The sequence below is a fragment of the Leuciscus leuciscus genome (assembly GCF_965113295.1).
Source record: "Leuciscus leuciscus genome assembly, chromosome: 24".
Taxonomy (NCBI): domain Eukaryota; kingdom Metazoa; phylum Chordata; class Actinopteri; order Cypriniformes; family Leuciscidae; genus Leuciscus; species Leuciscus leuciscus.
Window position 1 is genome coordinate 22,853,393 of NC_138723.1, and position 72,089 is coordinate 22,925,481.

The window sequence follows — 72,089 nt, forward strand, 5'->3', positions numbered from 1 at the left end:
TATTAACATTACCTCTCTGTGGCAGCAGAAACTCTTTATCCTCATTGTCATGTGAAGATGAGCATTTGGTTGATTACACTTTATAACACTATTTATCATAATTTCTGGTGTATTGAGTAGGCTACTTACAACTGCCTGGGGTTCTGTTGGGACAGGAGGCTTCAAAAGACAGATACCATCAGAATCTGTTGGGACCAACAAAAAAACGAACCCAAAATAAAATAAATGGAAATATCAAAAATAGCCTATATAAAAAATGACACATGTAAACCTCTTACATTTTATTAAGGCCCTTGGATCTTCGGGAGTGACTGGCTCTGAAGTCCCTCCAGGAATTCCCTCAGCCAAAAATGCTGCTGCACACTGGATGCTATTTAGTTATTTATGTCAAATGTAACGTCAGCCTACACCCATGATATGCTCAAGCCTTACCTGATTGAATTATGTTTTTATATTTCATTTTCAGCTGCTGCCATGTTCTTTTAATGCCTGCAGGATTGTACCTACATGAAAATTAAAATTAGGTTGAATAACATACTGTTCTTTCACCTCTGATATTATAACAGTTGGGTAAGTTACTTGTATGACTTACTACAAATGACATCTTCAACAGTGTAATTAGATTAATGTCAACTTATTACTAATTACTAAATCCCATATCAACCTCAACCACTTGAACAATACAAGGAGAGACAAGAAACTGCACTTTTAATGCTTTCAAATAAACAATATACAATTGCATGAATTATTCTTGAATTGACCAAAGTGTGTAGAGGGAGAAGGTTACATAAAAAATATACCTTTTAAAAATGTATGTTAAATATACAGAATTGTTCTATTGTCTAATGCAATTACATCAGATTTTACTTTAAATTACAGTTATTATCTTAAATTACGAGTAATCCCTTTAATTAAATTGCAGTATTTAGATTACTTGGTAATTAATTACACCCAACACTGTATAACTAATTAAAATGTAAAGGTGAGAAACGTGCAGACCTCTTTTTGTCTGGCGCTGTTGCCATGGTGACTCATAATATCTGTGCTCCATTGATAATGGCTTTTTATAGTTGTGGTGCACGCGCTTAACTCAGAGTCAGTCAACTCAGAGTTGATTGAACTAACTAATTTCAGCTGTTCTGTAACCGAAAACTCAGAGTTTCCCATCTCAGGGTAAGTCAACTCAGAGTTCAAGTTTTAACTCAGAGTTGGTTGAACCTCCTTTCTGAAACAGGCCCCAGGTGCAAACTCATTTCTAACACATACGTTTTCTTTTCAATAAGGCAGCAATATTGTTGCCCAGTTCAGCCCAAGAACCATGTTACAAACTGGTGTGACCACAAGCTGGCAAATCACTACAACATAAGCTAATGTATTTGAGTTTCTAAATGCCTGATTAGGTTTATGAAATCTGCAGCCTATAGCTTTATATAAATTACACAGAAATACCATTTTCTTATTAAACAGACACTGATGTTTTGAGGGGAGGGATGCTCATCGATGAACACATTAGAGGTTTGATGTCATGAGTTTTCATGTAACCAAGTGCAATAAACCCTGTCACTGTTGTTTGTCTGAAGACTGTCAACATATTTGCTACATGTCCCTAATTTGTTCTCTGGAGACACTAGACAGACCCTGAAGATTGCACTGATGCGAAACCAGACCTGAGAGAATTATCACTCAGTGATGAAGTAAATAAGTGACAACACCCAATTATGTAGACAATGACATTCAAAACAAGTTGTCTTTAAATGTCTTTGACTTTAACCTACATCATGAATTATAAAGACCAATAAAGGTCAAAATATAATTATGAATTAATTTTGGATTTAAAATGTAATTTAACATTAAAGTAGAGTTCAGGGTAGGTTTATGGTTCATTTAAGTTTAATTTAAAAAAAATTGTCAATACCAATGTGTCCATGGTGATTGACGTGCAGTTGATCAGGTGATGGCTGATAGTGTGCAGTTGGGAAACATGAGAGATGTTGGGAAGAGTAGTGCCGTTGAACAGCATTATGGTACATTTTTAAGTTTTGCATAAAAATTTGTGCAGTCACGTTTTTCTCATGCAATTAGTCTCATGTTTCATACAAAAAAAGTATTATCACACACCCCCCAAAAATAGTACCTTTAAAAGCAGATTTTTTTGACATAAACATATGATTTCAAATCCTCTAAAGCTAAACAATAGCTTTGTGAGAAACACATTAAATTGAAAGTGTTTAAAGTAACAAAAAAAAATAACTATAATTTATAATTAATAAAGATATATCTTAAATATATGTATGTACGTGTATAACGATTTAATTACTTTGCATTTTACGTAAATTATGGGCCTCAGGAATCTGAATCATAATAACGTCTTGCTACACTCTCAAGCAGGGTAGCTCAGCAGACCAAAACAATAAGGATAGCTGCTGTAGAAAATACTCATTTGTACATATTAATACATCTTTTGTTGTGTTATCCCATGTGAATTAAGGGATGGTAATCAACAGTACATTAACTTTTTTTTTGTTTTCCCAGCTGAGCAATTAATAATATATTATACAATTATATCATCAGTGTATTAGAAGCTTGGCACCACTGAGCCCTTGAGGCTGAAGGGAGATTGTGATTAAATAAATATACAGTACTATGGTCTGGTTTCACAGACAGGGCATAAATTAAGCCAAAATTAGGCCTAAGACATTTAAGTAGTTTTTATAAATGTTCCTAAGAAAAAAACATTACTGATGTGCATTTTGAGACCAAAAAAAAAGGCACTGACATATTTTAAGATACCTCAGTGCAAGTTGCTATCAGTCAAAACAGCTCAAACATGCATTTTAGTCTGAGACTAGGCTTAAGCCTTCTGTGTGAAACCGGAGGTATTAAGATGCTTTGGACTATATGAGACACCACAGGTGAATAATGTAAACATTTTATATACATTTAAACTTATATATCACTATACTTTATTTCAGTTTATTACAGTAAATTAAGACAGTTGTTTTGTATTGTTTTTATTTGATTTGTTATGGTTGTTTTAAATATGCTAATTAGGCATTATCTAATTAAATATACACTAATTTGCAGATATTTGCAGAAAAGAAATCTGAACAATGGATAAAGCCAGTGTAATGATTTGGTTGTGGTGGTGAGACAGCATTCAGCAGACAGAGTGAAAATCCAAACGCAGTTTATTAACAAATGTAATCCAAGATCATAGTCCATACCAGGCAGAGGGTCAAGCACATGTAAACAGTCCAAAATACAAATCCAATCCACAGAGGAAGACAGGAACAAGAAATCCAAAACACAGGAAAAGATAAATATAAAGAAACCAGGAACTGTTTAAAATACTGAAACAAGACACAGCTGAAACAGATAAACTAATAATGAGCAAAGGATTCTGGGAAATGAAGTCCAGGAATAACAGAGTCTATGGAAATGGGGATGGACTAGGCTGCGATCAGTTGAAACATGATGGCACCTGCAGCTGACAGATGTAACAGCCAGGTTGAAAATTCTTTCATTACTAGAGTTAAAGGTTTTTGCGGAGGGGATATCTCTTGTTAATCACTCCATAAATTGTTGTAAAGAGTTATTTTCATAATAAAATGCTATATCTAAATGTTACATGAACAAACCCCACTATAAAAACCTTCAGAATATAGATAGGAATAAGTCTGATGCATATTAGTGCTGCTTAAGTAGAGATTTCTGGCTTAGTGCGTGAGAAAAACGGCCTATAATGATAGTATGTGTAATTGACCGTTCGCAGAGACCCGCCCCCTTTAGTTACTGTTGCTATGTCCGACAAGCCACGCCACTCTCACGCCCCACCATGTTCTCACGCAGTGAAAAAATACATTGCAGAGCAAAGAGGACACTGACAACGCGCTGACAGACAGGACAGAGCAGGTTACTTTTGATATGAAACAGTCTCAACATTCAAATTTGGTAATTTTTTAAAGAAATTTAAACAATAAATACCATTTTGTGGCTCTTTAATGTGTCTGACATATCGCTGTTGTAGAGCCTCAGTTAAAGCTGCTCGTGAACCGATCATCTCTCCCTTCTAGTTAATTTATAGCATCAAATAAACATGAATGAACATAAGAAGGAATTCGTTAAGTTATTTTAACCGTGGAAAGACGTTAGTACACCTCATTTTTCAAGTTCAAATCCTCCAAAGTTAATCTGCTAACTCTCCTAACTGCCTAACTAACAAAAATGGCGGATGGCGGATTATGATTGGTCAGGTCGCCTATCAATCAAACTCCAATTGAAAATTCAATTGAAATCTACAGACGCAAACAGATAGAGATAGGGTAATAAAGAAAAATTCCACTAGTCTAAAAAGGACCTTTTTGGTCCTTTTTTATTTATTTATTTTTTGCAAAATCTAGATATACTAGATTATGAGAGTTATAGTTAGAGGAGACAGCAGGTAGTAGTGTGACAATTTCCATGTATCTAGCTATTATTTATTTTAATATTTAATAGTTAGGCGTTTATGTGTTTTGAGAGGAGGGATACTCACTGAGGAAGACAGTAGAGGTCTGATGCCAAGGGTTTCTATGTAACATAGAGCAGTAAACACTGTCACCTTTGTTTGTCTGAAAAGTGTCAACATTCAGGCTACATGCCCTTAATTTGTTCTCTGGAGTAACCAGACAGACCCTAAAGATTGCACTGATGGGAAACCAAACCTGAGAGAATCATCACTTAGGAATCCAATAGATAAGTGACAACACCAATTAATGTAGGTACTGACACGCACACTGGAAAGCCCATGAGATATGATGAAAGTTCTGTATCACTCTTAAAGATGACGCCAACTTTAAGATATTTTGATATTTTAATTATCACATATATAATTGTACAAAATAAGAAACTTTTTGGTTCAACAATTGGTTCAGTGTCCATTGATAAAACAATAACCTCAGGGATGGTTAACCGAACGACTATCATTTGATTAAAATAATGAAACAAAATAAAATAAATGATGACCATTCTATATACAGTCCAAATATCTGAGACCACAAGTGAAAATATTTCTCCTTTTATGTCTGTAATTTCTAGCATTCCAATTTGAGTAAAAAGTTGAATTGAAAAAAAACAACAACACAAATTTCACAATTCTTAGTATTTGGCATTTGGCTTTAAAGGCAGCAGAACTTGAGCTGACACGAGGCCTGTAGAAGACTTAATGAGCTATGAGTGACATCCAGTCCCTAAAGCCACCCTGACCCTGTCATCATCTAAAAAAAAAAAAAAAGTGCATGACTGTACGACACTGTACATAACAGTGAACACTACAGTATATAAGTGATACACAATAATGTTTTTGTCATCATTTAGGGCAAAGAGTCAATATACCAGGTGCAAATTCACTTAATGTCTGATGCTGTTTACTAATAATGAATTTATTACCATAATCATGCCATAAACATTCAACCTTAATACTTTTTTTTTGTATCATTTATTTATTTTCGATTTGTCTTTTTTAAAGGTCTCCCTGTTTTTAGAAAATATTGTAAATATATATATAGCCTATATTTTTTAAATCAGAAATAAACATTTCATAAGCATAAGCATTTTAACAATTCAAAAATTATATATATATATTTCATTCAGCTTATATTATAAATATTACTATTATGCAATATTAATCACTTTTGTCCTACAATCTCTGCAGATTTTGCAAAATGCTACAGAACAACTGGACGACAATCACTGAATTTATCATCGTGGGCTTCCCTGGACTCCATCCAGACTACTATGGCCTGGTCGCTGCTATTTTCTTCATCGTCTACACGACCACAGTGGCCGGGAACACTGTTTTCCTGGTGCTGTTTTTCACTTCGCAGAGCCTCAGGAAGCCTATGTACATTATCCTTGCAAGCCTGGCAATATCTGATACGTGTTTCTCCACTGTTGCCTTACCTAAGATCATATCCAGGTACTTGTTTGATGCGGGAGCATCCCCTTTCCATGCTTGCTTCTTCCAAATGGAACTAATCCACTATTTTGGAACATTAAACTCACTGATAATGATGATCATGGCCCTTGATCGCTATGTGGCTATCTGTTATTCTCTGAGATACCAGGTTATTATGACTAATCGCATCACGTACATCATAAACGTAACGGCTTGGGTAACTGCTTTGATCGCTCCCACAATAGCCACCCTTCACACTCAACAGCTTCCTTACTGCACTGTAAAAAAAAATTTGTTCACTCAACTTACATTTTTTAGTTATTTTTTTGCTTTGACTCAGTTAAGTTTTATTGACTTAATCTACTAAGTATGTTCAACTTAAAAAGTTTAGTTGACATAGTTAAAATAGTTGAGCCAACCAATTATTTCAAGTTACCTGGACTTGTAAAGATTAGTTGAAATACAATAACTTACATTTTCAAGTTACCTGGATTTGTAAAGATTAGTTGAAATACGATAACTTACATTTTCAAGTTACCTGGACTTGTAAAGATTAGTTGAAATACGATAACTTACATTTTCAAGTTACCTGGACTTGTAAAGATTAGTTGAAATACAATAACTTACATGTTCAAGTTACCTGGACTTGTAAAGATTAGTTGAAATACAATAACTTACATGTTCAAGTTACCTGGACTTCTAAATATTAGTTGAAATACGATAACTTACATTTTCAAGTTATCTGTACTAAAGTGTATGTTCATTGAACTTAATTTAGCATATTTTCTCAACTTGCAATATAGCACACTCAACCAAATAAATAACAGATTTTTCCATACAAATGGTTTTATTGTTCCTTACAAATCAATAAATGTTAAGAATAAACAACATATTCAAAGGAATACAATTATATCACAATTGCATGAAGTTTAAAGATAAAAATGTATTTGAAAAATGCATAGAAAGTGTATTCATGTGGGATTTTTTTCATGTTTGTACAAGTTTTCAGCATTGATGACCTGACATGCATTCTCATTGCTTAATTTTTTTAAATTTTACTTGGCTAAAACATATATTAAGATTTCATGTGTTTTAAAGTTATTTCACAAGGGGGTATATTTATGTGAAAAATCTTAGTCTCAGTTCACACAAAAAAAGTTGCTCACCTGTTAATACCTGTTAATACTTTCCATTGTTGGTAGACAAATGAAGATCTTTTTAATAAAATCGGTGAGCTTTCTGTCCCTCCTTTGACAGCCTAAGCAACTAGCACTTTCAAGGTCCAGAAAAGACATCCTTAAAGTAATCCAAGTGACTCCAGTGGTTTAACCTAGGTTTTATGAAGCATTGTCAGTGTTTCATTCCATTTTATTTATTAAATAGTTTTCTCCATCAAATGTTTACAAGAACATAGCAGCACATGATTCTTGTGTCGACGCGAAAGCTGACACTGCTGCATGTAAACAAATATATAAACCACTGACGTCACTTGGATTACTTTAAGGATGTCTTTTCTGGAACTTGAAAGTATTAGTTGAATAGGATGTCAAAGGAGGGACAGAAAGATCAAAGATTTCATTTAAAAAAATATCTTAATTTATGTTTCAAAGATAAACAAAGGTCTTTTAGGTTTGGAGCAACATGAGATCTAACATTTAACAAAATAATTTTAATTTAGGTTAAACTAACACTTTAAGATTTTTCACATTAATAATACCTCTTTAACTGTGAAATAACTTTAAACCACATGAAATCTTAATATATGTTTTAGCCAAGTAAAATAAAACAAAGTTAAACAATGAAAATGATGTCAGGCCCTTGATGCAGAGAACTTGTAAAAACATGGGTAAACAAAAAAATACAGATGAAAACACAGGCTCTTTGTAGAAATACATACCTTACCTCAACAACATCTTTAATTCAACAATGTATTTTTAAGAGAGTGCACTCTTGCACTGCAGGTATCAGCTCCAATGTTCATGAATCACCTCGAAAGTGTATCTGAGGTGTTTTCTGGGGTAGTTTATGTTGAGAGCATAAAGCAATGTCATTTGTATGTCACCAAATCCTCGCAGAACAACTGCTTCCTCGATTACAAGGGCCACATCACTAGAGTTGCATGGAATTGGGTCTATCACATCTTCCACCACTGCGATGATTCCTAGAGTCATGCCCCGATCATATCTTCTTCGGAATCTGTGTGCTGTATTAAAAAATGACAAACTTCAAAATGTGCTTTCACACATACAACACTGAAGCTCAACCACTTAAACACAACATGAGTACACCAAGTCTTATTTAGTGTTCCGAAGAAGATTAAAGGTCTTACAGGCTTGGAACAATATGAGGGCGAGTAATTGATGAGAGAACTTTAATTTTTGAATGAACTATCCTGTAAAAAACCTTTAAACTGAGAGACTTAGGTCAAATACTATACACTGTGAATAAACGGAGGCATTTTGCATCTGTACACTAAATGAAGCATTATAAAATGTTACAATCAAGCTACAATATTTTAAGGCCTAAAGAAATTGATTTCACAGGGGACTTTTTTCTTCCAAAATGTAATTTTGATTATCAAAGATAAAACTTAAAGGTGGTATCAGCGATTTCAGGCCCAAACATAAATGATCACATTCATCTAATATTTCCTAACGATCCGCTAGCTGCCCGCCCCATAAGCATGCTGTCAAAAAAACGCATCTCTCTAGGTAGCCTAGGCTCTGAGATCTGCACACAAAAACAGTTGGTATCAACATCACTCAAAACCAAAATAAATAGTGTTCCAACCAATCATCGACAGGGGCGGGTGTTGTGAGGTTTTCGCGTGCAGCCGTCATAGGCAGCCGTGCACGAGCGCAAAACCTCACAACACCCACCCCTGTCGATGATTGGTTGGAACACTATTTATTTTGGTTTTGAGTGATGTTGATACCAACTGTTTTTGTGTGCAGATCTCAGAGCCTAGCTACCTAGAGAGACGCGGTTTTTTGACAGCATGCTTATGGGGCGGGCAGCTAGCGGATCGTTAGGAAATATTAGATGAATGTGATCATTTATGTTTGGGCCTGAAATCGCTGATACCACCTTTAATATGTCATTATAAAATGATTGACTAGAAGGTGACTAATTTTAATTTATTTTAAATACGCATTAACAAATGACATATTACTTTTTTCTTCAATATTTTGCAGCACTAATAAAAAATATGCACGACAACAGAAATGGCAAGAAAGGAAGTGCCCATAATGTTTATGAAAAAAGTACAGTAGAAATATATGTACTTACATTTTTATCTAGGCTGTCCATTATGGTCCTCATTTCAGCAATGTCAGCAAAGTGCTTGAACGGTAGACACAACAGTTTTGGTAGATGCCAGTCAAGACCCTCATAAAAGGACTTGCTCAGGTCCAGTGAAATTAGCATGTTGAATTCTGCACTGATCTAAACTAATATTAAATGACACAAACATAACAGCAGCATGTTAAACAACACTGCAAAATAATATATCTACATATTCATCTAAACACCATTTTCAGCAGTGTAGGACTTTACCTGTCTCTCACAAAAAAAGAACCGGCCACCTCTTTTTCCATAGCAGATACTGGAGGATCCTTTTTTAACTCTCCTGTCTGCCTGTAATGCCACAGGTCTCTGAGAAAGCATAAAGATCACAGTTCAACGTAAAAGCTGCAGCACAGAGCCGGACAGATTGTGTGTGGTCCCTGGACAAATGTATTTTTTAGAGCAAACTCAGTTCTAAATGAACACACACAGTCTTTATAGATGCAGGGAAGCAGACAGTTACTTACATGATGGCAGTGCTTCAGCTTGTAGTGCCTTCTGACAATGCGTTCATTGGTTGTCTTGAATAAACAGAACTTGCTGCTCCACTTTATTGGTCAAGGGCAAAAGAAAAGAACAATTAAGTCAACTAACATTTAATAAACCGAGTACACATACACAATCAAGATCAAGACTAGATCAATAATAGTTTATCACCAAATTTGTGGATATATATTTATTGACATTACTATTAAGACCTTATTAGGACAGTATTAGCTGCTAAGCATTTCACTAGTTCTGGGGAAAACACTGCGATGGTTAAGCGGTTGCTATAGTTACATAATCTCCCACAATAAACTAAACATAACTGACCACAGTCTTTTAAGTTCGACATTTAATAAGTAAAACTAGACAGTTGTACAACAACTTTTCAGTTATGGAGCGTCCATCTCGAACACCGGAGGATTCTGATAATCCTGCCGCACCACTCACACAGTTTTACATTAAATTAACGTTACATTATTTGTCAGCTCGTTGTTGTCGTACTCACGCGTCGACGCTGCTTTGCCTGAATGGTGATTAGACTTGCTGATTTTGGCGCAAATAACTTGAACATGAGAGTGAACAAACATGGTAGAAATGCGTTATTTTTCACGACATGCTTTTCCCGCTCTCTAGGCTATTTTATCATTCATCCATATATCAGTCTCTCTCACATAATTAATATATATATATATATATATATATATATATATATATATATATATATATATATATATATATATATATTAGCCTATGTAACGTTAAACTGGTAAAACTGGTAAAACTGGATTAGCAACAGTCCAATGTGATCTAGAAACGTTGATATTGAACAATACATGGATGATTACTTCATATGTCATTTTACAAGTTATTACATCATATTAACGAATATTTACTTACCATATTTGATGATAGTGGAAGAATTAAATCATCTGCCGATAAACTCTCCAGCAATGGCCGATGAAGGAGTCAAGGCGAGAGACCTGTTTGTTTCGCGCTTCACGTGATCTCATCTCGCGATAAAAAATGAGAACTAACCTTACTGGTTCAGCATATGTTTTTAAGTTGAGGCGGCAAATACTCTAGTTATGTCAACTTGCAGACTAGTTGAGACAGTGAAAACTTAACATGTTAAGTTGAATTAACAAATTCAGAAACCACAAGTTGTATAAACTTACAAAATTACATTGAAACAACTAAAATGCGGAATCATTTTTTACAGTGTGTGGGCCTAAACTGATCATTCAATGCTACTGTGACCACATCTCTATTACCAACCTGGCCTGTGCTGAAAACAGCAAGCAGATTTTGGTGGCCCTGTGTGTGGCCCTACTCGTGCTTCTCCTTCCTCTAGCCTTCATCATTTACTCTTACTGTCATATCATAACATCTGTCATGAGGCTGTCGAGCTCTCAGAGTCGCTGGAAAAGTTTTGCCACCTGCAGCACGCAGCTGTGCATCACCGCCCTGTTTTACTTGCCTCGCTGCGCTGTGTATATAGCCAGTTTCCTGCAAATCCAAATCAGCAAAGATTTCAGGATAGTTCTCATACTGCTCTACAGCCTCATTCCACCACTGATAAACCCCTTCATTTACTGTTTACGTACGCAGGAGATCAGAACCATAGTGAGCAGGTGGTTGAGCAGGCAAAGGGCCATGAGAGAAACGTCCATAATTAATGTGATCACGCTGTAAAATATTGTTACGTTCTGTGGAGTTTTAATGGAAAAAACATACAATGATTTATCAGAAGCAACGGAATAAATTCTTGTGATTTGTAATTGTTTTTTATGTTCATCTTAATTGTGTATTGTGATGTATTCCAGTGAAATCTGGTGGTGACGATGCAAGAAAAAACAACTCAAAATATATGCTCTGTTATGAATGGAAGCATTAATAAAACTAGCTCCCTTTGGATGTATAACAGACCTGTTAACAGAAAGATATCTGATAAAACTATCCGTTTGTTTTTACACAAAATATTTGGGCCTAAATTTTAGGTTTATGCATTTGAATTGCATTTAAAATTTTCATCCATTTGGACTACACCGTTTTAACAAAGCAAATAATAAACTTAATGTGTCATGCATAAAAGAAACAGGTAAGATTTCTATACTTAAAAAAATTAACTATTTGCATCTATTTGATTTAAACAATTGTATTTTCAAAAGCAATTTTCAATTAGTTAAAATGTTTGAGATTTAAACAAATTGGATTTATTGATGATAAATATCTGTTTAAAAACCTGGTTAAAACTTATATTAGAATTCATGTATGACAAATATGCATTTCATTAAGTTTATTAGTTTATGTTAAATCTGTGTAATCCAAATTAATTGATATGTAATATGCAATTCAAATCCATAAATCTTAAATTTAGGCTTAAATTATTTTTTGAGTGCAGAAGTGCCATAATATGTTGTACCCATGCAGCTAAGCATTTAGTATGGAAACGTGTGTCACAATGAAAAGAGCTGTTAAAAAGCCTAACTTGTCTGTGCATTAAATGAATGACAGTTAAACGGATTAACTAATAAACTTTGTGTTCTTGTTGTCATGATTGTCCTGTAACTTTTTAAGGGGATGGCCAGATGGGGACAGTGAAAATCTTTTTCCTGAGGTCAATGAATCACTGCCAAGGATTAGCTGGGAATCGTTTGGGAAACCCTGGCCTTTGTAATGTACAATTAAATGTAAAATGATTAGTCTAAAAAATTATGAAGCTTGTGAAGCTTATTTACTATTCCATCATAATCAGAACATAATCAAACTGCAGTAATTGTATAAAGAAAGAAAAAACATTTGTAAAAAAGTATAAAAGTTAAACTACTATTTAATTTAATGTGTGTGTGTGTGTGTGTGTGTGTGTGTGTGTGTGTGTGTGTGTGTGTGTGTGTGTGTGTGTGTGTGTGTGTGTGTGTGTGTGTGTGTGTGTGTGTGTGTGTGTGTGTGTGTGTGTGTGTGTCTGTGTGTGTGTGTGTGTGTGTGTGTGTGTGTGTGTGTGTGTGTGTGTGCTACCTTGGATGGGTTAAATGTGTGTGTACTACCTTGGATGGGTTAAATGAAGGGGATTCAGGAAACAAAAACAGATTGATCTGCATTAATTTACTTTCCCCTTGTTTTTTTCACCACCTGCTGGTGACCTTTGAAGGTGTAGATGAAAAGAGTAAATAAAAAGATATATTAGGGGATATTTTTAAATGATTAATTTATGTTTGATTCCCACTTTTTCCCCATCTATGTTAATGTGTGTGATGCAAACACAAGCACTCAGGCAATGAGCACCAAAGGTCAGCCCAGTTTCACAACACCAAATAATTCAAAACATGATCCTTCATGACGTGTTGGACCCTACAGGCTTTAATGCTGATTCTACGCCTATAAAACAATGAAACCACACGCATCTGCACTGATCACTGAGAAACGTGACACACTGACCCAGGAATATTCTAAGCAGATGTCACATAACTAAACAGAGGAATAATCAAGGTAATCATGTGATCAGCTGAAATACAAACCAAAATTTCATTTAGATTATTGCAAAGCCGAACAACACGTTTTTAATCAGTAACAACAGGTATCATTTATTAACATTATTAATATAACTTACTGAAATTATATGTATGAAATACGTTTTTATAATTTAGGCTTATATGAATTTTCTGCAAGTTAGCCATGTCATTATTTATATATATATATTTTTTTTTAAATATATATATATATATATATATATATATATATATATACATACTGCATTTTTAATGTTGCAGAGTAAATATAATTTATGCAAATATTTTAAAATTTTGGGGCAAATTAAATCAGACAAATGTTTTTGGGGTTGTTATTGTTGTTTTTTTGGAAGCGCGAATAGTTGGTAATATTAGTGTGAAAAAGTAAAAGTTAACAGTATGTTTTAGTATGTTACAGGAAAATAAAACTGCAGCGTCTGTTGTAACCGAGTTTTTCATCGTGGGCTTCCCTGGACTTCTGCCCAAATACTACAGCCTGATGGCAGCACTTTTGTTCTGCATCTACATCGCTGTAATCACTGGAAACTCTCTCATTGTGGTCCTGTTTGTGACTGAACGCAACCTCTTTAAGCCTATGTATATTATCATGCTGAGTTTGTCCTTGTCTGATATTGGTTTTTGCACAGTTGCTCTGCCAAAAGTCATTTCTCGCTACTGGTTTAATGACGGTTATATTACCTTCTATGTTTGTCTGTTTCAAAGGCAGCTGATTCACTATTTTGTAGCCCTAAACTCTCTTATTATGATGATCATGGCTCTAGATCGGTACTTGGCGATCTGTCACCCACTAAGATACCCTGTTTTAATGACTAACCGCACTATGAGACTTTTAATAGGGCTTTCCTGGGTTACTGCAATGATTGCCCCAACCATCAGCTCAATGCAAACAGTGAAACTGCCATTCTGTGGGCCAAATATGATCGCTCATTGCTTCTGTGACTCTGGGTCTATGAACCAGCTCGCCTGTGCTAATGTCAGCCAACCGAACCTCATTTCCTATGTTGTGGGAATGTTTGTGCTTCTCGTGCCATTCTCTTTCATCATCTATTCATATGTATGTATCCTGGTGTCTGTGCTTCGTATAGCAAATGCACAGGGTCGTATGAAAGCCTTTTCTACCTGTGCCACACAGCTGACTATCATTATTATCTTTTATGTGCCACGTTTCGTTGTTCTCTCCAGTTCTAGCATTCCCAACAACACTCAGATAAACAGCAGTCAGAGGATCGCCCTGGTCATGTTCTACAGTCTGCTTCCACCACTAGTGAACCCCTTCATCTACTGCATCAGGATTAAAGAAGTCAGAAAGTTCTTTCTCAAATGGTGTGTCCAGAGAAACAGGATGAGTCTAAAAGTCCATAGGTTAACTATTTCTAAATGAGATCATCTGCCTATCCCTGTTCTGACACATTAAATTACATGCTTCTGACATTCACATTACATGCTGTTTATATGCATTTACCAGTGGTGGAAGAAGTACACATACCATGTACTTGAGTTAAAGTAAAGATACTCAAGGTGAAATATTACTCAAGTAAAAGTAGAAGTGCTGCCTTTAAACATTCACTTGAGTAAAAGTACAAAAGTATGTGCCTTCAAATGTACTTAAGTATCCAAGTACTATGATTTTTTTTGATTGCTATAATGTCCTATTATAATTTTTGTCACAAGACTCTTGCTTAACTCAGTCTACGTGAAGACTCTTGGCACATCAATCTATTAATAAAATGATATATACAGTATATTTGAATTGAATACATTTTTTGTGTGTTTAATTTTGGACGGAAGGGGACTGATCCCATAAGGTATAATACATTTACAGTATTTACTGTACATATTTTTCACAAGCGTCTATGGTCATAATTATAAACATCCTAATGTTATGATACATTCACATAAACCTGCACAATGCCATTGAATATATATATACACACTACATTATGGGAGCAGCCAATTTCCCTACAAAATTAAACACCAAAACGTATTAATGCAGTGTTTCTGCTACTCCTCAGAAAAAAAAATGCTATTATATGCAAGTAATTTTAGTGTCAAGGTAATAAGCAATGTTCATTATGTGTCAGTATTTACCGATAATTGCTGCAATAATAGCTGCTGCTCTCTGCCCCGCAATCATTGGCAACACAAATTGTTTGGAACTATTGAGAGCTACACGAATCACGTGACCGCGCGGCGGTGAGATCACAGTAGGCTTGTTCGACTTGAAATGGCACACTGCACAGACCAATCGGTGAATGACATTAAAATACTGCGAGAGCGATTAGAGAGTAGACGGCTCTGTATGCTTTTCAATCGCTCTCGCGATTTCGCTCTATACTTTGATGTCATAAACTGATCGGTCTGTGCAGCGCCGGTTCAAGTCGAACAAGCCGTGTGTGTCGCAACCTCTTATATACTGTCTATGGTCGCAACTCTCATATTTAACGGCTCTGGTTCGCGCTTAGTAGATACCACCAAGGCAAGTTCAAAACAAAGCGCGCACGTTGTAGGCTACTGTGATAGGTGGCTCGTTTGACCAGTTAAGTTTTTATCCACTCATAAATAAAAAGGAACGACTGATTTTGAAAATGTAGTAGCCTAGAGTAAAAAGTAAGATATTTGACTTTGAAATGTAGTGGAGTTAAAGTAAAAGTATACTTCAAATACTTCAGTAAAGTACAGATACGCAAAAAAGCTACTTAAGTACAGTAACGAATTACATTTACTTCGTTACTGTCCACCACTGGCATTTACAATATTTGTTAATCTAGTTATATATAGCCTATATATAGTTAGTTAGTTAGTTAGTTAGTTAGTTAGTTAGTTAGTTAGTTAGTTAGTTATAATTAGTTAGCATATGTCAGTTTAAAAGTTGATCCCAAATTTTTATACATTTTACTGTTAGACCACTGTATGAAGAATGTTTGGGTATAATATGTTACTTTATTTTGCTATCCTCACTTACATATATGAACTATAGTGTCCTGCACCCACTAGTAAAAAAATCTTTAAAAAATCATATCTGGTGTATGAATAATTTTTGGTTTGACATATTTATTTATTTATTTGTTTGTTTGTTTGTTTGTTTGTTTGTTTGTTTATATAACCATTTATCCAGTTCTTAATTATAAAAAAAAAAACATGGAATATTTGTAGCCTATAGTTTAATTTATTGCATTGCAGGTATATTTATAACTGTAAACTGAAATATATTTCAATGATAAATAAATCACAAATTTTCTACCAAATATACATGCAGCCTGACTGCAGTTTTTGTTGTTTCATTAGTTTACTATTAATAATGTTCAAGTATTTTATTTATGCATCGAAGATCATGGTTACAAATGATTTTACCTGTTTTCATTCAAATTTCTCATAAATTAAAAGTACATGCCAGCTAAAATTGTGATCATTTACTCAATTCTTAGTCAAAACATTGCCATTATAAGTCACAATCGCTTCATATACCACATATTCTGTAGTTAAACGTGTGTGTATTAATGAATTCCAAACATTCGTAAATAGGGCGCACATTCATAAATAGCATAATCCCCACCCATGAGTTACAACTACGCAAATGACGTGTCCAGGAACGCTGTGGAGTCTTCTGGACTTCCTTCTCAGGTTTGGCATCAGTATTTTGCATAAATGATAAAGAGACTAATTGGCCATATGCCTAGCAATAAATATTGAATTATTGTGTGTCCACTAACGCATTTTTAGCCAGCTAAAAATGCCAGGTGCTCTTCTGCAAATGGCCAGCTGGTGGCGCTTAAAAGCTTAGATACTTTGGAATATAGATACTCTGAATATAAAAATGCAGTAACCAGCAATATTAACTTCTCCATTGTTGTTCAGTCGTTGTAAAAGTAGGATGATTGGTCGGTGTAGTATTTGTCCCGCCCCTCCCCCACTGTGAAAGTGAAAGTGAAAGTGACAGCCAAGCATGGTAACCCATACTTGGAATTTGACCTCTGCATTTATCCCATCCAAGTTCATGCACACACATTAGGAGCAGAGTAGTGAGTAGTTAACACACACACACTGCAAACGTGGATACACACACCGCAGCCTTTGTGTGGCGCCCGGGGAGCGCTAAGGGGTTAGGTGCCTTGCTCAAGGGCACCTCAGTCATTTCCCACCGGTTCTGGAATCTAACCAGCAACCTTTGGGTTACCAGTACTCCCTAACCACTAGGCCATGACTGCCCCACTGTGATAGGAAGGCTGGGTAAAAAGTGACAGTGACAGTAAAAAACGAACAAAAAAACACACAGGGCAAATCAACTTGGGAAATATTATTATGGTACATAGTAATAGTTTCAGTTTGCCTAAAATAGAACATCCAAATTGTGTTCATTTTCGTGAATCCGAACATTTACGTCGGAACGGCTTTAGGAACGATTTACACAAAAATTCGTTCTGCTCATGTTTCATGAATGAGGCCCAATGACTCAAAATTTTATGAATTCAAGAATCAAAATTCTAATGATGTGACCAAACCAACTGTAAATGATACAAGTCAGTTCAGAGTGCCAAAATTGACTCTTAATGTTGCAATGTTAAAGGCCAATTTATACTTCTGCGTCGGGTGCGCGTAGAAGGTGCGGCGTAGCATACGCATTGACGTGTACCATACGTCGTACCCTTCGCCGTACCCTGACGCGCACCTCCTCAAAAATGTAACTACGCGTCGCGGCGACGCGGACCGCAAGATCTGTGATTGGTCGGCTGGATAGCATCGCGTTTCCTCCTACACTCTGCACCGCCCGCCCGCCATTTTTAAATTCCGAAGATCAGTGAAGAGCCATGGAAAAAGACCAAGTGACTGAGAGATTGCTTGAAGAAGTGCGGAAATACAGCCATCTGTATGACTCCTTCAGTCGCCATTGCTCGTAGAAACCTAACTCAAAATAGCCGCGAGGAATGTAAACACAGTGGAACTGGAACATTAAAACCCACCCGCGCCAACTAGCGTTTCGGCGGTGTAACTGCACATCAACACAGACATTCGCAGAAGTATAAATGCTCACGACGGCGTCTTTTTTTAGACTTCTTTAATTTTGCAATAAATGTTGATACCAACAATGGATGGAAACAATACAGGAGGGAGAAGAGGAAGAGTACGTGTAAGAGGTGTAGACAATGACATTCAAAACAAGTTGTCTTTAAATGTCTGTGACTTTAACCTACATCATGAATTATAAAGACCAATAAAGGTCAAAATATAATTATGAATTAATTTAGAATTTAAAATGTAATTTAACATTCAAGTAGAGTTCAGGGTAGGTTTATGGTTCATTTAAGTTTAATTTAAAAATGATATATATACATGTTTTGTGCGACCCAGAGGAAACTGAAACTGCAGTCAAACTGTAACGCTGAAATCCACAGCAGACAAAGATGATTCCACAGTTTATTAAACAAGTACGAAACAGTGTACTAAGCACAAACAATACCAGACACTGAAATGAAGACAAGCAGGAACTAAATACACAGATGATAACGAAACAATGACAGACAGCTGTGATGATAGTTAGTGTCCATGGTGATTGACGTGCAGGTGATCAGGTGATGGCTGATAGTAGGGATGGGGAAATTAAGCCTCATGAATCACTGAGGCTTTCTCCTGACTGTTCCGGGAAAAGATTCAAAGCTTCGAGAGTGTCGAGAACAGCGCCGAGAGCAGCGCCATCTGGTGGTTATTTAAAATAAAGCAGCCAGAAGCCTGTGTTAGAAGCTCTGGCAGATGAAGCAACCACAACACACTCCATAGTTTCAATGTTATGTGTACAAATAAAAGCATTACATTTTTGTGTTTGATTTGTTCATTAAATAAATTCATTTTCCCATTAAAGTGTGACAATAAAATATAATATAAACTTATATGATTCAACAAGATTTAATGTAGGCCTACTCTGTCTCTGTCTCTCTCTCTCTGTCTGTCTCTCTCTCTCTGTCTCTCTCTCTCTCTCTCTCTCTCTCTCTCTCTCTCTACACACACACACAAAATGAATAAGGACATTGTCTGATAGGTTAATCTGTTATTAAATGTGCTTATGACACTTGTTACTGATAGTGCTTAACTGTAGGAATGACAGAAAGGTGATAAAGTTTTTAATTATATTTATTATTTTTGGCGGTTGCCATTGCTCTAAATACAAACCCTTCACCAAACACCAACACCCTATCCCTTCCCCCCTAAACCCACCCTAAACCCAAATACCAACACCAAATTACCTAAAATCACCAAAAAGTGCAAAGATTTTACAAAAACAAAAAGACACAAAAACAACGAACAAATTATAGCCTAAGTAGTGAAAAATAAATGTTGGTTATTTAAATGTAATATTGATTAACTTTCAAAGTACAGCACTCTCCTCACAAACACATCAACCAGACTGAGCCAGCAATGACTCGTTAAATAAGATCTGGAGTTCGAGCCTTCTGACACCCAAAGGTAAACGCGCACGTGATTTGACAGAAAGTGAGGCTTCGTTTGTCATCGATCACGTGACTCTAGTAAACTGATACACGCCCCGATACGGGGCTTCACTAGAAATTGTGTCGCTTGTGTGATACGCGCATCGAAGCTTCAGTGTCATACGTAACATCACTAGCTGATAGTGTGCAGTTGGGAAACATGAGAGATGTTGGGAAGTGTAGTGCCATTGAGGTGTGTGACACAAACAGTATTATGGTACATTTTTAAGTTTTGCATAAAAATTTGTGCAGTCACGTTTTTCTCATGCAATTAGTCTCATGTTTCATACAAAAAAAGTATTATCACACACCCCCCACAAAATAGTACCTTTAAAAGCAGATAATTTGACTTAAACATATGATTTCAAATCCTCTAAAGCCAAACAATAGCTTTGTGAGAAACACATTAAATTGAAAGTGTTTAAAGTAAAAAAAAAAAAAAACTATAATTTATAATTAATAAAGATATATCTTAAATTACGTGTATAACGATTTAATAACTTTGCGTTTTACGTAAATTATGGGCCTCAGGAATCTGAATCATAATAACGTCTTGCTACACTCTCAAGCAGGGTAGCTCAGCAGACCAAAACAATAAGGATAGCTGCTGTAGAAATACTCATTTGTACATATTAATAGATCATTTGTTGTGTTATCCCGTGTGAATTAAGGGATGGTAATCAACAGTACATTCACTTTTTTTTTGTTTTCCCAGCTGAGCAATTAATAATATATTATTATATCATCAGTGTATTAGAAGCTTGGCACCACTGAGCCCTTGAGGCTGAAGGGAGATTGTGATTAAATAAATATGCAGTACTATGGGGGCGTAGATTAAGCCAAAATTAGGCCTAAGACATTTAAGTAGTTTTTATAAAATGTTCCTAAGAAAAAAAACATTACTGATGTGCATCTTGAGACCAAAAAATGGCACTGACATATTTTAAAATACCTCAGTGCAAGTTGCTATCAGTCAAAACAGCTCAAACATGCATTTTAGTCTGAGACTAGGCTTAAGCCTTCTGTGTGAAACCGGATGTATATGATGCTTTGGACTATATGAGACACCACAGGTGAATAGTGTAAACATGTTATATACATTTAAACATATCACTATACTTTATTTTGGTTTATTACAGTAAATTAAGACAGTTGTTTTGTACTGTTTTTATTTTATTTGTTATGGTTGTTTAAATATGCTAATTAGGCATTATCTAATTTAATATACACTAATTTGCAAATATTTCCAGAAAAGAAATCTGAACAATGGATAAAGCCAGTGTAATGATTTGGTTGTGAGACAGCATTCAGCAGACAGAGTGAAAATCCAAACGCAGTTTATTAACAAATGTAATCCAAGATCATAGTCCATACCAGGCAGAGGGTCAAGCACATGTAAACAGTCCAAAATACAAATCCAATCCACAGAGGAAGACAGGAACAAGAAATCCAAAACACAGGAAAAGATAAATATAAAGAAACCAGGAACTGTTTAAAATACTGAGAGCGTATGAACCAAATCAATCAAACACACAAACAAGACTTCATACTGAATGATGGGCAAAAGGCATTTAAATAGACAGGGTGATGATCAAATGAAACAAGACACAGCTGAAACAGATAAACTAATGATCAAAGGATTCTGGGAAATGAAGTCCAGGAATAACAGAGTCTATGGAAATGGGGATGGACTAGGCTGCGATCAGTTGAAACATGATGGCACCTGCAGCTGACAGATGTAACAGCCAGGTTGAAAATTCTTTCATTACTAGAGTTAAAGGTTTTTGCGGAGGGGATATCTCTTGTTAATCACTCCATAAATTGTTGTAAAGAGTTATTTTCATAATAAAATGCTATATCTAAATGTTACATGAACAAACCCCACTATAAAAACCTTCAGAATATAGATAGGAATAAGTCTGATGCATAGTGCTGCTTAAGTAGAGATTTCTGGCTTAGTGCGTGAGAAAAACGGCCTATAATGATAGTATGTGTAATTGACCGTTCGCAGAGACCCGCCCCCTTTAGTTACTGTTGCTATGTCCGACAAGCCACGCCACTCTCACGCCCCACCATGTTCTCACGCAGTGAAAAAACACATTGCAGAGCAAAGAGGACACTGACAACGCGCTGACAGACAGGACAGAGCAGGTTACTTTTGATATGAAACAGTCTCAACATTCAAATTTGGTACTTTTTTAAAGAAATTTAAACAATAAATACCATTTTGTGGCTCTTTAAAGTGTCTGACAGATCGCTGTTGTAGAGCCTCAGTTAAAGCTGCTCGTGAACCGATCATCTCTCCCTTCTAGTTAATTTATAGCATCAAATAAACATGAATGAACATAAGAAGGTCAATTGAAATCTACAGACGCAAACAGATAGAGATAGGGTAATAAAAAAAATTCCACTAGTCTAAAAAGTAGGCCTTTTTGGTCCTTTTTTATTTATTTATTTTTTGCAAAATCTAGATATAGATTATAAGAGTTATAGTTAGAGGAGACAGCAGGTTGTAGTGTGACAATTTCCATGTATCTAGCTATTATTTATTTTAATATTTAATAGTTAGGCGTTTATGTGTTTTGAGAGGAGGGATGCTCACTGAGGAAGACAGTTGAGGTCTGATGTCAAGGGTTTCCATGTAACATAGAGCAGTAAACACTGTCACCTTTGTTTGTCTGAAAAGTGTCGACATTCAGGCTACATGCCCTTAATTTGTTCTCTGGAGTAACCAGACAGACCCTAAAGATTGTACTGATGGGAAACCAAACCTGAGAGAATCATCACTTAGGAATCCAATAGATAAGTGACAACCACCAATTAATGTAGGTACTGACACGCACACTGGAAAGCCCATGAGATATGAGAAAGTTCAGTTTCACTCTTAAAGATGACGCCAACTTTAAGATATTTTGATATTTTAATTATCACATATATAATTGTACAAAATAATATAATTTCATAAGCATCTTTAAGAAACTTTTTGGTTCAACAATTGGTTCAGTGTCCATTGATAAAACAATAACCTCAGGGATGGTTAACCGAACGACTATCATTTGATTAAAATAATTAAACAAAATAAAATAAACGATGACCAGTCTATATACAGTCCAAATATCTGAGACCACAAGTGAAAATATTTCTCCTTTTATGTCTGTAATTTCTAGCATTCCAATTTGAGTAAAAAGTTGAATTAAAAAAAACCCACAAATTTTCACAATTCTTAGTATTTGGCATTTGGCTTTAAAGGCAGCAGAACTTGAGCTGACACGAGGACTGTAGAAGACTTCATGAGCTATGAGTGACATCCAGTCCCTAAAGCCACCCTGACCCTGTCATCATCTAAAAGAAAAAAAAAGTGCATGACTGAACTGATTCCCAACGACACTGTACATAACAGTGAACACTACAGTATATAAGTGATACACGATAATGTTTTTGTCATCATTTAGGGCAAAGAGTCAATATACCAGGTGCAAATTCACTTAATGTCTGATGCTGTTTACTGATAATGAATTTATTGCCATAATCATGCCATAAACATTCAACCTTAATACTTTTTTTTATTTTTTATCATTTATTTATTTTCGATATGTCTTTTTTAAAGGTCTCCCTGTTTTTAGAAAATATTGTAAATATATATATAGCCTATATTTTTTTAATCAGAAATAAACATTTCATAAGCATAAGCATTTTAACAAATGTTTAATTTTTATATATATATATATATATATATATATATATATATATATATTTCATTCAGATTATACTATTATGCAATATTAATCACTTTTGTCCAACAATCTCTGCAGATTTTGCAAAATGCTACAGAACAACTGGACAACAATCACTGAGTTTATCATCGTGGGCTTCCCTGGACTCCATCCAGACTACTATGGCCTGGTCGCTGCTATTTTCTTGATCGTCTACACGACCACAGTGGCCGGGAACACTGTTTTCCTGGTGCTGTTTTTCACTTCGCAGAGCCTCAGGAAGCCTATGTACATTATCCTTGCAAGCTTGGCAATATCTGATACGTGTTTCTCCACTGTTGCCTTACCTAAGATCATATCCAGGTACTTGTTTGATGCGGGAGCATCCCCTTTCCATGCTTGCTTCTTCCAAATGGAACTAATCCACTATTTTGGAACATTAAACTCACTGATAATGATGATCATGGCCCTTGATCGCTATGTGGCTATCTGTTATTCTCTGAGATACCAGGTTATTATGACTAATCGCATCACGTACATCATAAACGTAACGGCTTGGGTAACTGCTTTGATCGCTCCCACAATAGCCACCCTACACACTCAACAGCTTCCTTACTGTGGGCCTAAACTGATCATTCAATGCTACTGTGACCACATCTCTATTACCAACCTGGCCTGTGCTGAAAACAGCAAGCAGATTTTGGTGGCCCTGTGTGTGGCCCTACTCGTGCTTCTCCTTCCTCTAGCCTTCATCATTTACTCTTACTGTCATATCATAACATCTGTCATGAGGCTGTCGAGCTCTCAGAGTCGCTGGAAAAGTTTTGCCACCTGCAGCACGCAGCTGTGCATCACCGCCCTGTTTTACTTGCCTCGCTGCGCTGTGTATATAGCCAGTTTCCTGCAAATCCAAATCAGCAAAGATTTCAGGATAGTTCTCATACTGCTCTACAGCCTCATTCCACCACTGATAAACCCCTTCATTTACTGTTTACGTACGCAGGAGATCAGAACCATAGTGAGCAGGTGGTTGAGCAGGCAAAGGGCCATGAGAGAAACGTCCATAATTAATGTGATCAGGCTGTAAAATATTGTTACGTTCTGTGGAGTTTTAATGGAAAAAACATACAATGATTTATCAGAAGCAACGGAATAAATTCTTGTGATTTGTAATTGTTTTTTATGTTCATCTTAATTGTGTATTGTGATGTATTCCAGTGAAATCTGGTGGTGACGATGCAAGAAAAAACAACTCAAAATATATGCTCTGAATGGAAGCATTAATAAAACTAGCTCCCTTTGGATGTATAACAGACCTGTTAACCGAAAGATATCTGATAAAACTATCCGTTTGTTTTTACACAAAATATTTGGGCCTAAATTTTAGGTTTATGCATTTGAATTGCATTTAAAATTTTCATCCATTTGGACTACACCGTTTTTAACAAAGCAAATAATAAACTTAATGTGTCATGCATAAAAGAAACAGGTAAGATTTCTATACTTAAAAAAAAAAACTATTTGCATCTATTTGATTTAAACAATTGTATTTTCAAAAGCAATTTTCAATTAGTTAAAATGTTTGAGATTTAAACAAAATGATAAATATCTGTATAAAAACCTGGTTAAAACACAGCCAGTTTATTAGTACATAATGTATGTATGACAAATATGCATTTCATTAAGTTTGTTTATGTTAAATCTGTCTTATCCAAATTAATTGATATGTAATATGCAATTCAAATCCATAAATCTTAAATTTAGGCTTAAATAATTTTTTGAGTGCAGAAGTGCCATAATATGTTGTACCCATGCAGCTAAGCATTTAGTATGGAAACGTGTGTCACAATGAAAAGAGCTGTTAAAAAGCCTAACTTGTCTGTGCATTAAATTAATGACAGTTAAACGGATTAACTAATAAACTTTGTGTTCTTGTTGTCATGATTGTCCTGTAACTTTTTAAGGGGATGGCCAGATGGGGACAGTGAAAATCTTTTTCCTGAGGTCAATGAATCACTGCCAAGGATTAGCTGGGAATCCTAGTTTGGGAAACCCTGGCCTTTGTAATGTACAATTAAATGTAAAATGATTAGTCTAAAAAAGTATGAAGCTTATTTACTAATCCATCATAATCAGAGCATAATCAAACTGCAATAATTGTATAAAGAAAGAAAAAAACATTTGTAAAAAGTATAAAAGTTAAACTAATTATCAGATGCTTTAATCTCAGATCTTTTTTTTATCTTTTTTGACCTTTCCTCATAATTCTATGTGACTGACCTCTTTGTGTGTTATAGGGCAGTTGTGGCCTAAAGCATCGGTTCCCAACAGGGGGGTCGCGGCCCACAAGGGGGCCTCAGCGAACTCTGTGGGGGGTCGCGTCATATTTTGAAAAGTTTTGAGGAATGAGCATTAAATATCGCTGCCGCTGCGGAGTAGCCCAGTACCTGTGTGACTCGTCATAGACGTACACAGAGAGAAGTAGTTCCAGCTACAATGCTCTTCCGAAAGACGCATTTTTCTGTTAATAAACGCAAGTTTATTATCGCTCGCTATAGCGCCAAAAGCGTCAAAAATAAAGCCTCACATTGATAAAGCCTCACAAATAACATGCAAGTATTGAGGTCCCAGACAGCAGTCATTTAGTAGTATATTCTTTTCTTTTTTTTTTACCTACACACCAGTGTGAATATTTTTGTTATTGCATTTCAAATAGGGTTATAGGGCCAATTTATTGGCTACTCCTAGGCTTACGTTTTTAAATTACAAAGGGCCTACTGATGTTTTTGTTATTGTATTTTCAATATTATAGGCTATTATTTGTGCATAAACATATCTGGTTATAGTAAACATACCGTTGTTTGAAAACAACATATTTTGTCATCCTTGCTGCAAGCTTACAAGAGCGATAATATCATTAAATGTGAAGGGGGGCCCTAAAATATTTTCTTGGGGAAAAGGGGGTCTCAGACAAAAAAAGGTTGGGAACCCCTGGCCTAAAGGTTAGAGAATTGGACTTGTAACCTGAAGGTTGTGTGTGTGTGTGTGTGTGTGTGTGTGTGTGTGTGTGTGTGTGTGTGTGTGTGTGTGTGTGTGTGTGTGTGTGTGTGTGTGTGTGTGTGTGTGTGTGTGTGTGTGTGTGTGTGTGTGTGTGTGTGTGTGTGTGTGTGTGTGTGTGTGTGTGTGTGTGTGTGTGTGTGTGTACTACCTTGGATGGGTTAAATGAAGGGGATTCAGGAAACAAAAACAGATTGATCTGCATTAATTTACTTTCCCCTTGTTTTTTTCACCACCTGCTGGTGACATTTGAAGGTGTAGATGAAAAGAGTAAATAAAAAGATATATTAGGGGATATTTTTAAATGATTAATTTATGTTTGATTCCCACTTTTTCCCCATCTATGTTAATGTGTGTGACGCAAACACAAGCACTCAAAGGCAATGAGCACCAAAGGTCAGCCCAGTTTCACAACACCAAATAATTCAAAACATGATCCTTCATGACGTGTTGGACCCTACAGGCTTTAATGCTGATTCTACGCCTATAAAACAATGAAACCACACGCATCTGCACTGATCACTGAGAAACGTGACACACTGACCCAGGAATATTCTAAGCAGATGTCACATAACTTAACAGGAATAATCAAGGTAAACATGTGATCAGCTGAAATACAAACCAAAATTACATTTAGATTATTGCAAAGCCGAATAATTTAACAACACGTTTTTAATCAGTAACAACAGGTATCATTTATTAACATTATTAATATAACTTACTGAAATTATATGTATGAAATACGTTTTTATCATTTAGGCCTATATGAATTTTCTGCAAGTTAGCCATGTTATTTATATATATATATATATATATATATATATATATATATATATATATATATATATATGTATATATATATATATATATATATATATATATATATATATATATATATATATATATATATATTTATTTATTTATTTATTTATATACTGCATTTTTAATGTTGCAGAGTACAATATAATTTATGCAAATATTTTAACATTTTGGGGCAAATTAAATCAGACAAATGTTTTTGGGGTTGTTATTGTTTTTCTTGGAAGTGCGAATAGTTGGTAATATTAGTGTGAAAAAGTTAAAGTTAACTGTATGTTTTAGTATGTTACAGGAAAATAAAACTGCAGCGTCTGTTGTAACCGAGTTTTTCATCGTGGGCTTCCCTGGACTTCAGCCCAAATACTACAGCCTGATGGCAGCACTTTTGTTCTGCATCTACATCGCTGTAATCACTGGAAACTCTCTCATTCTGGTCCTGTTTGTGACTGAACGCAGCCTCTTTAAGCCTATGTATATTATCATGCTGAGTTTGTCCTTGTCTGATATTGGTTTTTGCACAGTTGCTCTGCCAAAAGTCATTTCTCGCTACTGGTTTAATGACGGTTATATTACCTTCTACGTTTGTCTGTTTCAAAGGCAGCTGATTCACTATTTTGGGACCCTAAACTCTCTTATTATGATGATCATGGCTCTAGATCGGTACTTGGCGATCTGTTACCCACTAAGATACCCTGTTTTAATGACTAACCGCACTATGAGACTTTTAATAGGGCTTTCCTGGGTTACTGCAATGATTGCCCCAACCATCAGCTTAATGCAAACAGTGAAACTGCCATTCTGTGGGCCAAATATGATCGATCATTGCTTCTGTGATGGCACATCTATAAACCAGCTCGCCTGTGCAGATGTCAGCCTCACAAATTTAATTGCCTACATTGTAGCAATGTTTGTGCTTCTCGGGCCATTCTCTTTCATCATCTTTTCATATGTATGTATCCTGGTGTCTGTGCTTCGAATAGCAAATGCACAGGGTCGTATGAAAGCCTTTTCTACCTGTGCCACACAGCTGACTATCATTATTATCTTTTATGTGCCACGTTTCGTTGTTATCTCCAGTTCTAGCATCCCCAACAACACTCAGATAAACAGCAGTCAGAGGATCGCCCTGGTCATGTTCTACAGTCTGCTTCCACCACTAGTGAACCCCTTCATCTACTGCATCAGGATTAAAGAAGTCAGAAAGTTCTTTCTCAAATGGTGTGTCCAGAGAAACAGGATGAGTCTAAAAGTCCATAGGTTAACTATTTCTAAATGAGATCATCTGCCTATCCCTGTTCTGACACATTAAATTACATGCTTCTGACATTCACATTACATGCTGTTTATATGCATTTACAATATTTGTTAATCTAGTTATATATACATATACATATATACATATATATATATATGGTGGTTGAGGAGATTCCCCCCTTCTATGTAAAGCGCTTTGAGGTCTCAGAAAAAGCGCTATATAAATGTAACGAATTATTATTATTATTATTAGTTAGTTAGTTATAGTTAGTTAGCATAGGTCAGTTCAAAAGTTGATCCCAAATTTTTATACATTTTACTGTTAGACCACTGTATGAAGAATGTTTGGGTATAATATGTTACTTTATTTTGCTATCCTCACTTACATATATGAACTATAGTGTCCTGCACCCACTAGTAAAAAAATCTTTAAAAAATCATATCTGGTGTATGAATAATTTTTGGTTTGACATATTTATTTATTTATTTGTTTGTTTGTTTATATAACCATTTATCCAGTTCTTAATTATAAAAAAAATTTTTTTTGAATATTTGTAGCCTAGTTTAATTTATTACATTGCAGGTATATTTATAACTGTAAACTGAAATATATTTCAATGATAAATAAATCACAAATTTTCTACCAAATATACATGCAGCCTGACTGCAGTTTTTGTTGTTTCATTAGTTTACTATTAATAATGTTCAAGTATTTTATTTATGCATCGAAGATCATGGTTACAAATGATTTTACCTGTTTTCATTCAAATTTCTCATAAATTAAAAGTACATGCCAGCTAAAATTGTGATCATTTACTCAATTCTTAGTCAAAACATTGCTATTATAAGTCACAATCGCTTCATATACCACAGATTCTGTAGTTAAATGTGTGTGTATTAATGAATTCCAAACATTCGTAAATAGGGCGCACATTCATAAATAGCATAATCCCCACCCATGAGTTACAACTACGCAAATGACGTGTCCAGGAACGCTGTGGAGTCTTCTGGACTTCCTTCTCAGGTTTGGCATCAGTATTTTGCATAAATGATAAAGAGACTAATTGGCCATATGCCTAACAATAAATATTGAATTATTGTGTGTCCACTAACGCATTTTTAGCCAGCTAAAAATGCCAGGTGCTCTTCTGCAAATGGCCAGCTGGTGGCGCTTAAAAGCTTAGATACTTTGGAATATAGATACTCTGAATATAAAAATGCAGTAACCAGCAATATTAACTTCTCCATTGTTGTTCAGTCGTTGTAAAAGTAGGATGATTGGTCGGTGTAGTATTTGTCCCGCCCCTCCCCCACTGTGAAAGTGAAAGTGAAAGTGAAAGTGACAGCCAAGTATGGTAACCCATACTTGGAATTTGACCTCTGCATTTATCCCATCCAAGTTCATGCACACACATTAGGAGCAGAGTAGTGAGTAGTTAACACACACACACTGCAAACGTGGATACACACACCACAGCCTTTGTGTGGCGCCCGGGGAGCGCTAAGGGGTTAGGTGCCTTGCTCAAGGGCACCTCAGTCATTTCCCACCGGTTCTGGAATCGAACCAGCAACCTTTGGGTTACCAGTACTCCCTAACCACTAGGCCATGACTGCCCCACTGTGATAGGAAGGCTGGGTAAAAAGTGACAGTGACAGTAAAAAACGAACAAAAAAAAAACACAGGGCAAATCAACTTGGGAAATATTATTATGGTACATAGTAATAGTTTCAGTTTGCCTAAAATAGAACATCCAAATTGTGTTCATTTTCGTGAATCCGAACATTTACGTCAGAACGGCTTTAGGAACGATTTACACAAAAATTCGTTCTGCTCATGTTTCATGAATGAGGCCCAATGACTCAAAATTGTATGAATTCAAGAATCAAAATTCTAATGATGTGACCAAACCAACTGTAAATGATACAAGTCAGTTCAGAGTGCCAAAATTGACTCTTAATGTTGCACTAAATGTTGATACCAACAATGGATGGAAACAATACAGGAGGGAGAAGAGGAAGAATACGTGTGAGAGGTGGTGAACAAGGAGGATGAGGACAAGAAAGAGTAAGGTGTGTAGAAAGTTGTCAAGGCTGGATCGGCACACCAGAGGGTTTTTCCTTATGCCTGGCAAGAGAACTTGCCTGTGATGTGGACAAAGTCTAGACGTGATGCTGGGGCAGAATGAATCTCTCACTGACTTTGATTTTGATTCACAGACTTTTGAGCGTACTGTAACATGCTTTTTTGTGGCTGGGCCCAAGCAAGCTCTATGATGTGAGGTCTGCTCCTTCATTGGACATTTTTAAATCTACTCTTAAATCGTTTTTTTTTTTTTTTTTGCTTTTGGAAACTTGTAATTGTCGTGTAGACTGGCGCTTTGGATCAATCTATATTGTGTTTAAATGTGCTTTAGAAATAAATGTTGTTGTTGTTGTTGTTTTCATTTAGAGTTCCCTTTCAGTCGGTCACGTTCGACGTTACGTCGCAATACCGACATCTTTGGGATCACTTCAGGGAGCCCCAATCACCGTGTTTCCAAACGAGCCAATGCACATTGGCATGCAAGACTTGCATCAAGCGCGGGTATGAATGTGAAAGCGGATGCACGCACCTTTGCTTTTCGCTTTGGAACCGGGCGGTTGTACGGTTCCTGCTCTACAATCTTATCTGAGAGATTTGAAATTGAAACTTCAAAAAAGAAGAAAACGAGTCTGCTTCTTCAGGAGAACGCCTCTTAAAAGCTGGTGTTGGATTTACAGCGCAGACATCGCTGGCTGCGATCTCACAGAGAGCTGACAAACAGCTGTTTTCACAGCTCTCCAGAACGTTGTGCCTTCAAAGCATGTGCTGATTAAATCAGCTGATAGAGATTTAATCGCTTAACCCTCTGAGGTCGAGAAACGCGCCGATGCGTTTTGCTGGATTTTTTTCACATAGCAGCAACATAAAATTAAATTACTCCGTCATTTATGGTTATACAGAAAAAAGAAATATAAAAAAATAATCTGTGATATTTCTACTTTTGTATGTGTCCACTTACAATCAAATCAAAACATTGTGCTTTTGTAAAATAAAGAAAATAAACAGGGTGTGCGTTCTGCCTCTCCGTCGCTGTGAACTTTTTTTTCTTGAGCACGTCTATAAACTGAAACAAAACTCAGCGAATACTTCTCACACATTTATGAGCCATATACCTTTATACACATTTAAGTGTGTACTTTTAAATGATCGGATTCAAACTGAAAACAAATATTCTCTGTTTAAGTAATTTGTATAAAACCAACAGGATGTCCAGTATCTCAAACGCTTGCTAATTACTTTTTAATTCGACACGCCCACTCGCGCAAAAGAGATTCACATGCAAATCTCCACATGGGACGCGAACGCCCTCGTTACCTCAAACACAAAACACCAAAACACTTCACAAGTCTCTGCTTTTCGTCGAGTTTGGAAGACACGTCTGAGCTTACATTGGATTTATCTCAGAAGAAGAAGAACGCAATTTGAAGTCAAGAAAGATGTAAGGTAAAAATTCTTACTTATTAGTATATGGTATTGTTGCATAAACTTCACATTGCAGTTGAACTGTTGCTAGATATATGGTGAATATTATACTATTTAGACCCGTGTTTCCTGTTAAATACTGTTTGTGGATATCTGCTCAAACATAGATATGTATAACCATAATGTTTAATATTTTGGAGCGCGATGGCGTTTGAATGTATCATATTTTGGAGCGCGCTGTGGGTTTGAGTATCATATTTTGGAGCGCGCTGTGGGTTTTAATGTATCATATTTTGGAGCGCGATTGCGTTTGAAAGGAAAAATGCACCAAACATTAGGCTTTATGTTTTTACTATTATCTCATTTCATATCATCATAACGAATGGAAACATTTGAAGTAACATATGATAATCAATATATTTTTCTCTAGCGTAGTTGTTCTTGAAATCTTTTGGAAGATTTAATTTATTGTTATTATTATTTTATGCAGCACTGCGTAGCCTATGCCTACAAGGCACAACAAACCTGGTGTTCATTATATATTGTTGTGTGTGTGTGTATTCTGTGAATTTTAAAAAGAAATTTTAACCAGAAAAATCTAAAATCTATTCCCAAAATCGTGCAGCCCTATAGTTTCTCTTGATATCAGTATGTTCAGTTTTTTCTTTTTCTTTTTTCTTTCAGGGACCAGATGCAACTGAGTCCTGCTGACTTCAACATTCACATGAGTCTCTGTACATGAACATGGTAAAGTGAAAATCAAACACCTTGGAAATGAAAGGTATGTACAATGTTTTTAGGAATGGCACAAAGGTCTCTGTCTTTGGATCATTGTTTTCAATGTGCTCTTTTGTCATTTGTATTTTTGGATTGTGTTGTGTTGTAAATAAATCCAAACAATCTAAAAGCCATTCTTTTTTAAATCTCCTCATTCTTTGTGCAAGGTTGCTCTGAATGACAGGGCCTGATCGCTCCTAATAGGGCAGTTAGGGGAGTGTCTTTGTCTTTCTCAGGTGTTAAAAGCTTACATATTAATGAGATGATCACGCCTCTTCGCATATGGCTTTGTCACACAAAACACGTCTTAGAAATTTTAAATCAATATATTGTCTTATCTGAATGAGCAGTCAGGGTGATTTTCACATAGTTTTGGAGCAAATATTCTAGGCTATGTCATACAATTTTCAAAAGTCTTGTGAAGAAATAATCAGTATGGGTTTCATGGCCTTATTTCAGTGGGAATTTTTTTTTGTATTTTCACAAACCACGCATAAATGTCATTATCTCAAAACTACAAACTTTTACATACATGCTGCTGATATATTATTGTAGCAGAGTTTGTGCTAAATACAGTGTAATTAGACTTTAGCCATGAAAATGTCACTAGTAACAGAAAAAAACACAAATGTCAGAGCATGTCAGAACACCTCCAGGGCCCAGAAAACAGCTCAGACCTCAGAGGGTTAATCTCATTGATTCTTCAATGAGAATGTGAGTGCTCACATCAGGCTTGCACTTCCGTCCTGTTTGTGTAGCCGCGGCATCCCCTGTTCGCTTCGGCACCAGAGAGAGCAGTTTCCTGAAAGAGCATACACGGTTTGACACTGTGTCTTTTTCAAAATGTCATTCAATCCGTGTTTCTGGATGCGGTAGTTTCCTATCCTCATTTGACGGCTACGGTCACTGTTTCACATGCCTGGGCTTAGGCATGCTGAGACTGCATTAGTGGGTGGTTCATGTTCTCTCATGAGAGCATGACCACGTCAGCATGTTGTTCGTCTCACCTTTCTCTTAAAGGCTTGAGCTGCTCAGCGTGCCGTGTGCCGTCAAGCTGCCGGCTGACAGTGACTGTCGAGACTCAAGTGCCTCAAACGAAGTGGATTCCCCTCACCTATACCGCGATCTAGGTGACCTGAGGATTACAGTAAGGGCTTCCCTGCCCGGTAACCAATCCCTGTGGGCCACTCCTGTGCTTCGGGCAGAGATCGCAGTCCTACTAGCAAAGGACACGATAGAGCCGGTCCCTCCAGTCGATATAAAGACAGGGTTCTACAGCTTCATTGTACCCAAGAAAGGCGGTGGGTTACGGCAAATCTTGGACCTGTGAGTCTTGAATAGGTCCCTACACAGGCTGCCGTTCAAGATGCATCCGTCCCCAAGATTGGTTTGCAGCGATCGACCTGACCGTTCCTACGCTTTGCGTTCAAGGGACGGGCATATCACCCTTCGGGCTGTCCCAGTCGCTCCGTGTCTTCACGAAAGTCGCAGAGGCGGCCATTGCTCCCAGAAGAGAGTGTGGTGTTCGTATCCTCAACTATCTCAACGTCTGGCTAATACTGGCCCAGTTGAGAGAGCAGTTGTGCGAACACAGGGACATGGTGCTCAGTAGGGTTGTAACTTTATACCAGTATGGCGGTTTATCACAATATTGACATGTACGATTATCATATCGTGAACATTTGCTCATCCACGGTTGATGTGTGGATATGGATTTGCTCATCCATACCGTATGCTGTGAAACCGTGATATTTTCTGAGACGATTATCATACCATGAAAATCTCAGACCATTACAACCCTAGTGCTCAGTCACCTCAGCCAGTTGGGGCTTCAGGTCAATTGGGAAAAGAGCAAACTCTCTACCCAGTGCAGAGTTTCTCTTTCCTCAGTATGGAGTTGGACTCGGTCAACCTAACAGGACGCCTTCAAACGCAAAACAGCGGCCCCACTTAAACTTTTTCAGAGGCTCCTGGGGCACATGGCATCCACAGCCCCAGTGACGCCGCTCGGAATGCTTCATATGAAGCCACTTCAGCACTGGTTTCACGACCGAGTACCGAGATGGGCGTGGCAGTACGGCTCGTACTGGGTTTCCATTACCCGGCTATGTCCCCAAACCTTTAGCCCGTGGTAAGACCCTTCTTTTCTACGAGCAGGAGTTCCCCTAGAACAAGTGTCCAGGCATGCTGTGGTCTTCACAGATGCCTCTGCCACCGGCTGGGGGGCCACGTACAACGGGCATGTAGTTTCAGGTCTGTGGACGGGGCCTCAACTTCATTGGCACATTAACTACCTTGAGTTGTTAGCCGTACGTCTTGCGCTGGACCGCCTCAAATCGCCGCTACTACGCATGCTTGTACTGGTCCGTATGGACAGCCCTGTGGCCGCAGCATACATCTCCCGCCGCATGTCACAACTCACCCACCATCTCCTCCTATGGAGTCAGAAGCATCTTAATGCCACTCATGTTCCGGGCCTGCTCAGTCGTGCAGCTGACGAGCTCTCACAACCGCACAGGTATGTGCCCAAGGTTCCTACAACTCCCTTCCAGGACCAGGTAGTGAACCTGCAAGCACTGCCCCCGGAGGAGGTAGACCCACCCCTGGCTTTTCTCTGTTCCGTTCATGCCCTGCGCCTATACGTGGACAAAACGCAAAGCCTCAGGACCTCAGGATGTGGCTTCCGCAGCGTATACCACGCTTTCCCAGTGTTATCCAAGAGTCTTACTGAATGGGTCATGCAGAACAGCAGTATGAATTCACTACGTACTGTAGGTCTTCCGCCCCAGAATATTGGGTGTCTGAGAGACTTACGTAAGGTGCTGGATGTGGCAGCAAACATGGCAAATTTCCAAGGGATCCCAAATATGTTGGTGACGGCGACGTTACGTCCTGCACGGCCGAACACCACTCACTCCTCAGCATAAAACAAAGGTGCATGCTAGGGGTGGGCGATATAGCCTCAAAATGATATCACGATATTTCAAGAATATTTGCGATAATGATATTTATGACGATATAAATGTTTTTAAGAGTTTACACAACACAAGGAAGCTTGATTTCAATCTTTGAATTAAATTGAAAAAAGTAGCAAAAAATATATACAAAATAATAAAGATACAAATTAAGAGAAAAGTTTTTGGGTAGGTCTAAAGGCGGCCGCACACCGGACGCGCAGCTCAGCGCCGCGTCGCGCCACGTCTAGGACAACTGTCACCTGAAAATCCGATAACATCAGCAATTTTCTGATTTCTGTAAATAAATATAAAACTAAATGTATATTGCAGCACAGGGTGAAGTCCGTATATACATTAACTACGATTTGAGACACACACATGTAAATTTAATATAAAACTATGTAAATGGCGCTCTGTGGCGCGGCAGGATTTTGAACACGGTCCTGAGCCGCCGCGGACAGACGCCGAAAGGCGCCGCCGGTGTGTGTACTCTCATAGAGAATAGTGTGTTCGAATTTAAAAGACGTGGCGCTGCGCGGCGCGCCGCCGAGCTGCGCGTCCGGTGTGCGACCCCCTTAACACTATTCAGAAATACTACAGAAACTGAATAAGGTAATCAAATGTAAAATAACACTACTCCTGAGTCCTGACTAAATTAAATACATAGGCTATTAATTCTGATTCCTTACAATGAAAGCTATCTTTTGTTGTTTTGACGACAACATTAATGACAGACACATATGGCTGCTGTCACTTTTAGAGCTAGTGCCCGGATCCATTACTGTTTTACTGTCTGTCACACTGTCACGCGCGTTTTATGGTTATTTCAGACATAACCGACTGTTTACGAATATACTGACCATGACCGGAATTTTTACACAATTTTGCGTGTTTTTTCCCCCGTTAAAGCGATATAATCTGCGAAAAATAACTTTTGTTACTCGCGAGCTGTTTGTGAGACGGCTTTACTGTATGTATGCACGCAGAGTAAACATCTCTCAGAGAGCGCGCGCGAGTACTGAATAGTTTAAAATCGCAAATGTTTAAACTGATAAGACTTGAAAAGAAGTGAAAATTATAAACTTTAGTTACGATGCAAGTGACAAAAGACAATTCCGTCATGTCCTGACTGCTAAACACAAGAGGAGTGTGGTATTGACGCTTGACTTGTGCAACCCATTTTGAGAGCGAGAGAGAGAAGACGCGGCACCACTGAACACTCACGCGGTTGGTAAAATCAATGTTTGCGGGGGAATTTCCTGCATTATAAGTGGTAGACCTGCGGGAATTATTCAAATACTATTGAAGTAGCTCCTTTTTAGATACTAAATCGTCATTGGAGGCTGACTTGCTGCTCTCACGCTCAGACAGGTGTTGTTATTGTGCGTGCTAGGGAACGTAATGCGCCATACGTCATTGCGTTGCTATATCAGTGATATCGCGATATGACACTTTTTTATCATGTAAAAATTTATACCGGTATTATCGTGGACGGTATCATATGGCACACCCCTAGTGCATGCATCCGCTTCCGTGTTTATACCATTGTTGCGAGGCGAAGCGCGAGATGCAAATATGAATTGGCTCGTTTTGTATACACTCGGAGGTGAATGGGGCTTCCTGAAGTGATTCCAAATACGTCAGTGATACGATACGGTGTTACATACGTAACAGAGACGTTTTTTAACCTTTTTGGCTTTTGCAGTTAGGTTACTGTATTTCCACAGTTTGCAAGTGCTGAATATACAGACATTGAATAGACCTACTACAGTTTTTCTCGATTGCCAACACACTATAACTGGTTCAGTTGGCCCAATTTCCCACACCATTCAATAATTTTTAGAAACAAAGGCATTAGTCAAAATGTTTAACACATTTCACCTGTTTTCTCAATGTTTTCTGCAAAACTCTACACAAAACTGCCCTCATTTTGCACAGGTTTAACCATGTTCTAATTCAGAAAACACAAACACATAATATAATTACCTCAAGTGTCACACTGTGAACTGAAATAGCACACATTTATCCATGTGTAAACATTAAGAGGAACCAAGCCAAACTTCATTCCATAGTTATCTTCTAGCAAAACACATTCCCCACTCCCTAAACCCCAAAGGTCAGCCCAGTTTCACAACATCAAATTATTCAAAATATGATCCTTCATGACGTGTTGGACCCAACAGGCTTTAACACGGATTCTACGCCTATAAAACAATGAAACCACACGCATCTGCACTGATCACTGAGAAACGTGACACACTGAGCCAGGAATATTCTTAGCAGATGTCACATAACTCAACAGAGGTATAATCAAGGTAATCATGTGATCAGCTGAAATACAAACCAAAATAACATTTAGATTTTTGCAAATATTTGAATTCAAAGAATGTTTAAATAACTTAAAGAAAATTAATTCATCTAAATGAATAACTAAATAATGTTATATAATGAATGTATATTTTACGTTGTTTTATGAAAAACAATATTTATAAATTATATATTTTATACAGTAATTTACAATAATTTATAATTTCATAAGTACATTTTATTAAAATAATTTTATATTATCATTATTATATTGTATTTTTAAATGTTGCCAAGAATAATTTTAACTTCAAGAAAATATAAAAAAACAAATCAAAGCCATTTTTACAAGGTATGTCATGTGTAAAAGGCAGATACATTTGGTTCTTTTGTAAACAGATGTTAACTGTATGTTTTAGTATGTCACAGGCAAACGAAACCGCAGCGTCTGTTGTAACCGAGTTTTTCATCGTGGGCTTCCCTGGACTTCTTCCCAAATACTACAGCCTGATGGCAGCACTTTTGTTCTGCATCTACATCGCAGTAATCACTGGAAACTCTCTCATTGTGGTCCTGTTTGTGACTGAACGCAGCCTCTTTAAGCCTATGTATATTATCATGCTGAGTTTGTCCTTGTCTGATATTGGTTTTTGCACAGTTGCTCTGCCAAAAGTCATTTCTCGCTACTGGTTTAATGACGGTTATATTACCTTCTACGTTTGTCTGTTTCAAAGGCAGCTGATTCACTATTTTGGGACCCTAAACTCTCTTATTATGATGATCATGGCTCTAGATCGGTACTTGGCGATCTGTTACCCACTAAGATACCTTGTTTTAATGACTAACCGCACTATGAGACTTTTAATAGGGCTTTCCTGGGTTACTGCAATGATTGCCCCAACCATCAGCTCAATGCAAACAGTGAAACTGCCATTCTGTGGGCCAAATATGATCGCTCATTGCTTCTGTGACTCTGGGTCTATGAACCAGCTCGCCTGTGCTAATGTCAGCCAACCGAACCTCATTTCCTATGGTGTAGCAATGTTTGTGCTTCTTGTGCCATTCTCTTTCATCATCTTTTCATATGTATGTATCCTGGTGTCTGTGCTTCGAATAGCAAACTCACAGGGTCGTATGAAAGCCTTTTCTACCTGTGCCACACAGCTGACTATCATTATTATCTATTATGTGCCACGTTTCGTTGTTTACTCCAGTTCTAACATCCCGAGCATTCAGATAAACAGCAGTCAGAGGATTGCCCTGGTCATGTTCTACAGTCTGCTTCCACCACTAGTGAACCCCTTCATCTACTGCATCAGGATCAAAGAAATCAGACAGTTCTTTCTCAAATGGTGTGTCCAGAGAAACAGGATGAGTCTAAAAGTCCGTAGGTTAACTATTTCTAAATGAGATCATCTGCCTATCCCTGTTCTGATGTATCACATTACATGCTGTTTATATGTATTTACAATATTTGTTATTAATATAGTTAGTATAGTTGTATATATAACTATATTAACAAATATCGTAAATGCATTTAAACAGCATATAATGTGATACATCAGAACAGGAAATGGGAAATAATATATATTATATATTATATATATAATCCAAATATAAATGAAAGTCAAAAGCACATTTTTAGTACATAGTCATACCTGGAAACAAATCCTGTTCAAATAGGCTATATGGGCCATTCTACAGAATTGGTTCAAAGTTAGAGTTGGAAACATCTTGAATTTTTTTTTCTTTTTCCACAAATTTTTTATACATGCAAATTTTATAATATCCAAGGTAAACATTTCTAATAATTGTGCAGTTAATTCTCATATTGTATTTTCAGAAAGTTTTGGAATATATCCTCTCCCCAAATTTGTCACTAATAAAAAACAATAATAAATAATTTAATGAGAAGGCTTATATTGACCTATTAAGATTTTTTTTTACATCTACATTGTAAATATATTTTTGGCTTTTTTATTAAAAAGTGCTCACATGTAAGTCAACAACAATTAAAATTTTAACAATATTTCAAGTGTAATCTTTCTTTTTTAAAAGTATACATTTTATCATACATATTTCAAAGTTAAGGATTCATTAGTTTGATATAGCCTACATTGGAGCAAACACTATAATAACAAGTTGATGAGTTTATTTTTGAGAAAACATACTATATATTTAACATATGAGCAGAAACTGGCGAACAAAAGCTTTTTTAATGTGTCAGTAGTCTATTTTACAGTAAAAACTTTATAATCTATCCAAAACTAGTCAACAAAAAGTTGTCTTTCATATTTCGTCTGTAATATAGTAAACAACAGTGCGCATCTGTGCCGTTAATTCATCACACACAGACGCTCGATTGAAATTTAAACAATCTTTTTGCCGTTTACAGACACTATTCCATATCGCGATTAGAACAAAGCACTTTAGAATAAAAAACGTACTATTCACAATCCTCAGCTGGATCCGTTGCTCCTCAAAATGAATCTAATCCAGCACTTCTGAGGTAAATTTCCCAGGATTATTCCTCACAGCCTCGCAAGATGACATAAAGTACATTAATCTGATTAAACTTGATGTGTTTTATCGAGCTGATGTGGGCGTTGACATGTTTGCATGTATTGTCTCAGATCATTTGCGTTTGAATAGCGCACGCTCTCCGTTGGAGTGTTCACATTAACATTTGAATTAGATAATTTAAAAGTACACACTTAAATGATTATAAAGATATATAGCTTATGCCTGGGTGAATAGTATTTGCTGAGTTTTATTTAAGTTTAGAGACGTGCTCCAGAAAAAGAGTTCACAGAGACGCAGAGGCAGAAAGCACACCCTGTTTATTTTCTTTATTTTAAAAAGATTGTAAGTGGACACATAAAAAAGTAGACATTTAACAGTTTATTTTTCAGGGCCTGAATTTCATTTTGGAAAATGGGGGGGAAATCCCCCCTTAGGTGATTCTTATGGGGGGGATTTTTAATTTGAGGGGGGAGTTTAGACCTTTTTTTTTTTAAATTACATTTATCTCGCTTTGAAATGTATGCTCACTCATTGCATTTTTACAATGGTGTAATTTTGTTCTTAAGAATTTACACAACACAAGGAAGCTTGATTTCAATCTTTGAATTAAATTGAAAAAAGAGGCACAAATAAATACAATAGAATAAAGATACCAATAAAGAGAAATAAAGAGAAAAGTTTTTGCTTAGGTCTAACACTATAGTATTCAGAAATACTACAGAGACTGAATAAAGTAATCAAATGTAAAATAACACTGGGTAGTATTTTAGTCCTGACTAAATTAAATACATAGGCTATTAATCCTGATTCCTTAAAATGAAAGCTATATTTTGTTGTTTTGACAACCAAATTAATGACAGACACATATGGCTGCTGTCAATGCAAGAGCTAGTGCACGGATCCTGTTTTCATTATACGGTCACATGCTAATTATGCTTATTGAAGAGTAAAGACATAACCGACTGTGTTTGGAGGATACTCACCAAGACCGAAAATCGACAAAATTTTCGCATGTTTTTGAAGCGATTTTAAAGCGATATAATCACGAAAAATAACTTTTGTGACCCGCAAGCTGTGTGTGAGTCGGCTTTACTATATGTATGTGTGCAGAGAAACATCTCTCAGACAGCGCGCAAGTACCAAATAGTTTAAAATCGCGTGAATGTTTAAACTGGTAAGACTTAAAAAGACGTGCAAATGGTAAACTCTAGTTACTCATGATGCAATGATGGCCCGATTATGCAAGTGACAATTCCGTCTATCCCGACTCCCGAAACGCGAGTGTATTATCGCCGCCTGCAGCGCTTAACGATTACCTTGTGCAACCCATTTTGAGAGACGAGAGATAGAAGACGCGGCACCGCTGAATCACTCACGCTGTTTGTGAAATTGCGTCTCGCAGACAGTTTTAAAATGACTGATTTGATTTTATAATCTGTGTGGATTAATTTACCAATACAACCTACATGCTAAAGTGAATCAATGTTTGCGGGAATTTCCCGCATTATAAGTGGGAGACCTGCGGGAATGTTTAAAATTATGCGCAATACCCGCAATCCCGCGCCGAAATTCAAGCCCTGTTTTTTCATATTTATTAAGTCTGTATGACCAAAAATGACTATTTTGCTGCTATGTGAAACAAATCGAGCAAAAACGCCCTGGCACGTTTGCTGACCCCAGAGGGTTAATATCTCCGCTCACGGCTACAGGATGCTCTCGGAAACGAAGGAGGACACCTGGAATGTGGACACGAGGCTCCAAGGGTAGGTCAGGGCAATAAGTGCTGGTTAAGGCTCTGTACCAATGGGAACAATTAAAGACAAGCGGGGCTTTCCATTGTGGCTAACAAGGTGGTGAGGAATGTACCAACACTCAGGGGTATCAGGAACGTGATCAGGAACTACACTGATAGCTCCGGTCTCCAGAAGTTGACGTATCTCTGTCTGGTAGGTCTCGACTTTCTCAGGATCTTCCAGCAGACGCCGTTCCCTGCTGCGGAGGGTAGGCAAGACTGAATCTCTTTGAGCATTCAACAACGGCATGTCTCTACGACGAAGAAGGTGAGTGGCGAGGCTACCCTATCTCTAGGGTAATGGTCTTGAGGTGAAGCAGCTGAAGAGCTTCCTGGTCTTGCTTGGAACGAGTAACTTCGTTACACTCACTGTAAGGAATTGTACCCAACTGCCACAATCTCTGAACGTGGTGAAGGAGCTCATCCTGGACAGAAACCAAAGAGGTAAGCAGGCACTGGGAAGGGGTGGAAGGACAACCCATAGAAGGAACAGGACCCTGAAGTGTCCATCCTAAGCTGGTACGAACAGCAACTGGTGCTCCTGGGCAGCCCCATCGAACAGGCTCAGTATGGGTTATAAGGTGGAGCTGGTCGGAACCAATAAGGAGCAATGGTTGGACCTCAGTAAAGGTACGGATGGGAAGGCCCCTCATGTGTCTGTATTTCCACTTTAATTGCTCGACAGGATAAGACTGGTGCGACAAGTTAAGGCGATCAGCAGTAAAAGCATGACTGATCTGATAACTATTCTACGGTCGGTAGATGGGAGAAATCTGGAAGGATATGGAACAACCTCAAATGACCTGAACGATCATCTCTGACGGTCCGTAACGGCAGATCTTCCGGAACACCCTGAATGCCCAGGGCTTCAACGGCAGTGGAAAGCAGGATTGTTCGCTCCGATCCGTCATCCAGGAGGGCAAAGGTATCCAAAGGACGATCTTCATAATGCACATGGACTGGAACCACCTTAAGCATAACACAGCCACTAATGGAAGGCTTATCGTAGAAGAACCTATCTGAGGAGAAACTCGTAAGGCAATTCTTCTCCACAGTAGCAGGATCCTCTGTAGAGCTATTACCTGTTCATCTGTAGCTGTTGGTGCATCTGGAAAGACGGCTGGAACTGCATTCCTTGTCAGTGACTTGTGGTCATTTCAATTACGGGGTTTTTCAAAGTCGTCTGGTCTAAAATGATCACTACAAATTCGCAACTTTAGTAGAGTCTCTGCCGGTGTCTCGTTGTCCAAGCCAGCAGCAAGAAGCCACAGTTGGTTCCTTTCTGGATCTCTCAATGGAAATTTGTGGAAACTTTTTGGTGACCATCTATTTGGTTTATTTTTACAATTTCGAAATGCACACCGAATCACCATGTTGCCAATTCCTTAGTTTACAATTGAATGTTTCAATATCGTTGTTCAAGGTTACTAGCTAGCTAGACGTCCCGACTGTAGTGCGCTTCTGTTCTGTGTTTACTTTTCGGCGCAGTATTACTAACCGGAGCAAAGTAAAATTCCGCCGCTGCTGAGAAACTAGTTCCTGTAAATGTAATGCGATCATTGAGATGCAGGAGTAGTTTGATTTCTAACATTATTCTCTCAACAGACATTTACATCGATAGTTAATTTATTTGATTTTGGTGTACTGTGGAGTGGGTAAAACTGTTTTTAATGGCAGGCTAGCAGATACCGTTTACTCGCGCTAGCCTAGCACCGGCGAACTATGCAACTGGAAGGACTGGATGAAAAATGTTGAAAACTGTCTCCACTTATAAATAACACCCAGGCTAACTTGGAAATGAGGCCCAATGTCCAACATCCTGAACCACCCCTTTAAGGGTGGAAAGCCACACCTTCTGGCCGTAAACATATCTAGGAGCCCTGACGCGACGTTGATTGGCGGCTCATCGAGTGCATGCTCTGGAGCGACAAAGGGCAGATCTTTAACCTCTTACAAGTGCGTTTGCAGCGTTGGATAAACGCTTGTACGGAAGGAACGGAGGACTCGGAATCCTGAGACGGGATAAGAGGAGGTTGGTAACCAAGGCAACAGTGAAACGGGGATAGCCCTGTAGCGGAAGACGGTAGAGAATTATGAGCGTACTTGGCCCAAGGTAACTGTTCGGACCAGGATGAGGGATTCTGGAATGCCAGACTACGGAGCATACAACCAAGAATTTGATTGGCCCGTTCGGCTTTCTCGTTAGTTTGTGGGTGGAATCCTGACGACAGACTGGTGGAGGCTCCGATCTGTTGACAGAATTCCCTCCAGAACTGAGAGGCAAACTGGGGTCCCCTATCTGAAACAACATCAGAGGGGAGCCCATGGAGTTTAACCCCCTGGGGTCGGCGGTATCGGTATCGGTAACGCATCCAGAAAAGAACTGTAACTCAGCGAATACTCAAGTCACACAGGCATTCAGGCACACAGGCATAAAGCTTGAATTCTCTTCTTTTAAATGAAGTAATTGATATAAAAAACAAATATTCTCTGTTTATTTAATCTGTATGAAAAGAGAGAGATGTCAGTCGTTCTCAGTTCAGCTCATTATAGCTCATTAAGTGCTAATGTGATCACGCCCACTGAGAGCGTGCGCTATTCAAACGCAAATGATCTGAGGCAATGCAACATGCAAACGTGTCAACGCCCACATCAGCTGGATAAAACACATCAAGTTTAATCAGACTCGTGCACTTTACGTCGTCTTGCTTCGCTGTGAGGAATAATCCTGGGAAATTTACCTCAGAAGTGCTGGTTTAGTTTCACTTCGAGGAGCAACTGATCCAGCTGAGGATTGTGAATAGTAAGTTCTTTATTCTTAAGTGCTTTGTTCTAATCGCGATATGCACTAGTGTCTGTAAACCGCAAAAAGACTGTTTAAATATGAATCGCGTGTCTGTGTGTGAATGAATTAACCCTCTGAGGTCGAGAAACGCGCCGACGCGTTTTGCTGGATTTTTTTCACATAGCAGCAACATAAACTTAAATTACTCCGTCATTTATGGTTATACAGAAAAAAGAAATATAAAAAAATAATCTGTGATATTTCTACTTTTGTATGTGTCCACTTACAATCAAATCAAAACATTGTGCTTTTGTAAAATAAAGAAAATAAACAGGGTGTGCGTTCTGCCTCTCCGTCGCGGTGAACTTTTTTTTCTTGAGCACGTCTATAAACTGAAACAAAACTCAGCAAATACTTCTCACACATTTATGAGCCATATACCTTTATACACATTTAAGTGTGTACTTTTAAATGATCGGATTCAAACTGAAAACAAATATTCTCTGTTTAAGTAATTTGTATAAAACCAACAGGATGTCCAGTATCTCAAACGCTTGCTAATTACTTTTTAATTCGACACGCCCACTCGCGCAAAAGAGATTCACATGCAAATCTCCACATGGAACGCGAACGCCCTCGTTACGTCAAACACAAAACACCAAAACACTTCACAAGTCTCTGCTTTTCGTCGAGTTTGGAAGACACGCTGTGAGCTTACATGGATTTACCTCAGAAGAAGAAGAACGCGATTTGAAGACAAGAAAGATGTAAGGTAAGAAATTCTTACTTTATTAGTTCACATTGCAGTTGAACTGTTGCTAGATATATGGTGAATATTATACTATTTAGACCCGTGTTTCCTGTTAAATACTGTTTGTGGATATCTGCTCAAACATAGATATGTATAACCATAATGTTTAATATTTTGGAGCGCGATGGCGTTTGAATGTATCATATTTTGGAGCGCGCTGTGCGTTTGAATGTACAGTATCATATTTTGGAGCGCGATTGCGTTTGAAAGGAAAAATGCACCAAACATTTGGCTTTATGTTTTTACTATTATCTCATTTCATATCATCATAACGAATGGAAACATTTGAAGTAAGATATGATAATCAATATATTTTTCTCTAGCGTAGTTGTTCTTGAAATCTTTTGGAAGATTTAATTTATTGTTATTATTATTTTATGCAGCACTGCGTAGCCTATGCCTACAAGGCACAACAAACCTGGTGTTCATTTTATATTGTTGGAAACGTGTGTGTGTGTGTGTGTATTCTGTGAATTTTAAAAAGAAATTTTAACCAGAAAAATCTAAAATCTATTCCCAAAATCGTGCAGCCCTATAGTTTCTCTTGATATCAGTATGTTCACAGTTTTTTCATTTTTTTCAGGGACCAGATGCAACTGAGTCCTGCTGACTTCAACATTCACATGAGTCTCTGTACATGAACATGGTAAAGTGAAAATCAAACACCTTGGAAATGAAAGGTATGTTTTTAGGAATGGCACAAAGGTCTCTGTCTTTGGATCATTGTTTTCAATGTGCTCTTTTGTCATTTGTATTTTTGGATTGTGTTGTGTTGTAAATAAATCCAAACAATCTAAAAGCCATTCTTTTTTAAATCTCCTCATTCTTTGTGCAAGGTTGCTCTGAATGACAGGGCCTGATCGCTCCTAATAGGGCAGTTAGGGGAGTGTCTTTGTCTTTCTCAGGTGTAAAAAGCTTACATATTCATGAGATGATCACGCCTCTTCGCATATGATTTTGTCACACAAAACACGTCTTAGAAATTTTAAATCAATATATTGTCTTATCTGAATGAGCAGTCAGGGTGATTTTCACATAGTTTTGGAGCAAATATTCTAGGCTATGTCATACAATTTTCAAAAGTCTTGTGAAGAAATAATCAGTATGGGTTTCATGGCCTTATTTCAGTGAGAATTTTTTTTTGTATTTTCACAAACCACGCATAAATGTCATTATCTCAAAACTACAAACTTTTACATACATGCTGCTGATATATTATTGTAGCAGAGTTTGTGCTAAATACAGTGTAATTAGACTTTAGCCATGAAAATGTCACTAGTAACAGAAAAAAACACAAATGTCAGAGCATGTCAGAACACCTCCAGAGCCCAGAAAACAGCTCAGACCTCAGAGGGTTAACGGCACAGCTGTAGTAAACAACAGTGCGCATCTGTGCCGTTCATTCACACTTGCAGTTACATTAGTAAACATGTTATTTTTACATGAACACATCTACTAGTTTAGCTTTTATCAAAATATATTGCTATACTGAGATGAGTAAAAATCAACTGAAATATGTTGAAATAAAATGTCTTTGTAAAAGCAACATATTAAACTGCAAATTAACATGCTAATATATCATAAAAACGATATGTTACAGACGAAATATTAATGTTTAGACAAGATTTCGTTGATTAGTTTTGGGTAGATTATAAAGTTTTTACTGTAAAAAAGACTACTGTCACATCAAATAAGCTTTTGTTCGCCAATTTCTGCTCATATGTTAAATATATAGTATGTGATGTTTTGTCAAAAATAAAGTAGGTATATTGAATTATCAACTAATATGTTATTATAGTGTTTGTTCCAATATTCAAATTAATGAATCCTTAACTTTGAAATGCGTATATGATAAAATGTATATTTTTAAAAAGAAAGATTACTCATGAAATAGTTAAAATTGTAATTGTTGTTGATTTACATGTGAAAACTTTTAAATAAAATAGTAAAAAAAGATATTTACAAGGTAGATGTAAGCAACATCTTAATAGGTCAATTTAAGACTCATTAAATTATTTATTATTGTTTTTTTTATTACTGACACATTTGGGGAGAGGATATATTCCAAAACTTACTGAAAATACAGTAGGGCTGAAACGATTAGTCAACATTGTCGACAACAAAAAATTGTCGACAAATATCTTTGTTGTCAAGTTGTCGTTTGATCCCACGTGACCTAATGTAAGGGCCTGCAATATCGCGATTTGACCGCTACGGCGCTGTAGCGCTAGAGTGTAATGCAGCCGTTACAAATGCTATTGCAAATTATGATGGAGTGCAAACGAATCCGAACTAGCAAGGTGTGTGAAAGTTTCACAAAACTTCAAACCAAGAATGCTGTCGTGTGCAATACATGCAAGGCGGAACTTGATTTTCACGGGAGCACAACATGCATGTTAAAGCACTTAAAGAGGAAAAACCCGGCACGAGACGAGCCGCTGAGAGGTGAATTTTCTCCAGCTGGAGCTAAATAACTAGCTGTAAATCTCTTTTTAGAGAATGCAATACTACTAATAATAGCAATAATATTAACAATAATAATATAATTACAGTAATGTGATGATTTATTTTTGCATATCATTTCAAATTTGCTAAATTTATTTAGCTTGATCGAGCTTAGGAGTCAGGGCTGTTTTTATTATTGTAACACTATTGGGTATTACAGTCTTATCACTTCCCTGTATTTTGTTCCATATTCATGAAGACTTACAAAAGGAGATGTTATGAAGAATATCATGTCAGTTATTTTTTTATTCTGTAAATTAAAAGGTGAATGAGTGTCTCTGTCAGCTCAGCTCAATTGTCATGTCAATTTTTTTATTTTATTTTTTTAATCTTATAATAATTGTTTGCAGTTTAAGTTTGTCTGTAATGCAGCTAATTATTTTTTGGTTTAGTTTTTTTCTATTGAAAGAGAACAGAATATTTAACCAATGCTTAGAGCATTTGTGTGTGATTTGAGTTGGACAGAAATCTGAAAACTTAAAGAGAATGACCTGTTTAGTTGTCTCAAAGTTCATTAAAACAACCATTTCAAAAGCTGAAGTGATTTTCTTTTTTTATATTATAGTTAGAATATGTATAACTCAGTGTTTTAACTAATTGAAAAAAGCTGAATAATCGCTCCAAACGTAATGATTAGTCAGCGAAATAACCGCCGATTAGTCGATTAATCGTTCTAATACTCGTTAGATTAATCGATTATCAAAATAATCGTTTGTTGCAGCCCTAAAATACAGTATGAGAATTAACTGCATAGTTACTAGAAATGTTTATCTTGGATATTATACAATTTGCATGCATACAAAATAAGTCCTCACATTCTTTCTTGTGGTACCCAGTGACACACTTGAATGAAAGGCTCATTATGCCTTTCCCAACAAAACGTGTCTTACAAAATTTAAATCAATGTGTTGTTTTATGTGAATGATTAGGCAGGATGATTTTCCGATCATTTTGAAGCAAAAACTCTAGGTGACAACATCCATTAGTCAAAAGTCTTGTGCACACATATTTATTATGGCCACAAGGCCTTATTTCAGAAACTAAAATGTTTTGTTTTTTCAATAACCATGCATAAACAGTATTCTCTCAAAAATACAAACATGTACATACATGTTGCTCTCATATTATGGTAGCCCTGTTTGAGCTAAATAGAGTGTAATTACACCTTTGCCATTAATATGTTTATAAGCAACTGAAAAAAGCACAAATGGCAGGGCATGTCAAGGGGTCTTTTCTTTTCAGGGGTCTGAGAAGACCAGCGGGCGGAGAATTAGTAGACTTGGTCTGAGCACAGACAGAACAGGATGCAACAAAACGACGGATATCACATTCTCTTGTAGGCCCCCAAAATCTTTGGCGGATGGTGGCAAGAGTACCCCTTACCCCCGGGATGAGCAACCAATTTAGAGGAATGACCCCACCGGAGGACGGCTGGATGCACAGACTCAGGGACAAATAATAGCTCTTTAGGACAGCGCCGGTATAGTGACATGAGCAAGAAAATTTCCTCTTTGATCTTCTGATGAGCCGAACTGACGTGAGAGGGCTTCTGGTGAAATGGTGAAATCAAAATGACCAAAGAAAAGTGCCCAGCGTGCCTGTCGAGCATTCAGCCTTTTGGCTGACCGAATATACTCGAGATGTCTATGGTCAGTCCAAACTATGAATGGAACGGTCGCCCCTTCTAACTACTTATGCCACTCCCCTAAGGCCAAGCGGATAGCCAGCAGTTCGCGGCTCCCTACGTCATAATTGCATTCTGAGAGCGAGAGTCGATGAGAGAAGAACGCGCGAGGATGAATCTTATCGTCGGACGGAGAGCGCTGTGAAAGAACCGCCCCCACACCTACATCTGAAGCATTCACTTCAACGATGAATTTTCTCTTGGTGTCAGGAGAGATTAAAATTGGAGCGGTGGTGAAAGGGGTTTTGAGATGCTCAAAAGTCATCTGGGCCACTTCTGACCAAACAAAACAAGACTTGATTGAAGTGAGTGCTGTCAGGGGCGCAGCGACCTGGCTGAAATTTCGAATGAAGCGACAGAAATTGGCAAACCCCAAAAATCGTTGGAGCGCAACTCGAGACTCGGGAACTGGCCAATCCGTGACGGCTTACTTTAGCAGGGTCCATACTGATCCCTTCCGCCGACACGACTGAACCAAGGAATATAACAGACTGAGCATGGAAGGTACACTTCTCCGCTTTAATGAAAAGGCGATTCTCTAAGAGATGCTGAAGAACGCGCCGAACGTGCACTTGGTGAGAAAACTAGATGTACCGCATCGCGGTACAAAATATGACCGCCGCTCAGGCCTGCACTGGCTTTCCACAAAAATAAATGACGTGGAGTAATTTGGCTGTATTGCGTGTTTATGTATATACCTAAAAAAAGTAATAGTATGTGCATGTCTGTGTGTGTGTGTGTGTGTGTGTGTGTGTGTGTGTGTGTGTGTGTGTGTGTGTGTGTGTGTGTGTATGTGTGTGTGTTTGTGTATGTGTGTGTTTGTGTGTGTGTGTGTGTGTCTGTGCGTGTATGTATGTGTGCGTACATGTGTGCGCGTGTGTGTTTGTGTGTGTGTGTCTGTGCATGTGGATTTGTATGTGTGTGTATGGGTGTGTGTCTGTGCGTGTGAATGTCAGTGTGTGTGCATGCTTGCGTTTGTTTGTATTCCTGCATGTGTGTGTGTGACAGTATCATCCTAAACCAGCAACCCTTCGCTCAACAGCACCATCTACAGGCCGATGAGTGTACAGTCACTAAATGTGCACATAAATGAATTTATTTTATACCCCCCCATGGATGAAATTCTACAAAACTTAGCAGAGGATACCCCCAGAGGTTGTCAAGTTAATCATACACATGAAATATGGTGCAGTTCTGAACATCTCCACTGAAGATAGGGGCGATTAAAGCAGAATAATATTGCATTTTCATTTTTTATGGGAGGGGCGCAAATCACAAATGAGTGATTATGGGCTAGGTTGATGTGGGCCCTTAAGAGCAACATACCATAAAAATTTCTTCATCCTCGGTGCCACGGTTCAGGTAGTTATTTAGGAAAAACTGCATTTTTTTGGGTTTGGGGGGGCCCAGCGCGGGGGGGGGGGGGGGGTGTGGCCCCCGGGGACCAAACAAAATTTTTCCGTAGAAGTGTAGTGGGGCTACATGCCCACCAAATTTCATGTTCCCCGGTGCTTCGGTGTCCCTGGTATCGTTGACGAAAAATTTACGGGGGCCCCAGCGCGGGGGGGGGGAAGTGGCCCCCGGGGACCAAATGAAATTTTTCCGTAAAAGTCTAGTAGACCAACATACCACAAAAATTTCTTCATCCTCGGTGCCACGGTTCAGGTAGTTATTTAGGAAAAACTGCATTTTTTTGGGTTTGGGGGGGCCCAGCGCGGGGGGGGAGTGGCCCCCGGGGACCAAACGAAATTTTTCCTTAGAAGTCTAGTGGGGCTACATGCCCACCAAATTTCATGTTCCCCGGTGTTTCGGTGTCCCTGGTATCGTTGACGAAAAATTTACGGGGGCCCCAGCGCGGGGGGGGAAGTGGCCCCCGCGGACCAAACGAAATTTTTCCGTAAAAGTCTAGTAGACCAACATACCATAACAATTTCTTCATCCTCGGTGCCACGGTTCAGGTAGTTATTTAGGAAAAAATGCATTTTTTGGGGTTTGGGGGGGCCCAGCGCGGGGGGGGAGTGGCCCCCGGGGACCAAACGAAATTTTTCCTTAGAAGTCTAGTGGGGCTACATGCCCACCAAATTTCATGTTCCCCGGTGTTTCGGTGTCCCTGGTATCGTTGACGAAAAATTTAAGGGGGCCCCAGCGCGGGGGGGGAAGTGGCCCCCGGGGACCAAACGAAATTTTTCCGTAAAAGTCTAGTAGACCAACATACCATAAAAATTTCTTCATCCTCGGTGCCACGGTTCAGGTAGTTATTTAGGAAAAACTGCATTTTTTGGGGTTTGGGGGGGCCCAGCGCGGGGGGGGAGTGGCCCCCGGGGACCAAACGAAATTTTTCCTTAGAAGTCTAGTGGGGCTACATGCCCACCAAATTTCATGTTCCCCGGTGTTTCGGTGTCCCTGGTATCGTTGACGAAAAATTTAAGGGGGCCCCAGCGCGGGGGGGGAAGTGGCCCCCGGGGACCAAACGAAATTTTTCCGTAAAAGTCTAGTAGACCAACATACCATAAAAATTTCTTCATCCTCGGTGCCACGGTTCAGGTAGTTATTTAGGAAAAACTGTATTTTTGGGGGTTTGGGGGGGCCCAGCGCGGGGGGGGAGTGGCCCCCGGGGACCAAACGAAATTTTTCCTTAGAAGTCTAGTGGGGCTACATGCCCACCAAATTTCATGTTCCCCCGTGCTTCGGTGTCCCTGGTATCGTTGACGAAAAATTCAGTAAGGTGACAAAAAAAAAAAAAAAAAAAACTTTGACAATCCCTATATGACCGCTTTCGCTAGCTACGCTAGCGGCGGTCATAATTAGTATGTCATCCAGGTAAACGAAAATGAAAATATTAAGCATATCTCTCAAAATGTCGTTTACAAGAGCCTGGAAGACTGAAGGAGTGTTGAAGAGCCCGAACGGTAAAACCCGATATTCAAAGTACCCTAGGGGTGTGTTAAACGCTGTCTTCCACTCGTCTCCCTCCTTTATGCGCACTAAATGATACATGTTGGGGAGATCCAACTTTGTGTAAATCCTTGCTTACTGCAAGATCTCAAAGGTCGATGACATAAGTGGCAAAGGATACCGGTTTGTCGGTTATGTCATTCAGCCCTCGATAATCAATGCAGGGATGCAAGGAACCGTTTTTCTTTTTCACAAAGAAGAATCCCACACTGGCGGGAGAGGAGGACGTAACAATAGTACCGGCAGCGAGAGGGTCAGATAGATATTTCTCGAGCGCCTCACGCTCCGATGCCGACAAAGAATATAACCTTCCCGAGGAGATCAATACAGCAGTCATAAGGTCGATGAGGAGGGAGAGAAGTGGCCCGGGAACGACTGAACACCGCTCAGTGTGTGTGTGCGTGTGAAAGAGAGAGAGAGTTGATCTGTTAGATCACAACACTGATGTAGAGAGAGGACTATGAATTCTTCTTTACGCGCTAAGTAACTCAAATTTTAAACTGTTAAAAGAAAAGGCTCAATAAACTGTTGCATAGATATGATACACTACTCATCAATATCTCTTCCCCTTGTGCTTTGAACTTTTCAACGCGAAGTGCTGCACGCTATGACATGTTGCTTCAAGCGCATCATTCTGTGCACGGGATGTGCATAAACCGCTCTGTATTGGAGCCTTTCATATTAGGCCTATAAAACATTTGCGCAATGAAATATTATTAATAGCCTTTCATGTTCTGTCCTATCTATCATATGTTGTTGCCTTATTAAAAAGCTGTGCTATACATTTTAAATAAATGTCTTTTCATTTCATAGTATATATCAGGGTTTCTCAAACTCGGTCCTGGAGGGCCACTGTCCTGCACAGTTTAGCTCCAACCCTGATCAAACACACCTAGCTGTGAGTTTCTAGCAGAGCCCGTCTACGGAGAGCCTTGGCACTTCCTATTAGCCCCATTGTATCGATCTTGGTTGCAGTTCCATTAGAATTCCACTGGAGGTGATCGCGGGCGAGTGCAGACTGAATGGGAGTCTATGGGGCTAGATGGCTAAATGTGTCTCTTTCACCCGATTGCCGTTGAGAAATCTCAAATTTTATTGTAGGTTTTGCAAGTTCAACATGGGTTATAGGTCAAAATTGAATGAACGAGTACTTATGTCCTTTCGATTTCTTACAGGCTGAGTTGTTGTTGCCCGTAACACGCTAGCATTCTGCTAATGAACGCTGATTGGTCAGTGAAGGACTGATTACGACCAGATATACCGCTTGATGGCATCGTGGCATCCGAAGCGGGACCAGAAACAAACAAAACAAAAACTCTTCTAGCACGTGTATTTACCTGTGTCAGCTGTGTTGTCGATGCCTCGAGAGAAAAGAAAGTGCAGAGCACGAAAGCACCAAAGTGACTGAAGGATTGCCGTAAAGCAGTATCTCTGGTCGTACGATGTGTATGACGTCATTGACATTTTAAAATACTTTTTAAAGCAAATAAGTGACTCTAAAAAATCTAACACCCAGCAATGTGTAATTTCTTTGCATCTCCTTTCGAATACAACATTCAAATTACTAGACTAAAAATTATATCCTGAGAAAAGTGGATTTTGATGGGTATAGCCATAGCGCTATAGACCTCCATTCATTCTGCACTCGCCTGCGAGCGCCCCCGCATGGACAGAGACGTGTTACTGCAGCCAGTCCAGAAACCGGAAGTAAGCAGAGAGTGCCAATTCTCTTCCTATTAGACATTCTCTGGTTTCTAGTGATCCTGAAGACATTGATTAGCTTGCTCAGGTGTGTTTGATCAGGGTTGGAGCTAAACTGTGCAGGACAGTGGCCCTCCAGGGCAGAGTTTGAGAAACCCTGGTATATATAAATATATTTTTCATTAATGTATTTTATAACAATACAGAGATTTGTGTTTTATTTGTTCCCCACTAAATGTCTTTTTCCCCCACTATAATAACAACTATAAGAATAACTTTTGCTGCTGAATTATCCACTAACCTAATTTATAATAGTATTTTTGCCATAGATTGTGAATATAGCCTTCTCTTACTCTAGCTGTTTAAATCTTTGCAAATAAATATCTTCTGAAATTAGTTTTGACAGAGATGGTTGGTTGTTTTCATTTTTAATTTTCTCAGAAAATGGCCCGAGATGTTTTAAAATCTTATAAAACTGAGATGTGTATTACAGTATACAGTAGTTAATTTTTTTACAGTATACAAAACAATCGTCCAGACAAGATGATCATTACCACAGTATTATATTAGTATTAATACTAAAGTCCTCTGATTTCATTTTCTACGGTGGCCGAGAGAGCTCAACGCGCTGCAACTGAAGAAAACACATGCAAATAGAAAAACACCTGCAAATTAAGAAAACATCTTCATCAGTTTCACAACACATGTGTGCTCCAAATACTCACAACACAACCAAATACAGAAACGCGCTGCAAATAGGACAGAACACAACGGAAATGTTTCCGGGGAACCCAATAAGTGACGGACCCGGCTGGGACGTTTTTTATTGCTCGTGAGCATTACCTATGCCCTAACGTTACTCCCTTAAAAGGGCAGACGGCAGAGCCCTTGACGTGGGCACTTTGGAGGGAGCGGGGCACTTGTGTGCCATTATGTAGCCGTTTGGAACGGACTTGATGAAGGCAACGAAAGCCAATGTAATTTCCTCATTATTTTCACCTGGGATGTTCCCATGACAACGCAGCACCGTCTCATATTTGGACCTCTTATATAGACTACTGTCTATGATTTGGACCCTTCATTCTAACATTTCTTATGAAACTTATTTTAACATAACATGAATGTGTACAATGTAACTGATGTATATATTAATATCTTTCCCTCATGTTCTTTTTCTCTATCTTTTTTTCTTTAATTTATTTTAGTCTTCAGTTTGTTCTTTTCTGATTAGTATTCTTATGACATTGAACATATTACAAATGCATTTTGTATATTGTATACAAAGTTGTATGTCATAAACGTGTAATCTCTGTACGTTTTGCAACAAAAATAAAATAATAAATTAAATTCAATTAAAGTAGACAGCTCCGTAAGCACGTCCGCACATAGACATGTATAGAAAGGCTAGATAGCTTACCGGCGCTGAGAGCCAATGGGACCCGACGACGTCACACGGCGGCCATCTTAGGACAGGACCGCTCGTCCAGTTATAACATTAAAGTCTATTGTGCATGTAGTGCTGAAATAACTATATTTTGCTCAATTTTCAACCGATTTTCAAACGGCTTGGTGTGTCATAAACGTCAGGGATGCGGCTATTTAACTGCATACTTGTGAAAAATTATAGCCACAAACGGCATCAGCACAAATCATAGCCACGTTAATAAGGTTTGTAATAAACCAAACCGTTTGTAAATCCGTCAAGAATTCAGCAAGTTACGAGCATTTTAGTTGGCGTATGTCACTCACCTTCCGTCCACAGCAGCAGGGAGCAGCAGCGCAGTCTCCTGACCTAAGATGGCCGCCAAGTGACGACACAGCTGACTCCGCCTTGAGCCATCTAGCCTTTCTATACATGTCTATGCGTCCGCACGCATAGACATGTATAGAAAGGCTAGATAGCTTACCGGCGCTGAGAGCCAATGGGACCCGACGACGTCACACGGCGGCCATCTTAGGACAGGACCGCTCGTCCAGTTATAACATTAAAGTCTATTGTGCATGTAGTGCTGAAATAACGCCTCGGTTACGACTGTAACCTCGGTTCCCTGAAGAGGGAACGAGCGTTGCGTCGAGAAAATGACGCTGTGGGAACGCTTTGCGTGATGACGTCTTGAAGCACATGTAAAATCAGTCCAATGGTGTGGCGGAACGTCAGAGGCGGGTGACGTCACGTACCAGGAAGCTATAAAAGCCGGCCCGAAACAGAAAACGAAAGCTTCGTAAAGTCTGAAGTCGCGCTGACAGGCATGAAGGAGATATGGCAAGGCGACGCAACGCTCGTTCCCTCTTCAGGGAACCGAGGTTACAGTCGTAACCGAGGCGTTCCCTTTCAAGGGAACTCCCGTTGCGTCGAGAAAATGACGCTGTGGGAACGTCTATACCAACGCCTCCATAGCTACAAATGTCTGTCCTGTGTGAAATCCGTAGAGCAGCACTAGGAAGACAAGACATGAGACCCTGGAGCAGAGTCTAGATCCAGAGAGTAAAACCTGACGAAAGTGTGCGGTGAGGACCAGCCTGCCGCATCACAGACGTCCTGTAAAGAAACTCCTGAAATAAGGGCCTTAGAGGCCGCCATACTCCTAGTAGAGAGCGACCGGACAGCCAAAGGAGAAGGCTGTCCAGCCGCCTCATAAGCCAGTGAGATAGTCTCAACCACCCACTTGCTCATCCTTTGCTTAGACACTGGACCTCCCTTGTTAGGGGAGCAAAAGTCACTTTTACGCCACAGGGCAGCTCTGTGGACATACGCGTCTAACGCCCGAACAGGGCAAAGCAAATTATTCGCCTCCTGGTCCGATTTCGAAAGGGAGGAGGACCTCCAAGTGCCACGAAGGAAACGAGATACCAAGGGGTCTTTCCCCACAGACATTCCACCCAAAGGACTGTGGTAAGCACCTATGGCCGCCACATAGACCTTTAAAGTGGACGGGGTCAGACCTGCAGTGAACCGTTCCTGCAGGAACTCCAGCACTGTACCAATTGGGCAGTTGACTGGGTCCAACCGACGGTCACTACACCAAGAAGTGAATACTCTCCACTTCAGGGCATAAAGTCTCCTCGTGGAGGGAGCTCTGGACTGTAGAATGGTCTCAACAACCTCGGTTGAGAGACCTGACTCTATGAGCTGGGCCCCCTCAGAGGCCAAGCCCACAGGTTCCACAGTTCTGGCCGAGGGTGAAATATCGAGCCCTCTGCCTGGGACAGAAGGTCCCTCCTGACGGGTAACTCCAGAGGATGCCCGTCGAGGAGGGACACAAGATCGGGAAACCCGGTCCCTGCGAACTCTTTCCAGAACTCCCGGGAGCAGAGCAACTGGGGGAAAGGCGTACAGACGTAGCCTCGGCCACGTCTGTACCATAGCATCCAGTCCCAGAGGAGCTGGATGCGTGAAGGAGAACCAAAGTGGACAGTGAGACGTCTCTCGAGACGCAAACAGATCCACTTATAATTTCCATATCAGCTCCACCCCCTCGGGGGTGGAGCCACCATTCCCCGGGCCTCGGCCCCTGTCTCGACAGAGTGTCTGCTCCTATATTCTGGACCCCGGGGATGTAGGCTGCCTTGAGTGACAGCAACTTCCCCTGGGACCACAAGAGGATATGGCATGCCAGCGCAAACCCCCTTGATATAGGCGACTACCGACGTGTTGTCCGTATGTACTACACATGGTGTCCCCTGAGACCTGTGATAAAGCTCCTCAGAGCCCGGAAGACAGCTAACATCTCTAGGCTATAGAATGCCAGGAACGATGATGGTCTTCCCACAGACCTTGAGATGAGCGACCCACAGGATCGCTCCCCAACCCGTGAGGGAAGCATCCGTCGTTAGCAGTTTGCGACGACAAGGAGCTCCCAGCACTGGGCCCTGGGACAGGAACCAAGGTTTCTTCCACATAACCAAGGCACGTAGGCATCACCGCGTGACCTTGATTGTGCGAAATGGGTTGCCCCTCGGGGAAAAACCCTCTGGTCCTGAGCCACCACTGCAGGGGCCTCATGAGCAGCAGTCCAAAAGGTATCCCGTTGGAAGCTGCTGCCATGAGACCCAACAGTCTCTGGAACTGTTTGACAGTGAGTAGCTGGCCTAGCTTTACACTTCTCACAGCTGCCAGGATGGAATCGAAGCGTGGCGATGACAGGCGCGCCTGCATCGACACTGAATCCCAAACCACGCCTAAAAAAGTGGTCCTCTAAAATGGAGAAAGCACACTCTTCTTGGCGTTCAGCCGTAACCCCAACTCTTTCATATGGGCGAGAACAACATCTCGATGTTGAACCGCCATCTAATGCGACTGAGCTAAAATCAACCAATCGTCGATGTAGTTCGTGATGCGAATACCCCGGAGGCGCAGAGGCGCCAGAGCTGCATCCACGCATTTGGTGAAAGTGCGGGGTGATAAAGCAAGGCCGAATGGAAGAACTCGATATTGGTATGCTTTGCCCCCGAAAGCAAACCTCAGAAACTTCCAATGACACGGACGGATGGAAATATGCGTCCTTGAGGTCTATCGTGACAAACCAGTCCTCGGACCTGATCTGTGGCACGATTTGTCTCAAGGTTAACATTTTGAACTTGAGCTGCATGTACTCGTACAGAACTCGAAGATCTAAAATGGGACGCACTCCCCCGTCCTTTTTTGGAACTACGAAGTACCGGTTGTAAAACCCGGTTTCCCTGTTGGAGGGGGGTACATATTCTATGGCCCCTTTCTCTAACAGAGTGTTTACTTCCTGTTCCATAACCAGAACCTGCTCGGGGCCCACCACTGTGGGCAGGACCCCCATAAACCGCGGTGGGCGTTAATAGAATTGTATCTAATACCCTTTTTCCACGGTCTGCAGGACCCAACGAGAAACATTTGACAGTAGCTTCCACGCTGTCAAAGATTCTACTAGAGGTACCAGTCTCTCGAGACTGGTTTCTGGATTTTGTTGCTGTTGAGTAGTCGGTTCGTCGCCCTGTAACGGCGCACCGGCAGGGAACGACCAAACAGACTGCTCCAGCACCCTCCTCAGAGGGGGCGGGCATCCCGAGGCCACTACGTTTCCGGGTGGACCTTGAGATATGTGCTCGCCGGAGACCGCTGCGCCCTGTAACACCGGAGGCGGCAGGGTTGGCAGAACGGTCCCCTGAGGGCACCGAAGAGAGACGGCACCGTATTTTTCTCCTGCTGTTGAGTAGTCGGTTCGTCGCCCTGTAACGGCGCACCGGCAGGGAACGACCAAACAGACTGCTCTAGCACCCTCCTCAGAGGGGGCGGGCATCCCGAGGCCACTACGTTTCCGGGTGGACCTTGAGATATGTGCTCGCCGGAGACCGCTGCGCCCTGTAACACCAGAGGTGGCAGGGTTGGCAGAACGGTCCCCTGAGGGCACCGAAGAGAGACGGGCACCGTGAAAAGAGGTGTTAACCGCTCTGCTTCGGGGGGACTACCCTCATTTGTCCTGAGCCCTCAGACATCAGGACTTTTCCCCAGCAGCCTTCTTGGCGGTAATAACGGTCCGCAGATCCGTTTTACCCCTCGAAGACTGCTGGGTTTGAGAGCGCCCTCCGTGTCCCCGAGATTTTTGTGGGGGAGCACGAGAGGACACACTCTGTTTTTGAGTGGCACGATGTTCAGCGCTCTTTAGAGGAGTGAGGCTGCTCCCGCTCAGCAGCCTCAATGAAAGAACGGCGGGGGAGAAGTTTTTGTAATGCAGCTGCCTGTTTAGCAGCTTCCTGAGATTTAGCTACCGCACTGTTTACTGCATCACCAAATAAACCAACAGTGGAAACCGGAGCATCTAAGAGAACGAGCTTTTCTTTCTCTTTTATATCGCTCAAATTGAGCCACAGATGCCTCTCAGTGGCCACCAGGGCTGCCATAGACCGCCCGATTGATTTAGCGGTCTCCTTGGTGGCCCTGAGAGACAGATCTGTGGCTCTGCGTAGTTCAGCCACTGTGTCAGGACCAATTCCCCCGCCCTCCTCTAAATCCCCCAATAATTCTGCCTGACAGGCTTGCATAATAGACATCGTATGCAGACACGCTGCAGCTTGACCAGCGGCTGCATACGATTTATGAACCAGAGATGATGTGAATTTTACTGGCTTAGAGGGAAGTGAAGGAGCTTTCAGGGAAGATGCCGTTGCTGGAGAGAGATAGCTCGCAAGCGTCTCCTCCACCTTCGGCATCTCCCCATAACCATATTCTTTATATTGTGGTGCATACACTCTGTATGAAACCGGTTTTCCCCACGATTTCGACACCTCGGTGTGGAGATCGGGGAAAAACGGAAGGCTTCTTCGCTGAGGCTGTGTACGAGATGGCAGGAAGCGTTCGTCGAGCTTACTTTTCGAACGAACGTCCTGCCTATCCTCTGGCCACTCAATAGATAGTCTGTCAACTGCTCTAGTAATAACATCGAGCAGTTCCTCAAACGCATGAGACTGAGGTGGCGAATCCTCAGACTCAGCTTCAATACTCACAACATCCAACTCCTCAGAGCTGGACAGTTGCAGTATTGGTGCCTCTATCGGGGGGGAAGAAACCGCAATGCGTGCTTCCACACCCTGATGAGAGGCACTGGATCTGTCAGATTGATGCTGAGATAAGGCAGAGCCCGTCTCAACATCCACTGACAGATCCATTTGCGAACCCCAGGTCTGAGATCGCCGCCGAGCCTCAGCCGCGGCGGGACCCGAGCCCTGGGGAACGCGATCGGGATTGAACCGAGCCAAGCGGGATCGGAGCGTGCGCAATGGAAGCGCGTCGCAATGCACACAGTCACCACCCTCGAGTGCTGACTGGGCATGCTCCTCACCCAAACAAACAACACAAAGAGTGTGAGTATCACCTCCCGTTAAATAACGCGGGCAGGGATGGACACACACTCTAAACTGCTGCTTGCTCGCCATACTGAATATATATATATAATATAGACAGACAACACCAAATAACAAGGACAGATTCAACACAGAGCGCAACTGAAGACTCAGAAAGCTTTCGTTTTCTGTTTCGGGCCGGCTTTTATAGCTTCCTGGTACGTGACGTCACCCGCCTCTGACGTTCCGCCACACCATTGGACTGATTTTACATGTGCTTCAAGACGTCATCACGCAAAGCGTTCCCACAGCGTCATTTTCTCGACGCAACGGGAGTTCCCTTGAAAGGGAACTATATTTTGCTCAATTTTCAACCGATTTTCAAACGGCTTGGTGTGTCATAAACGTCAGGGATGCGGCTATTTAACTGCATACTTGTGAAAAATTATAGCCACAAACGGCATCAGCACAAATCATAGCCACGTTAATAAGGTTTGTAATAAACCAAACCGTTTGTAAATCCGTCAAGAATTCAGCAAGTTACGAGCATTTTAGTAGGCGTATGTCACTCACCTTCCGTCCACAGCAGCAGGGAGCAGCAGCGCAGTCTCCTGACCTAAGATGGCCGCCAAGTGACGACACAGCTGACTCCGCCTTGAGCCATCTAGCCTTTCTATACATGTCTATGTCCGCACGTCCCAGTCGGGTCCGTCACTTATTACCTTCCCCGGAAACATTTCCGTTGTGTTCTGTCCTATTTGCAGCGTGTTTCTGTATTTGGTTGTGTTGTGAACTTTTGCAGCGCGTTTCTGTATTTGGTTGTGTTGTGAGTATTTGGAGCACACATGTGTTGTGAAACTGATGATGTTTTCTTAATTTGCAGGTGTTTTTCTATTTGCATGTGTTTTCTTCAGTTGCAGCGCGTTGAGCTCTCTCGGCCACCGTAATTTCAATACAATCAAAAACTGAGATGCAAGGCGGCAAGTTGCATTTTAACGAAACGAGAGACCGCATCTGAGGTGATACAAGAGATGTGCGCTGTGTTATAATGTGTTGCTATTGATGACGGTCATATAATTTAATGTTTATGCTTTTAAAAAAGTGCATAGAACTGCACATTTTATTTGTTGTTTGTTGATTTTCAAATATACAACTTGTTGAAATGTTTTCAGTTCTTTTTGAACATTTTCATCTCATTTTAACAAAACTGTGATAATACTGATAATCGTGATTTTGGTCACTATAATCGTTATATGAAATTTTCACACCGTTTCATCTCTATGTCGAACGTGACTGACTGAAGGGGAACCATCTTTCTATATCTATAGTCTTTGGGAAGAATCTAGCTCAGTAATTCATAGCTCAGCAGGACACTGTCATGTACATCAATTATCAATAAATAATATTTAACTAAAATTAAGTGCAACATTATTTGAAATTTACCAGTTCAATAATGTGACTTTTGACTAAGAAGTGAGTAAATGATCACAATTTTAACTGGCATTTGCTTTTTATTTATGAGAAATACTATTGAAAACATGCAAAATCATTCGTAGCCAAGACCTGTGTAAATAAAATAATAGAACATATTATTAATACTAATCTAATGAAACAACCAAAACTGCATGAACATTTAGTAGGAAATGTATGGTTTATTTATAATTAAAATATATATTATAGTTGATAAATGTGCCTGCAGTGTGACAAATGAAACTACAAGTATTCCATGTATTTCTTTTATTGAAAACTGGATAAATATAAATATATAGTATATAATGTGTGTGTGTACATAGATATAAAATATTTGTTAATATAGTTAGTATGGTTATATAAACAGCATGTAATGTGGTGCATCAGAACAGGAAATTTTATATATATATATAATGAATTTTTTTCGTAGCATTCTTTCTTGTGTGACACACCTGAATGAAAGGCTCATTATGCAGCTCATTATGCGGGTCATTGTCTTCTCAGGTGTAAATCAGAGCATTATTCATGATTCATTATTCCGGCCTTTATAGTCTGTGATGTGTGTTAGACCTTGCCACATTTTCCTGGAGTCATGTGCAATATAGTATTTTTTCAGTTTCTGTCTGTTTAAACAATGTTTCTATCTTTTTTAAAACATTATCAAATCCATTATCATTTATTTTTCCATTATAAAATGTCCTTAAAGGGATACTTCACCGTTTTTTCATATTAAACTATGTTATTCCCTTAACTAAGACGAGTTGATACATACCTCTATCGTCTCAGTGCGTGCACTAAATCCCTCTGTCTTGCGGCGAAACTTTGTTAGCCCAGTTCATTTAATATGGGCCAAGCAGAGAAGATACCAAACACCTCCACGTTTTCCCTATTTAAATACAGTTACTCGCGAAGTGTAACTCGACCTAGGACGGTGACACAAAACAAAACGTTGCGCTTTTCTAAGCGTGTAAAATGGATAACTATTTTGTATGGCGGAATACCATAGCAAGTGCTTGTAAGCACTTCGACTTGGCGCAGTAATATCTTCACTAGAGGGAGCGGGGGCCGGTGAGAGGATTTTTCACGAGTGAAGATATTACTACGCCAAGTCGAAGTGCTTACAAGCACTTGCTATGGTATTCCGCCATACAAAATAGTTATCCATTTTACACGCTTAGAAAAGCGCAACGTTTTGTTTTGTGTCACCGTCCTAGGTCGAGTTACACTTCGCGAGTAACTGTATTTAAATAGGGAAAACGTGGAGGTGTTTGGTAGCTTCTCTGCTTGGCCCATATTAAATGAACTGGGCTAACAAAGTTTCGCCGCAAGACAGAGGGATTTAGTGCACGCACTGAGACGATAGAGGTATGTATCAACTCGTCTTAGTTAAGGGAATAACATAGTTTAATATGAAAAAACGGTGAAGTATCCCTTTAAAAGGTGTTCCGTGTGAGACAATCAATAGTGTATGTGGAGGCTCAAAATGCGGAATCCTCCAGTCGGATTCATCAACTGTAATATATTAAAAATGTTGTCTTATTTGAGATATTTGCTTTAAAATATAGTACATAATATTAAATTAAAATAAATTAAACAAAAAATAAACAAATTGGTGTTATGGTGTGTAGTTATCATTTACCCACAAGGTGGCACAAAAAGCTCACAATCATGACGTAAAGGAGCTGTTTGCTGTCAAACTTGACGAGTCATTAAGGAGACTTTTAATAATAGGCCTAAGATACTTTGGCCTGGAGAAAAAAATATTTATGTTGCACCAAATTTGAAATGAAACGGCTGATGTTTCTGTGTTGTGCAAATACATTTTATATCTATCAGGGAAGAGGAACCAAGCCAAACTTCATTCCATAGTTATATTCTAGCAAAACACATTCCCCACTCCCTAAACCCCAAAGGTCAGCCCAGTTTCACAACATCAAATTATTCAAAATATGATCCTTCATGACGTGTTGGACCCTTCAGGCTTTAACGCTGATTCTACGCCTATAAAACAATGAAACCACACGCATCTGCACTGATCACTGAGAAACGTGACACACTGAGCCAGGAATATTCTTAGCAGATGTCACATAACTCAACAGAGGTATAATCAAGGTAATCATGTGATCAGCTGAAATACAAACCAAAATTACATTTAGATTTTTGCAAATATTTGAAATCACAGAATGTATAAATAATTTAAGGAAAATTCTTTCATCTTAATTAATAACTAAATAATGTTTTATAATTAATGTATATTTCACGTTTTACGAAAAACAATATTTATAAATTATATACTTTATCATTTACAATAATTTATAATTTCATAGGTGAACTTTATTTAAATAAATGTATATTATCATTATTATATTGTATTTTTAAATGTTGCCAAGAATAATTTTAACTTCAAGAAAATATATATTTTTTAAATTAGCAAATCAAAGCCACAAGTTATTTTACAAGGTATGTCAAAAGGCAGATACATTTAGTTCTTTTGTAAACAGATGTTAACTGTATGTTTTACTATTTCACAATTTAGCAAATCAAATCAAAGCCATTTTTACAAGGTATGTCATGTGTAAAAGGCAGATACATTTGGTTCTTTTGTAAACAGATGTTAACTGTATGTTTTAGTATGTCACAGGCAAACGAAACCGCAGCTTCTGTTGTAACCGAGTTTTTCATCGTTGGCTTCCCTGGACTTCAGCCTGAATACTACAGCCTGATGGCAGCACTTTTGTTCTGCATCTACATCACTGTAATCACTGGAAACTCTCTCATTGTGGTCCTGTTTGTGACTGAACGCAGCCTCTTTAAGCCTATGTATATTATCATGCTGAGTTTGTCCTTGTCTGATATTGGTTTTTGCACAGTTGCTCTGCCAAAAGTCATTTCTCGCTACTGGTTTAATGACGGTTATATTACCTTCTACGTTTGTCTGTTTCAAAGGCAGCTGATTCACTATTTTGGGACCCTAAACTCTCTTATTATGATGATCATGGCTCTAGATCGGTACTTGGCGATCTGTTACCCACTAAGATACCCTGTTTTAATGACTAACCGCACAATGAAACTTTTAATAGGGCTTTCCTGGGTTACTGCAATGATTGCCCCAACCATCGGCTTAATGCAAACAGTGAAACTGCCATTCTGTGGGCCAAATATGATCGCTCATTGCTTCTGTGACTCTGGGTCTATAAACCAGCTCGCCTGTGCAGATGTCAGCCAACAGAATCTCATTGCCTATGGTGTAGGAATGTTTGTGCTTCTCGTGCCATTCTCTTTCATCATCTTTTCATATGTATGTATCCTGGTGTCTGTGCTTCGAATAGCAAATGCACAAGGTCGTAAGAAAGCCTTTTCTACCTGTGCCACACAGCTGACTATCATTATTATCTATTATGTGCCTCGTTTCGTTGTTTACACCAGTTCTAGCATCCCCAACAACACTCAGATAAACAGCAGTCAGAGGATCGCCCTGGTCATGTTCTACAGTCTGCTTCCACCACTAGTGAACCCCTTCATCTACTGCATCAGGATCAAAGAAGTCAGACAGTTCTTTCTCAAATGGTGTGTCCAGAGAAACAGGATGAGTCTAAAAGTCCATAGGTTAACTATTTCTAAATGAGATCATCTGCCTATCCCTGTTCTTATGTATCACATTACATGCTATTTATATGCATTTACAATATTTGTTAATATAGTTAGTATAGTTATATATATAACTATATTAACAAATATTGTAAATGCATTTAAACAGCATGTAATGTGATACCTCAGAACAGGAAATTTAATTTGTCACACTGCAGGCTAATTTATCAACTCTAATATATTTTAATTATAAATAAACCATACATTTCCTACTAAATGTTCATGCAGTTTTGGTTGTTTCATTAGATTACTATTAGTAATATGTTCTATTATTTTATTTACACAGGTCTTGGCTACGAATGATTTTAGTATTTCTCTATATAAAAAAATTGTGATCATTTACTCACTTCTTAGTCAAAAGTCACATTATCGAACTGGTAAATTTCAAATAATGTCACACTTAATTTTAGTTAAATATTATTCATTGATAATTGATGTACATGACAGTGTCCTGCTGAGCTATTACTGAGCTAGATTCTTCCCAAAGACTATAGATATAGAAAGATGGTTCCCCTTCAGTCAGTCACGTTCGACATAGAGATGAAACGGTGTGAAAATTTCATATCACGATTATAGTGACCAAAATTATCACGATTATCAGTATTATCACAGTTTTGTTAAAATGAGATGAAAATGTTCAAAAAGAACTGAAAACATTTCAACAAGATGTACATTTGAAAATCAACAAACAACAAATAAAACGTGTACGTCTATGCACTTTTTTAAAGCATAAACATTAAATTATATGACCGTCGTCAATAGCAACACATTATAACACAGCGCACATCTCTTGTATCACCGCAGATGCGGTCTCTCGTTTCGATAAAATGCAACTTGCCGTCTTGCATCTCAGTTTTGATTGTATTGAAAATGAAATCAGAGGACTTTAGTATTAATACTAATATAATACTGTGGTAATAATCATCTTATCTGGACGATTGTTTTGTATACTGTAAAAATGTAACTACTGTATAAACATCTCAGATTTATACGATTTTAAAACATCTCGGGCCATTTTCGGAGGAATTTAACAACTAAAACAACCAACCATCTCTGTCAAAACAAATTTCAGAAGATATTTATTTGCAAAGATTTAAACAGCTAGAGTAAGAGAAGGCTATATTCATAATCTATGGCAAAAATACTATTATAAATTAGGTTAAATTAGTGGATAATTCAGCAGCAAAAGTTATTCTTACAGTTATTATTATAGTGGGGGGGAAAAAACATTTAGTGGGGAACAAATAAAACACAAATTTCTGTATTGTTATAAAATACATTAATGAAAAATGTATACTATGAAATAAAAAGACATTTCTTTTAAATGTATAGCTCAGCTTTAATAAGGCAACAACATATGATAGATAGGATAGAACATGAAAGGCTATTAATAATCTTTCATTGCGCAAAAGTTTTATAGGCCTAATATGAAAGGCTCCAATACAGAGTGGTTTATGCACATCCCGTGCGCAGAATGATACACTTGAAGCAACGTTGGAAGACAATGGAGTCAAAGTTGAAGCAACGTTGAAAAGTTCAAAGCACAAGGGGAAGAGATATGAGTAGTGTATCATATCTATGCAACAGATTGAGCCTTTTCTTTAAACAGTTGAAAAATTTTGTTACTTTGCGCGTGAAGAACAATTCATTGTGCTCTCTCTACTCCAGAGAGAGTAGAATGAGCTTCTAATCATTTGCACCTGTGCAACAGTGCACCTGATTTTCATTTTAGGCATTTGCTGCATGTGCTTGTCTGCCTCGTTTCTCCTGCTGCAGCTGTTGCATTGGTTTGCGTCTGTAAGCTTCGTATATCTTTCTGTTTTGGATCACTGCTTGTACAACATGCTAGTAATTCGCTAGCCTGTTAGCGTGCCATCCGTCCACTCTTTATTTATTTGTATTTATTTGTATTTGTTTGTATTTATTTGTATTTGTATTTATTTATTTATTTTCTCGCACGCGCTCGTGCCTTTTTACGAGTTCATCAAACAACTTAGGTGAGTAGGATCAGTCAACAAACACGGTGAGTCATGTCATCTTCTCCTCTTATTGTTTTTTTTTGTTTTTGTTTTTGTTTTGTTAGCCTTTTTGCTATGATTTTTTTTTTTTTTAGAAGAGAGCAATGTACAACAGAAAAAGGACAAGTCAACAAAGGTAATACAGAAAACAATACAATGACAAAAAGACAAAAAGACAATAGGAAAAAAAAACAATAGAAAAAATAAATAATAATAATAATACAAATAAATAATAAAAGAAAATACATCCTTAATATGTCAGCCATTTTCACATTTACACTAAAAATTTACTCTATAACAACCAGAAACAGAAAAAAATCAAAAAGCATAAAAAATAAGTCTTTATAGTTCTTTATCCCATTTTTTAGTAAATGCTAATTTTTGCCAACTATCTGATTGTGGCCTGCTTTTATCTTTTATCATATTCTTATTCAATAAATAATATTTTTTTAGGAACATAACAAATAATTCTAATTTAATATGTTTCTCTCTTTTGAAAATAAAATATTTACCAAGAAGCACAAAAGTACATTATTATCTAAAAATCTCCTCTTATTGTTACTTGCACCTCATGTAACATGTTTAGCATAGCCTTCTCTGTCAGCACAGGATTTACATGTGATAAATACAGGGAGATAGTCAAGCTGACGGGGAAGATTTCAAAACTAGAGACACACATCCAAACTTTAATCGAGGATAGTTAGCATGCAAGGGCTTTAGATACTGCTTTGGATGCGACTAGCTTAGTGAACTCTGTACATTGTTAGGTTCTGGCTGTAGAACCCGTGCAGCAGGGCAATTGGTTGACGGTGAGACGCTGTAGTCGCAGGACAAAACACAGCTCTTCCGTTCCGTTTACAACTTCAAATAGATTCTCCCCACTCAGTGAAACACCCACTGAATCCTGTTGAATGTGCCCTAGTTATTGGTGATTCTATTACATAAAAATAGAAAAGAGACACCAGCCACCATAGTCACGTTTGCCGGGAGCCAGAGCGCCTGACATCAAAGCAAATTTAAAAGTGCTGGCTAATGCTAATCGTAAATTCTCTAAGATTATTATTCACGTCGGCACTAATGATGTTCGACTCCGCCAGTCGGAGATCACTAAAATTAATGTTAAAGAGGTGTGTGAACTCGCAAAAAAATACGATATCAGGCACTGTAATTTGCTCTGGCCCCCTTCCTGTTCGCAGGAGTGATGACATACTTAATATATTGTCCTCACTCAATGGCTGGTTGTCTAAGTGGTGTCCGCAAAATAATATAGAATTCATAGACAATTGGAAACGTTTTTGGGGCAGACCTGACCTGTTGAAAAGAGATGGTTTTTATCCCTCCTGGGATGGTGCTGCTGTTCTCTCTACTAATATGGCACATAGTCTTAGAGCTCAAACATGAATTGGGGCTCAGGTCAGGAAGCAAACAGACTGGCTAAACCGACTGTCTGCCAACTGTCTCACGTCACCAAGGTTAGATACATCCCAACACATAGAGCCTCTTTCACCTAGATATCATCATATAGAGACTGTGTCTGTTCCCCACAAAAAACTTCCAAACCCATCTAAGGGTAAAAATGTAATTGATGTTCAACAAATAAAAAACAGATATAATACAAATGAGCAAATGATAAAGCTTGGGTTGCTGAATATTCTATCCCTTACTTCAAAAGCACTTACTGTTAATGATATGATTACATACTATAATCTAGATGTGCTGAACCTCGTCTGAAAGGGGGAGGTGTTGCTGTAATTTATAGTAATATTTTCAGAATTACTAAGAAGTCTAGTTTCAAATATAATTCTTTTGAAGTGTTGGTGCTTAATGTAGCAATATAAAGTGTAAATGATAAATCACGTTTGAGATTTGTGCAGGCTACTGTATACAGCCGACTCCGTGTTACAAATATGTTAGACCTATCACTTCTGCCTCTAAAAGATTGCTTTATTAATAATCTTCCTGATCAGTTTCATCATCTCAGCATCATAGATAGCTTAGAAGAACTCGATATTGCGACAGAAACTTTTAACTCTCTCTTTTCCAGCACTTTAGACACAGTTGCTCCGTTGTGCTTAAAGAAGATTAAAGAAAATAGTCCAACGCCGTGGTACAACGAGCTAGTGTTGTCACGATACCAAAATTATTGTTTCGGTACCGATACCAAGTCAAGTATTGCGATTTCGATACTTTTTCGATACTTTTCCTGAAAATATCATTGCTGTGCTTTATTTTAAAACCGGGACAACTTTCTAATCATATAACACACTAATAAATTAACATATGAACAGCAGATATATTAAACATTTGAACAAAATATGAAATAAAAAAATATGAAAAATAAATTAGAGCAATGACATTCAAGGTAAAAAAATATATAAATTTAGCAGCATTATCTCATTTATCATAAGAAACATAAGAGCTTTATCTTGATTCTGAACTTTGAATAAAAAAATTAACAGCGTTTATATTAAACAATGTTTAATATTGGTAACATATGATAAGCCTCATTGGTGATATATTTGACATGTGGGGAGAGAGTTGTGGAAGGCCTGTACTTCATGTTAAACATAAATATATAGCAGCAAAGACAACGTCGGCAGTGTTGACGGCAAAATAGGCTACAGAATAATTCGTTCTGTATTTGAGAGGTGCAATATTTGAAAATCGATAATATTTTTTTTAAATGACATTTATTGTATTTATGTCAAAACGTTCAAACATCAAAATGTCATTTATTAATATGTATTCGTGTCAAAATGACATAGAAACATCTTTTCCTATTCTATTTTGCCTGGAAACGCTTCCAACACGCTTGCGTGTCACGTGAAAAATAGGCGTCGGTTCTATTTGTAGCATGCACACGTTTTCCGCGCGTCTCGAGCTGCGCCCAGACGCGTGTGTCACGCAGGCAGTTAACATGGGAGCCGAAATAAAAACGGACACGACACGCAGCCAGTGTGTCTCCGGCCTTACAAATCTGGAACGCGGTCATTCTTAGAAATATTGATACTAATAAATTAAGGAATCGTGACGTTTTTAATTTCCGATTTACTTTTGAAGTATCGGTGCACCGTGCAACAGAGCAAGGTAGGCAACGTACTTCCATATGTCACTCCTCGCGTCATCTTTTTCTACGAGTCGTGGACCACTTGTGCTCGCACATGCAGCCATCTCGCTGTAGTGTTTTGTCACATGACACTGACAGCGGCAGGTTCTTTGCTGCGTGCGT

The 72,089-nt window shown here is 38.7% G+C and overlaps 7 protein-coding genes across 10 annotated transcripts; 6 read left to right on the top strand and 1 right to left on the bottom strand.

The window, feature by feature from the left end:
- Positions 1 to 5,702: 5,702 nt before the first annotated feature.
- LOC309489620 (olfactory receptor 1E16-like) lies at positions 5,703 to 11,458 on the top strand (the record flags this gene model as incomplete). The annotated part of the gene is made up of 2 exons (XM_082158481.1): positions 5,703 to 6,209; positions 10,988 to 11,458. 2 exons carry the CDS (start codon positions 5,703 to 5,705, stop codon positions 11,456 to 11,458), a joined length of 978 nt encoding a protein of 325 aa, XP_082014607.1.
- On the bottom strand, positions 6,770 to 10,966 carry LOC309489628 (uncharacterized protein). 4 transcript variants are annotated; one of them, XM_082158494.1, is made up of 6 exons: positions 10,664 to 10,966; positions 10,272 to 10,328; positions 9,748 to 9,828; positions 9,491 to 9,589; positions 9,224 to 9,379; positions 6,770 to 8,138 (listed from the first exon to the last, which is right to left on the bottom strand). In XM_082158494.1, the coding sequence occupies exons 1-6, from the start codon at positions 10,664 to 10,666 to the stop codon at positions 8,103 to 8,105; spliced, it is 432 nt and encodes a 143-aa protein (XP_082014620.1). In that variant the 5' UTR covers positions 10,667 to 10,966; the 3' UTR covers positions 6,770 to 8,102. The 4 variants fall into 4 exon arrangements, 3 of the variants coding, with proteins under 3 accessions (XP_082014620.1, XP_082014621.1, XP_082014619.1); XM_082158495.1 differs by lacking the exon at positions 10,272 to 10,328 and having other exon boundaries at positions 10,664 to 10,964; XM_082158493.1 differs by lacking the exon at positions 10,664 to 10,966 and having other exon boundaries at positions 10,272 to 10,425.
- Positions 11,459 to 13,681: 2,223 nt separating the features above from the next.
- On the top strand, positions 13,682 to 14,674 carry LOC309488861 (olfactory receptor 2AT4-like; the record flags this gene model as incomplete). Its single annotated transcript, XM_082157284.1, has 1 exon — positions 13,682 to 14,674. The coding sequence occupies one exon, from the start codon at positions 13,682 to 13,684 to the stop codon at positions 14,672 to 14,674; it is 993 nt and encodes a 330-aa protein (XP_082013410.1).
- Positions 14,675 to 23,594: 8,920 nt separating this feature from the next.
- LOC309488862 (olfactory receptor 1E16-like) lies at positions 23,595 to 24,572 on the top strand (the record flags this gene model as incomplete). Its single annotated transcript, XM_082157285.1, has 1 exon — positions 23,595 to 24,572. The coding sequence occupies one exon, from the start codon at positions 23,595 to 23,597 to the stop codon at positions 24,570 to 24,572; it is 978 nt and encodes a 325-aa protein (XP_082013411.1).
- Positions 24,573 to 27,644: 3,072 nt separating this feature from the next.
- LOC309488863 (olfactory receptor 1E16-like) lies at positions 27,645 to 34,227 on the top strand (the record flags this gene model as incomplete). Its single annotated transcript, XM_082157286.1, has 2 exons — positions 27,645 to 28,618; positions 33,918 to 34,227. 2 exons carry the CDS (start codon positions 27,645 to 27,647, stop codon positions 34,225 to 34,227), a joined length of 1,284 nt encoding a protein of 427 aa, XP_082013412.1.
- A 4,351-nt stretch (positions 34,228 to 38,578) lies between these two features.
- LOC309488864 (olfactory receptor 1E16-like) lies at positions 38,579 to 39,568 on the top strand (the record flags this gene model as incomplete). The annotated part of the gene is made up of 1 exon (XM_082157287.1): positions 38,579 to 39,568. One exon carries the CDS (start codon positions 38,579 to 38,581, stop codon positions 39,566 to 39,568), a length of 990 nt encoding a protein of 329 aa, XP_082013413.1.
- A 26,258-nt stretch (positions 39,569 to 65,826) lies between these two features.
- LOC309488865 (olfactory receptor 1500-like) lies at positions 65,827 to 66,819 on the top strand (the record flags this gene model as incomplete). Its single annotated transcript, XM_082157288.1, has 1 exon — positions 65,827 to 66,819. The coding sequence occupies one exon, from the start codon at positions 65,827 to 65,829 to the stop codon at positions 66,817 to 66,819; it is 993 nt and encodes a 330-aa protein (XP_082013414.1).
- Between the last annotated feature and the right edge of the window lie 5,270 nt (positions 66,820 to 72,089).

Coding starts and splice junctions, on each gene's coding strand:
- LOC309489628 (XM_082158493.1), bottom strand. CDS start 10,337: ATGTTCAAGTTATTTGCGCCAAAATCAGCAAGTCTAATCACCATTCAG. Junction 9,829..10,271: donor AGGCAAAGCAGCGTCGACGC/GTGAGTACGACA, acceptor TGACCAATAAAG/TGGAGCAGCAAGTTCTGTTT. Junction 8,139..9,223: donor TGGACAGCCTAGATAAAAAT/GTAAGTACATAT, acceptor TTTTTAATACAG/CACACAGATTCCGAAGAAGA.